This window comes from Oncorhynchus nerka, linkage group LG10 (genome assembly GCF_034236695.1).
Source record: "Oncorhynchus nerka isolate Pitt River linkage group LG10, Oner_Uvic_2.0, whole genome shotgun sequence".
Taxonomy (NCBI): Eukaryota; Metazoa; Chordata; class Actinopteri; order Salmoniformes; family Salmonidae; genus Oncorhynchus; species Oncorhynchus nerka.
In genome coordinates this window covers 61,175,061-61,230,286 of record NC_088405.1, presented here as the reverse complement: position 1 = coordinate 61,230,286, position 55,226 = coordinate 61,175,061, and the positions used below count along the sequence as shown (strand labels likewise).

Sequence of the window (55,226 nt, the reverse complement as noted above, 5' to 3'; positions counted from 1 at the left end):
AATCTTGCTTGTTTGTAGGTGACCAAATACTTATTTTCCACCATAATTTGCAAATAAATTCATTAAAAATCCTAAAATGTGATTTTCTGGATTTTTTTTCTCATTTTGTCTGTCATAGTTGAAGTGTACCTATGATGAAAATGACAGGCCTCTCTCATCTTTTTAAGTGGGAGAACTTGCACAATTGGTGGCTGACTAAATACTTTTTTGCCCCACTGTAGCTCATCTGTAAATAGCCCATCCAATCTACCCCATCCCCATCCCCATTTGATTTGATTTATTGATTTATCTTGCTCCTTTGCACCCCAGAATCTCTACTTGCATATTCATCTTCTGCACACCCTACCATTCCAGTGTTTAATTGCTATATTGTAATTACTTAGCCACCATGGCCAATTTATTGCCTTACCTCTCTTATCCTACCTCATTGGCACATGCTGTATATAGATTTTTCTACTGTATTATTGAGTGTATGTTTGTTTATTCAATGTGTAACTCCGTGTTGTTTTATGTGTCGAACTGCTTTGCTTTATCTTGGCCAGGTCGCAGTTGCAAATGAGAACTTGTTCTCAACTAGCCTACCTGGTTAAATAAAGGTTAAATAAACAAATAAAAATAAAACACAACGTGCCATTGGAACACAGGAGTGAGGGTTGCTGATAATGGGCCTCTGTACACCTATGTAGATATTCCATCAAAAATCTGCCGTTTCTAGCTACAATAGTCATTTACAACATTACCAATGTCTACGCTGTATTTCTGATCAATTTGATGTTATTTTAATGGACAAAAAAATGTGGTTTTCTTTCAAAAACAAGGACATAATGTTTTATGTTTTATGTTTAATGTTTTTGTGCATAATGTAATCATGTTTTTGTGCATTGATCATTACATTATGAAGTGGGGGGAAACAAATCATCAATTGTGTCATAACTTTAACCAATATTGTAATAACAACCAATTAAACATGTAAAACGAAATGGACTATTTATTTTCATTTATATCAAGTGTAATGCTTCAGTAATAGCTGACTATACACCAAACCATATTCCTGAATCCTAGCTCTGAAGCTTACTTTCGCAGTAATATCAAGACTTTCAATTGACACAATTTACTCCCCAATACACACCCAACAGCCCCTAACCCCCCCCCCCATATAATCAAATTCAAAAACTCCTAAGATGCTGTTTACTGTTAAAACAATGTTGAAACAATCCAAGACACTTTCAACAATTGTTTTTATGAAAAACATTTTATTTAATCAAACATTGTTCAACACTTAACAATCACAGTTATATTCAACAAATGTGACACTATTTTAACTTGTGCTCAAATCTTTAATGAACCAAAATCTTTAATGAACCAACATATTAATCTTATAAAACACTTAACCAAACTTTTCTCGACAATTATAACAATTAACTAAAAGGTTATCCATGGGGATTTGGAAAAACAAAAAGAACAAAAAGGTTAGCCATCTGGGGATACTCCTCTCTGACGGTCATTGGGGTGGTGTTGGTAGTGTTGGTGGGGACACTTAAGGCGGTGTGGGTGGGGCTACGCGCTGGCTCACCACAGCCTGCAGCAAGCGCTGCCGAATAACTATTTTTCTACTGTATGGAGACAGTAGCCTGGTCAATCCTGGGATAAGGAGGAGTGAGAATTTGGAATATCACTGCAAGGTGTGTCTTTTTTTCTTAACGACACTGGATGTTTGCAATGTCAAACACGTCTGCTTTGGCAATGGATGCAAATACAAAGTGTTCCTCAAGTGTCAAGTGTGAGATAATGCATTCCATTAAAGAAAGAGTGTGATTTTAGGTTGTTATTACATTATTTGTTTACGTTATTACACTATAGATTTTTAAAATCTACTTTACCATGTAATAATCAACGTTATTACATTATTACATCAACGTTAAAACGTTATTACATTATGCGTTCAGCATATTTAGCACATTATTTATGACAATAGCAGCATTTATAACATTATACATGCAAAAGTTATTACATTTTTAGCAGCTATTACATTATTGGCAGTTACATTATCAGTTGCTACACATCACTACAACTCTACTCAACTCTACTCACTACAACTCTACCCCTGTCCAGGGGTATCGTCGGATGGGGCCTCAGTGTCTCCCGACCCCTCCTGTCTCAGCCTCCAGTATTTATGCTGCAGTAGTTTATATGTCGGAGGGCTAGGGCCAGTCTGTTATATCTGGAGTATTTCTCCTGTCTTATCCGGTGTCCTGTGTGAATTTAAGTATGCTCTCTCTAATTCTCTCTTTCTTTCCTTCTTTCTTTATTTCTCTCTCTCGGAGGACCTGAGACCTATGTCCATGCCTCAGGACTACCTGGCCTGATGGCTCCTTGCTGTCCCCAGTCCACCTGGCCGTGCTGCTGCTCCAGTTCCAACTGTTCTGCCTGTGGCTATGTTTTCAACTCTCTAGAGACAGCAGGAGCGGTAAGAGATACTCTGAATGATCGGCTATGAAAAGCCATCTGACATTTACTCCTGAGGTGCTGACCTGTTGCACCCTCGACAACCACTGTGATTATTATTATTTGACCCTGCTGGTCATCTATGAACATTTGAACATCTTGGCCATGTTCTGTTATAATCTCCACCTGGCACAGCCAGAAGAGGACTGGCCACCCCTCATAGCCTGGTTCCTCTCTAGGTTTCTTCCTAGGTTCTGTCCCTTCTAAAGAGTTTTTCCTAGCCACCGTGCTTTTATAACTGCATTGCTTGCTGTTTGGGGTTTTAGGCTGGGTTTCTGTACAGCACTTTGAGATATCAGCTGATGTAAGAAGGGGTTTATAAATAAATGTGATTTGATTACTACTGGGACAAGCCAATTTGATTCTCCTATGTACTTGAAACAATGCACAAAGTTTTGCAATATAAACCACTTGCATTATGTTTTATCGTTGATAAACAGTTCAATATAAACAAAAACATGTATGATGTGTAACTATTTGTAATTGTAAAGTGTTTTTCTCGGTTGCAAAGCTAAGGGACACAAATCCCACCACAATTCAAGAATGACCCATATCAAATTCAATACAAATTCAATTGTATTTGTCACAAGCACTGAATACAACAATGCTTACTTACAAGCCCTTAACCAACAATGCAGTTAAAGAAATAGAGTTAAGAAAATATGTACTAAATAAACTCAAGTAAAAACTTCTAATCAAATAATGAGGCTATATACAGGCGGTACCGGTACCGAGTCATTGTGCGGGGGAACAGGTTACTCGAGGTCATTTGTCCCCTTAGGGCAATTACTAAATAAGGGTATCTTCTAATTGGCAAAAACATAATAGAATCCAATCTATCTTCTTAATTCCTTTTTGATAAGACCAAAGAGCATTTACCAGGTTATTATGAGTATGCTTTATAGGCCCAGTGCAGTCAAACACGTGATTTTCCTGTGTTTAATATATATTTACACACTATAAAGGTTGGAATATGTCAGGGAAAAATGACATACTTACCTGATTTGTTTGATATTAATAGTAAACTGTTATATATTTAACTAAGAGTAAGACTGGCCTGCTAATGCTGAGTTTTTATGGTGTCCACTCTAACTTCCTGCAGTTAGGCTGGGCTTCTGGTTAAGGCAATGGGTTTTGCTAGGGATAGCTTGAGCTGACAATGACTTGGTGATAAAAATCTAAAAGCGGACATTCTATAGACAAGGTGTGGTGTGTGTGACCCAAGATAGAGATAGCCGGGAAGAGTTTAGAGCAATGTCTCATTGTCTCATCAGTTAACAGACCAATAAGAAAGAGAGTCCCAAACCTTTCTGCCAATAACAGCTAGTTTTCAGTTTTCCCTTCCCCACTCAGACCACTCCCAGACAGTCCTAGTAAAGTTTTTTCTTGAGAAATGTACCTTCTCTAAGAAGATATATATATTTTTAATTGAAAACAAACACAGTAAGTTTCATTTTATTTAACTAGGCAAGTCAGTTAAGAACAAATTATTATTTACAATCACGGCCTACCCCGGCCAAACCTGGACAACGCTGGGCCAATTGTGCGCCTCCCCATGGGACTTCCAATCACAGCCGGTTGTGATACACCCTGGAATCGAACCAGAGTCTGTAGTGACGCCTCTAGCACTGAGATACAGAGCCTTAGACGGCTGCACCACTCAGGAGACCATAATTGTTACCCAGAAATGATTTGATATTGAGATAAATACAGTTGCAATGGACCTTCAAAAACAGAATCTGTCTCCCCTGGATTCCTAAGAAACTGATTCCCCGACATTCTGGAACCTCTGAGAGGAATCTTGGTTGATACAATCCTGCCCTTTAAATAATTACTTTTCTTTCACCACTTATCAGTATTGATAACCTCACCTGTTTTTTGTTTTGTTGAGAACTCCAGAAGGCCAGGTATATTTTGGAATGTGTGTGACTTTTAACCATATGATTTATTGAAAATATGTTGTGGGAAGGACCTGGCTTATGGCCAGTTGATATTTGAGACTGATGATATTCCTATGTTCAGTGAAATATCTAAGATAATGGCCTTATGCAGGCTGCAGTACCAAGCTGTACTGCTACATGTATCATTGCCACTTGTTCATCTAAATCTCCCTTTTCTCAAATTCTGACTTAATAAATCCATTTTTATAAACTTTCTTAAAAAGGTAATTTGGGAGCAGCAATGCATGTGTCATTTTTTTATACAGTATTATCTTGCCCTGGATCTGAGTTATAGCTGTTTTTTTGTGTTATAGGGATTTGGATGACCACACTAGTCCCTTTTGCTCCACTTATTAACCATTCTGATTCCACTTTTCATTGCTATTGAGACAGAGTGGAAAGTTTAAAAAAAAATGTTACTTTATTTTTCAATGTTTTCCTGAACCATGCTCATACATGGTAAATGTTTCTTGAAAAACTCTTACAGAATGCATATAAGGGATAAAGAAAAGGAAAATGTAAACATTAGATAAGAAATGACAGGACATTGAAGAGCATATTGGTTTTATACAATCATATAATTTTCATACAAAAACAGATGAAAACAGTTGTTGTTCCTGTAACAACATATTACAGACAGGGTCAAGCAGGTCAAACACATAAGAAAATGTATGTTTCATGGTTCAAATGTTCACAGAAATAAAAATGGGAGTTGAGACTCAATTTAAAGATGAAACACCTCTGGGAACTCTAATGACAAGATCTTAACTGCGCTGTCAATCTTTCACAAAATATTCTAAGACAAAATAAAATGCACATCACCTTCCACACAACCCAGGATTCCTAACAATTCCCTTCACTGCTTAAAATATTTATTAAAATGTCATTTTCACAACATTCCACAAATGAAACATTCATTAATGAATCAATTAAATTAAATCAAAGACAAGTTATCCGAATGTAGATAGAAAATATATATTTTCTAAGGACCAACGTTAAGTGCAAAAAAGGTGGTTATAAACATGTTAGATAAAATGGTTTCCTTCATAGTAATAAGTGTTGCTAAAGTTATAGTGCTAAAGTTCAGGTAGGTAAATTACAGTCCTCACATCTGTGATACATTGACATTGTAATACATATTAGCTTTGCATAAACCTCCCCTCATAATATAATGCATTCTTAAAATGACACCGTAATCTCCATTGTGAATTAATTTGCAAGTCTTTGAAAAGGTACAAGCCACAAACCGGTATAACAGTTGCTGGTACTATGTGGGTTGTGTACCCACACTGAGAACACTGTACAGTACCTGCCAATTGAATTACTATGTACAGTTGAAGTCGGAAGTTTACATACACTTAGGTTGGAGTCATTAAAACTTGTTTTTCAACCACTCCACACATTTCTTGTTAACAAACTATAGTTTTGGCAAGTCAGGTAGGACATCTACTTTGTGCATGACAAGTCATTTTTCCAACAATTGTTTACAGACAGATTAATTCACTTATAATTCACAATTCCAGTTGGTCAGAAGTTTACATACACTAAGTTGACTGTGCCTTTAAACAGCTTGGAAAACTTCAGAAAATGCTGTTATGGCTTTAGAAGCTACTGGCAGGCTAATCGACATCATTTGAGTCAATTGGAGGTGTACCTGTGGATGTATTTCAAGGCCTACCTTCAAACTCAGTGCCTCTTTGCTTGACATCATGGGAAAATCAAAAGAAATCAGCAAAGACCTCAGAAAAAAATCATACACCTCCACAAGTCTGGTTCATCCTTGGGAGCAATTTCCAAATGCCTGAAGGTACCATGTTCATCTGTACAAACAATAGTACGCAAGTATAAACACCATGGGACCACGCAGCCGTCATACCGCTCAGGAAGGAGACGCATTCTGTCTCCTAGAGATGAACGTACTTTAAAAAAAAATCAATCCCAGAACAGCAGCAAACGACCTTGTGAAGATGCTAGAGGAAACAGGTACAAAAGTATCTATATCCACAGTAAAATGAGTCCTATATTGACATACCCTGAAAGGCAGCTCAGCAAGGACGAAGGCACTGCTCAAAAACCGCCATAAAAAAAGCCAGACTAAGGTTTGCAACTGCACATTGGGACAAAGATCGTACTTTTTGGAGAAATGATGAAACAAAAATAGAACTGTTTTGAAGCACTAGGGTGGCAGCATCGTGTTGTGGGGATGTTTTGCTACAGGAGGGACTAGTGCATTTCACAAAATAGACAGCATCAAATTTTGTGGATATATTGAAGCAACATCTCAAGACATCAGTCAGGAAGTTAAAGCTTGGTCACAAATGGGTTTGCCAAATGGACAATGACCCCAAGCATACTTCCAAAGTTGTTGCAAAATGGCTTAAGGACAACAAAGTCAAGGTATTGGAGTGGCTATCAAAGCCCTGACCTCAATCCTATAGAATGTTTGTGGGCAGAACTGAAAACGTGTGTGCAAGCAAGGAGGCCTACAAACCTGACTCATTTACACCAGCTCTGTCAGGAGGAATGTGCCAAAATTCACCCAACTTATTGTGGGAAGCTTTTGGAAGGCTACCCGAAACATCTGACCCAAGTTAAACAATTTAAAGGCAATGCTACCAAATACTAATTGAGTGTATGTTAACTTCTGATCCACTGGTAATGTGATGAAAGAAATAAAAGCTGAAATAAATCACTCTACTATTTATTTTTTATTTTTTACATTTTACATTCTTAAAATAAAGTGGTGATTCTAACTGACCTAAAACAGGGAATTTTTACTAGGATTAAATGTCAGGAATTGTGAAAAAATGAGTTTAAATGTATTTGGCTAAGGTGCATGTAAACTTCCGGCTTCAACAGTAAATTATGGTCTTAGTCACACTACATACATGACACTACTTAATAAACATTCATGTTGGAGTGTTGTATGAATGACAGTACCCAAATGGAAATGGAGAGATGCCAACCATCGGCTTCAACAAAATAACAATGGCAAAAACTAGGACTGCTGAGCCTTCAAATTAACCAGTGCTAATTTGGATTCCACTATCCAAAATAATTTAGTTATGAGTTCTTAAAGCTGAGATCTGCATGAGTTGAAACAGCCTCAATAGTCGCCCCCAGGCACATATTTTATTTGTTTTGATTATGAAGAGGATAGTAGCATCGTGGTAAAAACAAGTCGTTGTACATACTGTGCTGTTCTATTGTGTGTGCAATGATGTACGAAGGGGAAGAAAAACAGTGTTGGTTGTCGAAGTGTTTTTGTTGTTGTAATATCGCACTACGAATTTAGGGATTCCAGCTTTAAGGGTTCTTAACTTCTTAAAGCATTGTTGGCTTGTAAGTAAGCATTCCACTGTAAGGGCTGCTGTATTTGGCACGTGACAAATAAAATGTTATTTGATTTGAGTTATATGATAGGACTGTTGACTATACTCCTTCTGTTCATGATGCACTTTGGTGATTGAAAACAGACCACAGGAATTCTGATGTGCTGAATACCATAATTAAATTTGGTTAAGCTTAAGGTTAAAGTCCTACTTAACCAACCATGATAGCAAATAATAAGTAATGAATAAGGATCCACTCTCTGTCACACTATGTTAGATGCTGTTAGAGAGAAAGTGTCTCTGACAAAAAAATCACAACCATTCCCATGTTCTTAAGAAAAATAAGTGTTAAGTAAAAAAATAGATAAGTAAAAAGTTAAAAATAAAAGTAACAAATAATTAAACGGCAGCAGTAAAAGAACAACTGAGACTTCTGCACCTTTGGCTCTCAGTTTTGCATTAGATACTACTGTAGTTAACAATATTGTGCTACAACTGAGTCGCTTGCTTTCATTTCAACCTGTTACAGTAGGGTACTACAGTATAGCCTAAATGTATGTGAATCCAAATGGTATTAGGTAGCTACAGTAGCTTGTTTTCGAGCAGTTTAAAAGTCAAATAACTGTATACTGGAACTAGCCACTTGGACTAGGATTCATTTAGTTAACATTACATCATTCAGTTAACAGGTAAATTGTTTTTGTTTAAATTACATCATTATTGGGTTGATCCCATAGAATGTATAAATATTGATCCAGTTGCCAGAATCTCCAAGATTTGGATCAGACAGAGACATATACAGGCCTCCTTTAATAAACAGATTGTTTTTAATATCTAGACTGGAGCTCCTTTATCACAAATTAAACAACATGTTAATTGGGTCCCTCATAGCAACAAACAGGAAGGTGTCCACAGACAGGACAAAATGAACTCTGTTTCCTTTGTTCCACTACAGTACAGTATGTGTCCAGATGCTCACTGCAATTCCACAGGTCAGTGACAGGAGTAGAGGCCATGGTAACAGACTCATCAACTTAAATTCTAAGAGAAAATAAAAAGAGTGGTTTTGATCACAAACGGCAAAGTAAATTATTTAAAAAACAAATGTGGAGAGGGCCTGGGCATTTACTTCTGGTTTATGGGCCAAATTAGTTCATAAAAGCTTAGCAAGGCCTATTTGAAACCCATTTCCAGGTATACTGTACGTATGAAGCTGAGCTATTATCTCAACTAGCTCTAAATCGCTTCTGCAGTAGCTCATTCAAACCATTACTCTCCCTCTGTCTGCTTGTTCACAAAGTGTAAGAGGGGAGGAGGGAGGGAGGGGGGTGAAATCACAGGACATCATACCTCCTCTTTCACATTGAGTAAAGTAGATGCTGGAGGTGAGACCGATGAGCTACATGAGGAAAGCAGAACAACCCATTAAACATGAAATAAGCAACAATGTCAGATAAAATATTATTTTAAAAATACATTTAGAATTTCTCCAACAGTTACAGTTGGCAAGCAATACTATTGTCTACAGTAACCTGTCAGCTTCAAAGAACATCCCTCTACATTATTATTCTGCATTTGCTTTACCCGCCTGGCTTGTGTATACAATTATTATTTAATTATTAAATAGACTTCAATCATCAATTATAACAGTATAATTACTGTATATACAGGTAACTGCCAAAATAAAGGAAACACTTCAGTAAATGAGGGATACAAAGTATATTGAAAGCAGGTGCTTCCACACAGGTGTGGTTCCTGAATTAATTATGCAATTAACATCCCATCATGCTTAGGGTCATGTATAAAAAGTCTGGGCAGTCCATTATTTTGGCTACCATGGCAATGCCCCATAGGATGACAATGCCCCCATACACAGGGCACGAATGGTTACCGAATGGTTTGATAAGAATGAAAACGAAGTAAGCCATATGCCATGGCAATCTAAGTCATCCAATCGCAACATAATTGAACACTTATGGGAGATTCTGGAGCGGAGCCTGAGAAAGCATTTTTTACCACCTTCAACACAACACTTGTGGAAGAATGGTGTAGCATCCCTCCGATAGAGTTCTAGACACTCGTAGAATCTATTCCAAGGTGCATTAAAGCTGTTGGTAGCCCAACGTCCTGTTAAGACACTTTATGTAGGCGTTTCCTTTATCTTGGTAGTTATCTGTAACGGCATACAATGATTTACTGGATTTGAACCAAACGGTCACTGAGACTACTGATCATTTGACTCTATGCTAAATTTAGGACAAAACAACAGCCATCCCATCGGTGCCTGAGCTTTATTTATTCTGAAACTCAAGTGGTTCTTTCAAGGTTTAACTCATAGTTAGCAGGTCACACCTGACACCAGGAAAACACAACATCACTGAGGGCTCTATTTTAACAAACCTAACACAATGTTAAATCTTAGCACTGGCGGTTCAGTGGTATTAAAAATATTTTCAATATTTTTTACAACTGGAATTATGGGCGCAGTAGATGAGAGAGGCACGAAAGGGCTGAGTTTTGATGAATAAACAAGTTGTATGTGTCGATGATTGACCCTTCACTGACCAATCGGAACGTGCTCCATGACTAAATATGCGCTTTCTTGAAGTTGTGTATTTACAGTTTTATGTATTGTGTTGGAATCAACTCCAATTCAAATGTTAGTACGTCATAGGCTAGTTAGTTAAAAATAGCCTACAGAAACTAAATGTATGTAGGTCTATCCCATCTTTTCTAAATATGTTGAACATGTAAGAAGCCTAATTGTATGGCTTCAATATGGAAATATACAGTTAAACATAGCATTCACACTGATATAGGGGCTAGGCCTATAGTAAATTGAATTAATGTTTGCCATGTCTGAGCCATGGAAACGTTGTCAATAAGCAAGATTAAATTCACTATTGATAAGGCTTCAAAAGAGAGTGAATATTTGTAATCAAATTAAACAACTTGTTTTAAATAGGTTGTCTTAATACAGTTACAGGCACTACAATTCAAGATGGCGCTATCCATACCTCTAATAAACCTGGTTCATTATCAAAATCCTAAAAATTGAGATGTTTCTATGTTAAATGCACATGTTTTGTATTAGTGGATGGAATTTCTTTGCTTAGCTTTACTTCCTTATGTGTTTCCATTCCCCTTTAAAAATAGTTTATTTTCTTGTCTCTACACTTTACATTTTAGCCTCAAGGCAAAAGCACAGAGTTAGCCTACTAATAGCTAACAAAATCTCTTCACCAAGTAATGCTAGCCTATCAAAAATGAATGATTACCCCTCTAATACAAATCTAAAAGTACTGTAGGCCTACCTTACAACAAAACATGCTTAATTTTGATCAAAATCATGCAAATCATTAGGCTTCATGTGGCAAAAGCAAATTGCAACTGAAAACGTGGGTATAATTCAACGGGAGTTGAGATGTTGGGCTGATTTATATGGAAACCCATTCCCGCCACCCAAAAATAAAGGTTGCGTTTCTTCATTTGTGCCATTGTGTGGCGATATCTATCTACGCTGCAGCGGGCCGCTGGTAAATGTGTGGCGAGCAGGCATTTGCACCAGCACTTTGATTTGGTTTAATAAAAAATATTGACACAAAAGCGTCGAAAAGAGGGCCAAAGCACTCTTGTTTAGACTGATTCGCCTCATGATTTGTTTGACAGGATGTTAATGTTTTCATCCTTCCTAGGGTTTTTCCAGGATTTAATTTTTTTTTAAACCATATGACCAGACCAAAAAATTATTCACATCATAGCCCATATAAAACAGTTTTTATTTACAGTTGGTTTATTAGTCATACCACCACTCTGGGATCTGTTGTGCCACCTTTGAAATCACCACACAATGTTACAAATTAAAAAACATTATATTCGTATGATCTATCTCAAAATGTTGACTTACGCAGTTTTACTTGCATATCTCAACATTTTGACATACACATCTAAACATTTTGAGGTAGTGCTTGAGACGTGATAATTTCACAAGTTTACACAACGGTATTGTCTCTAGAGAATCGATCCCTCGAGAACCTGTCGAAAATGTCCCTTTGCTATCGTCATTGTGAAAACGGTCTAAGAGGACTATAGATTTTAAAAGATGAGACATTGAGGATTGTAAACACTGATGTCACATGAGCAAGTCAAACACCTGTGAGTCGAAAGATGAACTTCACTTTTCATGTCATAAAACATATACAGTGTCAATGTTTATGATCACTATGTTTGATGTACAGTTACCAGATGACATGGCATCATTCCCTGGGTTGTTCTGAACAGAATCATGTTTGTCTACTGTGAAGAAAATGTATCACGGCACACGCACCTGAATGCGCTCATGATTCCTTTCTAATCCGCACCAAAATGACATTGTTTCTCTGAATTGCATTGTGAAAACCTAACACTGATATATCGTATTTGATAACTTTGGGTTGCATAAACAACAACAGTAATTATGTGATGGCTGGGATGCAGGGTTGTGTTCCAAACAAAACTACTACAATTGTGCTTGCTCTAGTTCCTTAACGGCAAGCAAAGGCTAGGAAAGCTCAAAACAGCACCTTATAGTTGAAGACTGTTCTTTGAGCCATAAAAGGGCATTAGAATTACTTAGGAAATGTGCGCACTTTGGAGAGGTGTGTGGCCATTTGGAGACATCAGTTAGTACTCTCACTCAAATCCTTGTAATTATTTTGTCTTATGCTGTATGAATTTTCCATGAATATTCTTATCATGTTACTGAATGTATCCAAAGCATTTTCAGATTTCGTTATAAACAAATGTCAACATACAGTAAATTTAAAATCCACATAAAATCAACAGAGGAATGTTTGGATTCAGCTTTGTGTCAGGTGAACTGTTGTGTCCTCACATTTGGTCTGATAATTCCCCCATAATCTCCAGTGTTCCCTTTCAATTGCTACTATATTCTTCTGTACGAAACATTTACATTTATCCCTATCTGTATAGGCCAATACCCACTAGTCTAAAGGGTTAAGGGAAGGTTAGGCTATGCATTTCGCTACACCCGCAATAACTGCTAAATATGTGTATTTGACCAATAAAATGGGATTTGATGCTTGGTTTTGTATCAAAATAAACAAAATGGGCAGAAAACAATTGTTATGTTTCACTATATTGTATCACTCCATTATATTGGTATCACTCCACGGTGGAGGGATACATCTGAGTAAGGATTTACGCCCGTGTACACCTGTGTCACGGCTGGGGTCCACCCCTATATATAGACCCCATGGCCGCGACACACGTTCTCTTTCATTTTCTCGATGGACGTCTGTACGGTTTGAGGTACAAACTTTCTGAAGTTCGCTTGGTAAGTCACTGGTAAGTGTGTAATATCTTGTGTAGAAGTATACTCACTGGCTGTTTACAGCCTGGAGCATGTGGCCTGGCCACATGGCCAGCCCCTCTTCTTGAATGCTCCCCTCTTCTTCAGTGCTCCACTCGCTGCGTGCAGTTGATCTGCATCTTCCGCCTGTGGTTTGTCGTGCTTGTGCTTCGTTAGTGTTACACTATGACTCTGTGTGCATCTATTAATATATTGGTGGCTCTTGCTGCCACAAACTGGATGTACCTTACACAAATTTACCGACTGGCTTGTTTTGTGTGTGTTGTGAATTGCTTTAACATGCTGTCCCCACGCTATAGGCGTGGGTTCTCTGCTAATTACCCTACATGTGTTCTCTGCTAATTCCCCTACAGGTTTTTTTTGTTCTTTCTCTTGTTCTTTCTCTGCAGAATGTAAGAGTATGGTGATGGGCTGCCACTACGTTGAGACATTAACTTTGGAGTTCCTTAACGGAGTTACTCCATCATACGGTGCTGTTTTTTGTTTTCTGCTTAGATATTAAACATTCTAGGTTAAATCGCAGTTGGCGTAAAACAAAAACAAAAAAAACACAAATCAAATCCATTACCTGGTTGCTGTTCTTTTTTTATTCTTCCTGTTTTTCCCACAGGGGCCTTCCCCTGGGTTTGCAGAGGTACTGGGTAATTTATCCCTCTCCGGGTTCCTATTCCCCCGGGCGGGTCACAACATAAGCTCTCCCAGGGCGTCGGACCCCTGCTCAGTGGCCTTGTTGGCTGAGCTTATGGCTTCCCTTTGTGACAGGTGTCAACCGTCACCGCCATAGGGACGTGCCTGGGGGACCCATGCGCTCAGGGCGCCAGAGGAGAGGGAAGGGTGTGTTCCCTGACACACCCTTCCCCGGCCGCTTCTCCCGGTCTCAAAGGGCAAAGTGGGAGGAGTGTGTGGAGTCCCCATGGGTGTTGTCCCCAATGCTCGAGGGGTACCGACTCCAATTCCGGTGCCGGCCTCCGTTCTTCAGGGGCCTTTGTGTCACCACGGTGGCCGACCCTCTAAAGAAAACCCTGCGGCTGGAGATTTCCTCACTCCTGGACAAGGGTGTCGTCCGCAGGATTGAGACATCAGAACAGCTAGGTGGGTTCTACTCCACTTATTTTGTGGTCCCAAAAAGAGACGGAGGGTTTCGACCGATTCTGGACCTCCGCAACCTCAATAGGTACTTGAAGGTACTGAGATTCCACATACTGTCCCCAGACCACGTGTTGCAGGGACCAGTGGTTTGTGACGCTGGACATGATGGATGCGTACTTCCATGTTCCTGTTAACCCAGCTCATTGGCAGTACCTCTGATTCGCTTTCGAAGGGACGGCTTACAAAATCATGGTTCTACCCTTGGCACCCTGTACTTTCACCAAGTGCATGGGCACTGTCCTGGCACTTCTCACGTCCCGAGGATTGTTGATCCTCAATTACCTGGACAATTGGCTGATTGTGCACCGACCAGGACCCAGGTCCGGTCAGACAGAGACATGCTCCTGACACACATCGGTGGGCTGGGCATTACTGTATATGACAAGAGTCGTCTGATGCCCACCAGAGTGTGGCCTTCATTGGCATGGAACTGGACTCGGTCCTCATGAGAGCATGCCTGCCCACCAGAAGGGTTCAGGCGATCTTATCTGGCCTCGACTACTTTCGGCAGGGGTGGGTGGGATCCACCCTAACCTGCCAATGCCTGTGGACTTGCTGACGGCGGCCTCGTTGTTGATTCCCCTGGGCCTGCTCCATTTCCGGCCTCTTCAATGGTGGTTCAACTTCCACGAGCTGCACCCAAAGCGCCACAGTCACCACCAGCTTTGGGTGACCACACAGTGCCTCAGGGCATTGTTGAGGTGGCGCTGTCACTCCTTTCTCTCAGGTGGGGTAGAGATGCTGAGGATGTGCCGCCGTGAGCTGGTCAGCACAGACGCCTCCCAGATCAGCTGGGGGTGTGACCAAGGGCAGGTCGGCCAGTGGCTGTTGGCTACCCCCTTGGAGAGGCAGACTCATCAATACACTACAGCTCCGAGCTATACTGCTGGCCCTGCAGTCTTTCCTTCCACATCTGAAGGGAAGACATGTCCTGGTGAGAATGGACAACACCACAGTGGAGGCTTACATCAACCATCAGGGTGGACTGAGGTCCCACCTCCTCCATATTATGGCACGGGAGCTCCTCCTCTGGGCTCAGGGATGTCTAGCATCTCTACGCGCAGCGCACATACCATGCATCCTAAATTTGGCAGCGGCTTTGCTCTCGAAGGAGGGGCCGCCAACTTGGGACTGGAGCCTACATCCCCAGCTGGTGCAGCACCTGTGGGACAAGTTCGGAAGGGTGCAGGTGGACCTGTTTGCCTCCCTGGAAAATGTACACTGCCCCATGTGGTACTCCATGTCGGAGCCACCAGGGCCTCTGGGCTTGGATGCTCTGGCTCACGATTTGCCAGAGCTGGAGCTTACGCATTCCCCCCTTTTCCCCTGATCCAGGCTGTGCTGGACAGGACCAGGATGGCAGAGCATTGTCTGCTGCTGGTGGCCCCATACTGGCCCAGACGACCCTGGTTCAACCTTCTCCTGTCCCTGTTGTCTGGGACACCTTGGCAACTTCCCCTGAGACCTGATGTCTCAGGTCGGGTGAACTCTGTGGAACCCGGGGCCGCACTGCCTCAGTCTGTGGGCTTGGCCACTGAACGGCAGCAATGGTCCATGTTAGGACTACAGGAGGGTGTAAGGAACACCATGCAGAGTGCAAGGGCGCTGGTTACAACCGCGGCATACCAGTTGCGCTGGTGGTTGTTCTGCTCTTGGTGCACTAGTATTGAGGTTGTGCCCTAGTCATGCGGGGTGCAGTATGTCCTCCAATACCTGCAGTCTTGCTTGGATGAGGGCTTGGCAGCCTCTACACAGAGGGTATTTGGCCGCTATATCTGCCTGCCATGCGGGGTGGATGGGCAGGCCAGTGGGGCGCCATCCCTTGGTCTCCTGGTTTATGAAGGGGGTTTGTCGCCTGGGTCCAGCTAGGACCAGCTCAATGGCGAGCTGGGATCTGGATGTGGTCTTGGCAGCTTGGCAAAGCCGCCTTTCAAACAGTTGGAGCCTCCCTGAAACACCTCTCTATGAAGGTGGTTTTCTTGGTAGTGATTACTTCCATGAAGAGAGTGGGTGAGCTCCATGCTCTTTCAGTAAGTTCTGAGTGCTACAGGATGGACCCTGGGGGGAGGAGTATATCTCTCCGCCCCAACCCTTCATTCCTCCTGGCCAGCTGGGCACCTTTGCTAGGTACTATCGGGTAAATGTGGTACCTCCCTCTGCGGTTGGTTCAGTAGTCCTGGGCGGCACCTCCCCTTCTGGGGACTGTGCCGGGACCTACCCCTTCAACATTGAGGGTCCCTGCGTCTTGGTCCCGCGCTGGGACTGTTCCGCTGGTTGGCCAGGTCTCTCTTGCACCGACTAATCTGGTACGGGTATACCAATATATTGGAGTGATCCAATATAGTGAAACATAACGAAGGTTACGTATGTAACCACGGTTATGTGAGCTATACGGATCACTCCAATCCTCTATGGAGCTAGAGGCGCCTCAAAAATGATGTTGAGAACGTGTGTCGCGGCCATGGGGTCTATATATAGGGGCGGTTGTGACAGGTGTACATGGGAGTAAATCAGTAAATCCTCACCTCGGATGAAAATTGTCAATTTTGTGCTTGTTTTTAAGGACACACCTCAAATATTGCCACCACTTCCACCTCAGGGCAAGCGAGCTGATGTTAGACTGGTAATTTGCTGAACCTGGCATAAGGGGTGGAAAATGCCAGTGTGTTTGACACTTGCGCCTCCTTAGCGCCAGGCGAAAATAGAGCCTAATCATAAGCTCAATCACTTGTTAAAGCTTGTTCGTGGGAAAGACATATAGGTCTGTGGCAGTTAAAGTTGGGGGCTTATCACTTTAGTCATACAAGCATGGACATAGTTGTATGGCCAAGTATGGATAATTTTCAACATTAATTTGAGATCATTCAAGACAACCTCTCAGCTCCTCTTTAATTATAAACGGCCAAACAAGCTGAGACCAGGGACAGTGACTACTTCATTTTTAAGAGCAAGTTACTTTCAATAGTTCATCTTTAAAGTGAAATCACTGATTTATTTCTCAGCCATCAGCATGAAGCATTATGTTTAAACAACTTGGCTTGGCAGCATGTTGAGGCCTTGCCAACCATGGCAGTAGCCACTGCCATCTCATCATGTAACATGCATATCTTGCTGATTTACTCTACATAAGGATTTCATGGGGCAAAGGAGCATGTAGAGATTGAGTTTATTTTCAAACCTACCTTCCAAATTGCCTTGAAGCATTCTCAAAAAACTTGGCTTTGGAAGCAACACTGAAAAAAAGAGTAAGAGAAAGACAGATTAATCCCAGATGATCCCTGAGACATGTTAGGCTTACAGCATACCAAACACTGCTGGAGTACAATGACAAACGTTACGGGCAACATTTTCAGCCCTGGCAATGTGAAAATGACATGTAACTTAGAATAGGATGTTACACAACCACTGTAGTATTTGAAATAGACAGGAGGTCACCTATAATACAATAATAATACAGCTTGTGACCTCATTGCCTACATCTGTGGAGCACACTGTTCACTTGAGATCCACATGAATGATTACCACAATCACATGGACATTGTAAACGAGAGCTTTTGAGATGCATTACAAGTGAAAGTATTATTAGTAAACACAGTTTTCCTTTTGTGCATTTTAGCTGTATTTAGTGGGCAGAAAATATCTCCCTAAATCTATTATGGCATTGCACGGCATACCCCTTGTAAAACAACAGGGGCAGGCATGAACAGAGTACAAGTGTCAATGGTGAGTAGCAAAATATAGGTTATTTTGTTGCTACAATGTGATATCAAATAGGACACTGAAGCTGAAATCATAGCGGGGGATTTCTGATAAGACTTGTGAATAATAAGAAAATACACTGACTAAGACTTCATGTACACCTTTCCAGAAACAAGTCTCTCAAAGTTGCCGCTTGCTATAGACCACCCTCTGCCCCCAGCTGTGCCCTGGACACCATATGTGAATTGATTGCCCCCCATCTATCTTCAGAGCTCATGCTGCTAGGTGACCTAAACGGGGACATGCTTAACACCACGGTCATCCTACAAGCTAAGCTTGATGCCCTCAATCTCACACAAATTATCAATGAACCCACCAGGTACAACCCCAAATCCGTAAATACGGGCACCCTCATAGATATCATCCTAACCAACTTGCCCTCCAAATAAACCTCTGCCATTTTCAACCAAGATCTCAGCGATCACTGCCTCATTGCCTGCATCCGTAATGGGTCTGCGGTCAAACGACCACCCATCATCACTGTCAAACGCTCCCTAAAACACTTCAGCGTGCAGGCCTTTCTAATCGTTCTGGCCCGGGTATCCTGGAAGGATATTGACCTCATCCCATCAGTAGAGGATGCCTGGTTATTCTTTAAAAATGCCTTCCTCACCATCTTAAATAAGCATGCCCCATTCAAAACATGTAGAACCATGAACAGATATAGCCCTTGGTTCTCTCCAGACCTAACTGCCATTGACCAGCACAACAACATCCTGTGGTGTTCTGCATTAGCATTGAATAGCCCCTGTGATATGCAACTTTTCAGGGAAGTTAGGAACCAATATACACAGGCAGTTAGGAAAGCTAAGGCTAGCTTTTTCAAGCATAAATTTGAATCCTGTAGCACTAACTCAAAAAGTTCTGGGACACTGTAAAGTCGATAGAGAATAAGAGCACTGAGATTCCCATAGATTGGGAAGATGCCGCCGTCATTCCCCTCTTCAAAGGGGGAGACACTCTAGACCCTAACTGCTACAGACCTATATCTATCCTACCCTGCCTTTCTAAGTTAACAAACAGATTACTTTCTAAAATGATCCATTTTGCAATACCACTGTACCTTGCCTGTTCAACCTCTCAATCTGGTTTCAGAGCTGGTCATGGGTGCACCTCAGCCACGCTCAAGGGCCTAAATCCTACCCTGCCTTTCTATCAAACAGATTACCGCCATCAATAAGAGACATTACTGTGCAGCTGTCATTGCACCTCAGACCTGGCCAAGTTTTTCACAACCGACAATCTGTCAATCACCACATTCTTATCGGCAGACTCAACAGCCTTGTTTTCTCAAATGATTGCCTCGCTTGGTACACCAACTACTTCTCTGATAGAGTTCAGTGTGTCAAATCGGAGGACCTGTTGTCCGGACCTCTGGCAGTCTCTATGGGGGTGCCACAGGGTTCAATTCTCGGGCTGACTCTCTTCTCTGTATACATCAATGATGTCGCTCTTGCTGCTGGTGATTCTCTGAACAACCTCTATGCAGATGACACCATTCTGTATAAATCTGGCCCTTCTTTGGACACTGTTAACAAACCTCCAGACGAGCTTCAATGCCATACAACTCTCCTTCCGTGGCCTTCAACTGCTCTTAAATGCAAGTAAAACTAAATGTATGCTCTTCAACCGATCGCTGCCCACACCTGCCCGCCCGTCCAGCATCACTACTCTGGACGGTTCTGACTTAGAATATGTGGACAACTACAAATATCTAGGTGTCTGGTTACTGTAAACTCTCCTTCTAGACTCACATTAAGCATATCCAAACCAAAATTAAATCTAGAATCGGCTTCCTATTTCGCAACAAAGCATCCTTCACTCATGCTGCCAAACATACCCTCGTAAAACTGACCATCCTACCAATCCTCGACTTCGGCGATGTCATTTACAAAATAGCCTCCAACACGCTACTCAACAAATTGGATGCAGTCGGTCACACTGCCATCCGTTTTGTCACCAAAGACCCATATAATACCCACCACTGCGACCTGTACTCTCTCGTTGGCTGGCCCTCGCTTCATACTCGTCGCCAACCCCACTGGCTCCAGGTCATCTACAAGTCTCGCCTTATCTCAGCTCACTGGTCACCATAGCAGCAACCACCCGTAGCACATGCTCCAGCAGGTATATCTCACTGGTCACCCACAAAGCCAATTCTTACTTTGGCCACCTTTCCTTCCAGTTCTCTGCTGCCAATGACTGGAACGAACTGCAAAAATCACTGAAGCTAGAGACTTATATCTCCCTCACTAGCTTTAAGCACCAGCTGTCAGAGCAGCTCACAGATCACTGCACCTGTACATAGCCCATCTGTAAATAGCCCATTCAACTACCTCATTCCCATACAGTATTTATTTATTTATCTTGCTCCTTTGCACCCCAGTATCTCTGCTTGCACATTCATCTTCTGCACATCTACCATTCCAGTGTTTAATTGCTATATTGTAATTACTTCGTCACCATGGCCTATTTAGTGCCTTACCTCCCTTATCCTACCTCATTTGCACATAGTGTATATAGACTTTTCTACTGTGTTATTGACTGTATGTTTGTTTATTCCATGTGTAACTCCGTGTTGTTGTATGTGTCGAACTGCTTTGCTTTATCATTGGCCAGGTCGCAGTTGCAAATGAGAACTTGTTCTCAACTAGCCTACCTGGTTAAATAAAGGTGAAATAAAATACAAAAAATAAAAAACTCTTGACTATATAATGCTTTCCAACTCAACTCTGAAACAGAATAACAAATGTTTGGAGAGGAGTAAACCAGACAGACTATGTTGGCAACAAATGCAGTCAATGGAATCGGTATGGTGTGGAGGGTTCATTAGGAAAAGCGGATACAACTTCATGTGATATTTCAATTTTACAGGAGAAACATTTAACAAGGGACTTACAAGGACTGGAAGAAGACCAAAAGGAAACTCATAGCTAAGATTTTGTGATTGTTCTCTTGATTACAATTTGAATCAGTCTGGATGGAGTGTCTGGGTCTGGCTGAGTTCTAAGATCTACTTACTACGACGCTGGGGTGTCCTCGCTGGGGGCTGCAGTGGGGCCCTTGTGGGGTGCAGGGTATCGGCTAGGGGGGTCAGGGGGTCTGGTTGGAGGTCTGCAGATGGCAGGCTTCTCAGCTAGAGACCTCGTTTTTATCATGCCATCACTTTTTGCTGCAATGCAAGGATGGAAAATCTTAGGTAAACTGTTGTAAAATGTAGATTCAAAATGAAAAAAGCTAACAATGTTTGAAAAGCCACTTTCCAATTTCTCTTCTCGTTGCACATGATATGGCATCAATATCACAGACCAGCTAGGCACTGTGGTTAAGCCGCATATACAAGTCTAGAATTCATAGTGTGTTTGTGTTGTGAGATGATATAGTAGGCTAGATTGTTCTGCTACCTTCTCTGATGACTGCAACACTTCGAGGAGGTGGTCTCCTACATTGGAAGGACTGCGCTCGGTTCACAGTGACTCCTGTCTCACCATTGACTGTTGCTGCTGTATCTGGCCTCTGACCTCCGTCTTGTAGCTTAGCGACCAGTTTGGCAACGTCAGAGTCTGAGTGTCTGTCCTGGCGGGTGGATGGCTTGGGCAGGAGGGCCTGCCTTTGAGTGTCCCTGTGGAGCCGTAGAGGCGCGGTGATGGGTTTGGTCCTTTGGAGAGGTGTGGGGCTCGTTGGTGTGTCCCCGCCAAAATCCACCCCCTCTGGTCTGCTGCCATTCTGCTCATCTATGTGACAAACAGTTTCAAAACATAGTTAAATCGAAATACAAACAAAGTGCAACACATTTTCAGCATAGGCAGATTCCTGGACCACCTTCTTGTGGTGGGTTTATTGGTTAAAGAACATGCAGGTAATTCCCCACATAGTCATAGTGCAGAGGTTGCTGCTTTAGAACTGACTTTGAACTTGATATGATCATTACTTCTCCTGAGCTCCTACCGATCACATGTAGCATACTACTATACATGTGGTATGTGTGATTTAACAATGTTTAACTATTACAAACAAATGAACCACACAAACTAAGATATATTATTTTAATTAGTACTTTCATTCATTCATGCATTCTGAGTACTATGAAAGCAATGTCTAATGTGGGCATTTGGGCAGATTTATTAAATAATGGAGAAAAAAACAAAGCCTTTTGTGGATTAATATAGTCTGTGATCCAGAGAAGAATGATGTTTTTAGGAAAGAAGATTGCGTATAACAATTATCTATTCATCTAGGAGATTAAAAAGTAAACAGACAACTTCGGTGTACTCTTTGTCTCATCTAGAGTCATGCTGTTGGCCAGGTTTCCAGTGGTACATGCAGTATTCAAATGCTGCGATGGATTCAGACAGGTGGTAGTTACTTGTCATGCAAAGTGGAGCTGGTTATTTGGTAACTCCACGCAGGAACTCAGAGAATAGCAATAAATAAAATACCACACAATGAGGGGAGGACACGTAGCAAGTGCTCCACATCTATCCATACCACAGTAAATGAAAGAACTGACTCACACAGAGACATTTAACGCAAAGTTACAAGAGGTATAAATTACATGATTTAGCCTGAAGCAAAAAACTTCCATTTAGTGAGCACACAAGACCTCCATCTACCTCTCTAAGTGCAGTTAACAAATAAAATGTATGGTTAAGCTTGGCTTAGGAAGAGGTCGGAGTAAGCCAACATCTAGATATGATATGACATTTTTTTAATGTTTATTGGTTCCAATTCAACAAAATTGGTTTAAACTTGATAAAATAACTCACACTTTTCCCTCAAAGGGCATGCAATTAATGTAAAGATCAAACATTTAGAAATAAAAGTACATGCTGTATTCTGGCTCCCGAGTGGCGCAGCGATCTAAGGCACAGCCTCTCAGAGGCGTCACTACATACCCTGGTTCGATTCCAGGTTGTATCACAACCGGCCGTGATTGGGAGTACCATAAGGCGGCGCACAATTGGCCCAGCGTTGTCCAGGTTAGGCCGTCATTGTAAATAAGATTTCGTTCTTAACTGGCTTGCCTAGTTAAATAAAGGTTATATATTTTTTTTTATCATTCTATGCTAGCAATTCACAAGTACTTAGGATTCACACATCAGTAATACTGTATCCAGAATAAACATCAGCCACCTACTGTATAAATCACCTTACTCATACCAACTGAACACTGTCATAATCTAAATATAATCTGCATTCGCAGGACAAGGGATGGTAATGATAATAATGGTTATGGTGATGATGAGGATGATCATGATGATTAAACCAGAAGCAAATAATTACTCTCAGTGTTCTGGAGCTGGCCACAATTAACTGCTAGGCAGATGCGGAGCGGACGCTTGGCGATGGTGATTGGTTGCCGTTTCCTTGGGGTGATCCTTGGAGGAGGCATCGGTGGAGCTGCGGAACTCTCATCTGGTGCGCTGCAGAAGATCTGTAATCACACCAGCTCATCTAAAAGGACTTACATTTAATATACATTACATTATACTTGAGAATACACATTTAATAGTATCTAGATCAGTGGGTCCTAAACTGTGAATCTTGTGCATTCTACTAATACACCTTTCAAGAGTAAGTTGAATGACCGACTCAGGCTTTCAACATATTCTTGAAAGTTGTAATAGTAGAATACACAAGGTGCAATTTCGAAAATGGGTAGTACATCAGCAGTTTTCCTCTTGTCACGTCAGGCATTGCAGACCTTTGAAAGCCATTTATAACTTGTCAGAAATGTCCAGATCAAGTAGCACATGTCAGCTGACGTTTTTTTTTTCAAAGTTTTTTGAGATTCACTGATCGAGAATGTGCCATGGCCTACTTGAATGTTTATGATGCCACGGTGCATAAAATAACCATCACATGACTCTGGACCTCTTTGCAAGGGAGGAGCGGTAAATTAATCTTTCAAATTCACCTTGGTATAGTCCTCAATGAGAATCTCAACAACAATGTTCTGGAACTTTATATCCAACATGGCTGCCACAGTCTCCTCCTTTGCCCTCATCAGGGTGGGGCCAAAGATCACACCCATGTTGGAGGGAGTCATCAGGTTGTCCCCACTGTTACCGCAGACACTGTCAATAGCAATCCAGACAAGTTCGTAAACAAAATGACTCTCTAAAGATATGTCCAATAGGAACAAACATCTCTCAAATAGTGAACAACTTAATGCCAGTTAATGTCAATTTATAATTGCGCAACTATCATAAATGAATGAACAGGATAGTGATTATATTGGAGGACTGGACAGGTATTTCCCAATTTAAAAGTACATTACATTTGCACTCTACATAGATACAAGTTTCTAGGTCCGATACAGTAATCATCTGAACAGATGCAAGTTAACCCCTTCACTGGGCCCACGGGCAATACAACAGATATGTAATTACACCACAATAAAAGGCCTAAATAAGAATAACCCTTGTGACTGCATCAGTTAGGAGGCAAGGCACAGAGGTTGCGGCACAACAGCGGCACATCATATCAGGTTAGCTCTTACTTGACCAGGTGTTGGATCAGTAGGCTTAGCATTTCTCGATTCTTCCCTGGGAGTTTGTACGTCAGGCAGTGGATTGCACCCAGTCGATCATCTAGATTATCCGATTCTAAGAGACGAGAAATACTTTTTACATGCTCAATCATTTATATATTATCCTCAACTGAGACTGACCTAAACATCACTGCTTTTCGGGCATTTATCTGTTGCCGATTTTACACAATCCATTATGTATATATGGGGTGTTAATTAAACATGCATAGACATTGTGCATGAGCAAATAAATCAGCAAAGCCTAATCCCAGCCAAAACATTTCAGGGGTCCAGCTCCACACAGCTGCATTGTGGTGTAATGTGAAACGAGGACCTCGTTCAATTGAACAATAGGTCTCCTGGGGCATGGGAGCTTGTCTCAGTTAAGAGGATTAGAGCTGGTGTACAACATACCATTACAATGATTTTACCATTTAATTATGGCATTTTCAAATACAAAATATGGAGTTTCACACACCCACTATGACACTGTGGATCCAGTCTGTGGAGAAATGGAACAGAATAGAAAGCAGGGGACTAGAATCCCCCTGCAGGAGAACTGCATAAGCTATCTGGAGGTTGGAACTTCTAATTGATTGGAAAGACCTAATAAAAGAAAATGCCTTTTTTCTTTGTTATTGCTTATGTGAGGAACACACAGATGTGTGCGTGTGTACTTTTTTTCTTCCCTTTTATAGCTGTAACCCAGCCTGTAGAACTTGAGAATGAACTCACTCTGATGGAGAACAAATGCACAATGAATTAACTCCACAGAGAGCATTTGGCAAACACACAACAAGATGTGGACGTAAACAACCTGTTGCTCAGCTCCCAAAGCCAACCTTAAAAATGTAATGACTTGTACAATACAAAATGTACAGTAGTGTCAGACAAAATGTGTCCTACAAAAACATACCCTCGCATGAGAAGGAAACTTATGTTTTATGTGCAATGAGACTATGCTAAAGATCTATAAATCTGACGTCTGTTATGATAACAGAATTCCATCAGTTTAGGGGACTGGTGCAGTTACTTTTTAAATGTGTAAGCCATATGCAAATCAGATAATATTTTATCTTGAAGTGGGTTTCAGTAATTGTTTCCCCAATGTTGTTTTTAAGTCAGTAAGTGTGAAAACACATCTTACTTGCTGCTAAGATGAGGTCCCTGTTGAGACCGTAGGTCATCAGAGGCTCTGCTAGACTCCTGTGGATGAACACACGCGATCAGGTAAACAAGTACAGTACAAATACTCTAACACTTACATCATACCCTAAAACACCCTTTTTAACCACTGCTACTCATGTTTTACTCATGCACTTTCAGCATCAACAAGTGCTACTCATTCTGAATGAATGAGAGTTCACTGGCACATTTCTCTTTATCAACATTTTTTTTTCCTGATCTGAAATTAGATTTATCAGTGCAGTGTTAAGGCATGAGAGACCAAAGGCCTTGAGTAAGCTCCTTCAAACAGCTGCCTGGCCTCTTCCAAGTGTGGCAAGAAGACATGTGAGTAAATCATCATGATGGGTATTGGGGGAGGATAAAAACCTGGCCTTGAAGCCAAGAGGCCTTGTCACTGAGTACTTCAAACAGCAAACAATTATACTAGGCTCATGGAGCAGAGAAAAACCTCTCATCCTCAGCCAGCATAGATTATTAGAAAGTATCTCTAATCATTACACATAACTAACTTGAAACATACTATTTTCATATTAAACATATACAGAATATACAGTCTGGAAATGCCATAGAACTGCAAAATGTACATACCATACTGTGCATACTGTACACTTCACGCAATACAGAGCCGTATATAATTTTATATGGCTCTGATGTAGAAGCTGAGTGCTAATGGGCTTCAGACAAAGGCTGGTGTAACACAATTCTATTGAACTTGTTGTTCCAGAGCAGCTGGCTCTTGCGTGTCACCTGCTGGATGATTTAAGAGGATGGGAACACACCTGAGATAAAACTTCATGGCACTGGTTATGGTTTTTATGTCCCAGTCACTGCTGTGGAAATCCACATCCCCTGGGCATTTCTGGTCTACAGGGAGAGGAGGGAACCGATTAAAAATAAACATGCAGAAATGGTAAAAATAAATATATAAAAAAAATATATAAATAACTGGCAAGTTATCCACAGTAGGTTCAGCCAGTTGAAATATCTGAATGTATTGGTCTAGAGTGAATTAAACTACTTTATTAAAATAGTTTATTTTTCTCAGATTTATTTATATGCAACCATTTATTTTATTCCTTCATTCAAAAAGGCAAGTAAATATAACATTTCAATGTTTCCACAACATCATTATAGAGGGCTGCAAACATGGATAAAATATTATAAATTAAGCCTTTGCAATGGCACATCATAAATATCGAATCAATTAATTGTCATCCGCCTTAGGGGATAAATTAGGAATAAAACAATATTTACTTAGTGCTTTTTAATATTGTTTCAAATCCTGTTGTGTGTGCCATTGAAACAGGGAAATTTAACAGCTTAATAATTTTATTCTGCTTCAAAACAGCCCTTCTGTTTCTATGCATTCCTCAATTCCAACTCAATAGAGGGCACAGATGTTGACTGGGTAATTTCCTCACCAAAAAATACATTTAAAAGCTTCTGGACTTGGATGTTGCTGCCAACAGTTCTGTAGACTCCTTCTTGTGTGAGTCCTGTAAAAGAGAGCAGGAGATGGAGAGAGTGGATGGGGTTGAGGTAAAAGGAAACTAAAGGGGGAGTTTCCTCCAGAGAAATTCCAAGCAGTGGAAATGTACAGGCTGTTCCTCAGTGCTGGCCTGTCTGAACTGGAGTGAAAATGGGAACGTAGCAGACACCGCCTTGACAACGCTAGCCTACGTCCCAACCTCTTTCAAATGAATGATTTGCTTCACTGCTCCAGTGGACGGCTGGAGTTTATGTTATTATATGATCCCTGCATATCTTACCGGTTGTAAAAGATAGTGTATTTTTACTAAATTAAAGTAGAGTATAGAAGAGTGAATTAGGGAGGTCTGAAGTGAGAAGGCCCATGGAATCTATAAAGAATTTAAGCTGCTTGAGAAATAAAAACAGTGGAACGTGAGGTGCCCACACTGTTAAAAGTGTTCTGATGCCACATGTGAATAGACTCCCTCTGGAATAATACCTTTGTTGCCTACGTGCAAGCATGATTATTAATAAGCTATGCATAGTACTGGTGCATTATTAATAGTTCCATTGATGTAAACAAAGTAAAACAGCTCATTTAGTACGGACTGAAGTACTCTACTGTAAGGAAGTTTATTATGTTGAGCTACATGCCAAAGTTATGCTCTCCTGGCTGGACGTCACATTGGAGCCAGTGTGTTTTTATTTAGTACTGGCCTTTGGTGAGAAGGTTCATTCAGGACAGCAGTGAGGCTTCAGCAGATCTCGTTCCAAACACAACTCATCTCTGCCCTCTAAAGGGCAATGAGGCAAACTGACTAGACTATGACAAAACTGGCATGAAATCTGATCCGCGACATACAAAGCGAAAACACATGGTGGGTACTGGAACTTTCTGGTAACTTTACCTTTAGTTTCAACAAAGTTGATGCATTTTCTCACAAACTTGAATCCAACTTCATTCAATTCCACTGTGGAAGGCAAGTAACATTTTATAGATTTGACAAGCAGTGGCACTACATACAAATGTGTGTGTAAGGATGTTCAATGAGACTAATACATTTTAATTCACTGTATTATACTGCAGAAAAATACAAAAAATGAACACTGGTAATGGTACATACTTTCAGCTTGCTTGTGAATTGGGGAATGATAAATCTGGAATGAAAGGAACATGTAAGACCAAAAGGAACAGAAATATATGTGAAGCTTTCTGTGGCCATCATAAAATATCTGTATGATGCTGAATATATGCTATTATTATAAAGAGATGCTGCTTTTATAATCATATTATTGTTTATCAAAACCAAAGTAAACAGCAAGATGAGGACTATAAACATAATGCCTTCACAGTACAGAATAACTTTTGGACCAGGGGGGGGGTTGTATGGACCCTCCAGTAGGAGGCAGCAAAGAAACTCACAGGCTCTTTTCCATACATGGCCTCCATCCACAACTTCCTGTTGGCCTCCGAAACTGCCTGGAGTGTGACAGGTGTGTTTCTATGGATATAGGAACAAGTGTCACAGTTAGGGCATATATTGCATTTATTTGTCAACAGTTTTGTTACATGAGACCCGTAGTCCAAATAAAAATGAACTTAAATCTACATATAACTGCCACAAAAGAGGAAACACTTGAGTATGAGGGATAGAAAGTATATTGAAAGCAGGTCGTTTCCACCACCATCAACAAAAACACAACACGATGGAATTTCTCATGTAAGAACGGTGTCGCATCCCTCCAATAGAGTTCCAGACACTTGTAGAATCTATGCCAAGGCGCATTGAAGCTGTTTTGGCGGCTCGTGGTGGCCTAACACCTTATTAAGACTCTTTGTTGGTGTTTCCTTTTGGTAGTTACCTGTATTCGTCTGCCCTGATTGATCAACATTTTATGAACTTGTGTCTGACATCCCTCTGTCTGATATGAAATGTCAGTGTATGGCTTGTGTCCCTCTGCTGTGCATATTGTACAGAATGTTTTGCTTGTATACATATGAGTTCATGGTGTTCCCTTCCCCTGAAATCACTGAGTTTGCCATCTGCTTCCAGCAGGATATAGAGGAGCCTGCTGCCAACTGATTGTTTGGGCTAGAATCCACTCTGTACCCACACACTCAGTGTCCTTGTAGACCACCTGTTCACCTCACTGCTCAAACTTGTTTATCCCAAAAGGCATGTATCATCTTATACAAAGTCTTCCTCATCTCGAAGTCTGAAAGTGGAGCATTTGTACTAACCTCTCGCAAGTTTCAATATCAAAGCAGAAGCGCTTGTCTATGGACTCTGTCTTTCTGCGGAAGCAGGATTTAAGCTTCAGCTCTGTGGGGCCCTGGAAGAAACCATGAGTGTGTAGGTAAAAGGTGGGGGAGAGAGGACTAGAGAGAATCTCTACATTAAAGCTTTGGAGAAAGTTAATAAAATAGTAAAAACACAAGTAATATATGAGCGCATGTGCCTTTAAATCATTCTATTGAGTCTGATCAAATATCAGAGAGGTGACAGATAGTTGTTCAAGTGTCTTATACAGATTATACGACCCATTTTATGACCTACCTGTTTGGTTGCAGGTTTTGGTTCAGCAGGGACCATGACAAACAGCTTGCTATCTTTGTGATACTTACAGTAGTACTTCACCCATGACACACCCAAGGCCCCTGAGAGAGCAGGGTGTTAGTTTATCATGTCAGGTCAGGGCTTATTGAATACAACATGTTGAGAGGGATGTAGCAGGTTTACAAACTGTGGCATGCATACTTACACTTCTCCTGAGAGTACAAGTAGCCCTCAATGACTGGTTGGCTGTGCATTTTACCAATCTGGGTTGGATGCTTCATTCTCTTCATCAGCTCCTCCATCTCCTCACGAGTGCTCTCAAAGTGGTTCCGCGTCTGCAGACCACATCACAACACACTCAGACTCACGGTCATGTTCCATGGTTATTGGGAAGCCCTATGACAGCTTCCTGGAGTCCTAACTAGACCCATCACCATTACTATATCTCTCGCCTCCGGGTTTAGGCATCATCATTATTGAGTCTCATTTAACTAATGTTGTCATTAACATCGGTAGCTACTCACATTCTGCAAGCTGAGCTGCAGCTCTTGCTTATAGGGCATGAAGTCCTGAGTCATCTCCACCGTCAGGTTGTTGAGTGTCAGGATACTGTGAAGAAATGCCAGCACCTGTTCATTGAAAACAACACAACATACAACTGATTATTAGTATATTGATAATTATTCAAAAATGGTCCTGTCACTATATTCTTATAAATGGGCACATTAATTTTATAATACTTTTACAAAAAAAATTCTACCCCTTTTTCTCCCCAATTTTGTGGCTGCAATTGTTAGTAGCTACTATCTTGTCTCATCGCTACAACTCCCGTACGGGCTCAGGAGAGACGAAGGTTGAAAGTTATGCGTCCTCCGATACACAACCCAACCAAGCCGCACTGCTTCTTAACACAGTGCGCATCCAACCCGGAAGCCAGCCGTGCACCTGGCAACCTTGGTTAGCGTGCACTGCGCCCGGCCCACGACGCAAGGCCAATTGTGCGTCGCCCCACGGACTTCCCGGTCGCAGCCGGTTAAGACAGAGCCTGGGCGCGAACACAGAGTCTCTGGTGGCACAGCTGGCGCTGCAGTACAGCGCCCTTAACCCGGGAGGCCCTGAATTTTATAATACTTAATGAAGTGAAGTGTAAGAGTTCACCTCCGTACTACAGTAGCCTTGCGTACCAGACTTCTAGACTCTCATAGCTGTTCAAAGGCTGTTCTTAACACTCACTCATACCGTACTCTAACACTGACCTATTGCTAATCTAGAATTGGGTTCAAATGAAAAATCAAAATCGATGAGATTCTGAGTAATTCTTTCCTAGTGTGCCATGTTAGACTTGCCTGTCTCAATGTGCAATGGTGTTCAGAGTTAATTATGGTTGTTCAGGATGTGTGCCACTGATCCACTGTGGCCGTAGCATATAACAGGTTTCACAGGCAGCATCTGTAGCTGTGTGTGTGTGTGTGTGTGGATATCCATGCAGCAACACAGGGAGGTGTAAACAGGAAGTGTGGATGACAGAGAGGAAGAAAACACTCACAGGCTCCACCACATCAAACTTCTTCCTGTCCTGCACCTGCTGGATCTGGTACACATATTCCACTGACGACTCATAGAAGTTCCGCCTCTCTTTGTCCAGCAGCTCATCAGCCTTTGGAGGGATGAAATGGTGATTACAAAAGCAGCTTGTTTCCGAATAGTCTTAATATTTGTTGTTATTGGCTAAATTTTAAGCCGGTGAGCTTGAGCCAGTTTAGTTATCCAATTAGGGAGCATTAGAATAAAATATTCACATTTTACAAACAAAACTTTTAATCCCTTCAGAGTTCCATTAAACTCTTTACAGGAAGTTTCTGTTGAGGGATTTCCACCAACCTCCTGCAGCTGAGTTTCCTTCTTCTTAGCAGACAAATTCAGATGTTTATCTAACTGAGAGTAATATTTTTCACTCTCTTTCTCAAACTTCTTCCTTCTTTCCTAAAAGACAGACAGAGGTTTATTCAATAAATTACACAATAATTCAACAAAACATTAGAAATGATTTTCAGTGTGAGACTTCATCATGTGTCAACAAGAGTAATAGCAAGATCATAATGTCATAATCGTAACAGTTTGTACATGCACATGTTGCGCCACACAGCCATAATTGGCCTTGATCAGTTGAGATCATTGTTTCCCAAACCTCTCCCGGGGGACTACGAAACAGTCCACAGTGTTGTTCTCGCCCTGCACTGAACCCTCACACACCTGATTCAACTAATCAAGGGGCTCTATTTTTGTCTGGCACTAAGGTGGTGCAAGTGTCAAAACACAAGTTAGCTGGCAATTACAGCATGTAAAAACTGTCACTCTGGCATTTTCGAACCCTTGCGCCAGTATCAGCCCGCTTGCACTGAGGTGAAAGGAGTGACAATATTTGAGGTGTGTCCTTAAAAACTAGCGCAAAAGTGACAATTTCATTCAGTATAAATAGGGAGATTTGACTCACCAAAAGTAGGTCTTAGCGTTAAAGCGTTTGGTTATTTAATATCCATGACGCATAGTGCCCAAATGCTCATGGAAAAACAGAAATGTGCTCTTTGTGCCCGTGTACATATGAATGAAGGCAGTTTTTTTTCCTTCTGCCCAATGCATTCACCATTACCCAATACTATCAATAAAAGGTTTGGCTCGTGAGACCACTTTGAAATAAATCTTAATCACCAAATCTTTATTAAAAAATAATGTTTGGGAGCAGCAAAACAGTAAGCGAGCATCCCCTTTTTATCTACAATAGGACAGAATAATTTGAGTAATTTTGGAGGAGCACGTCTTTGGTAACTAGACAAGACGCACTCTTTGGAAATGGGGATGGATACAAGCAAAATGGAGTATGCAGGTAGGCCTACTGTATGTGAATAACGCAAAAGCATGCTAGTAAAAGCCTCACAAGATGACCATTTAGACACCTTTTATGATAGGCTACTTGGCTAATGCATAGGCCAGAAAGACAGCAGACACATTGCTGTTTAACCAGCTTTCGTTATAGTAGGGTAAGGGTAGCCTACTGATGGCTTGGTTTTTAATCTAATGAAAATAACTTAGATGTTTCTAAATACAGCACGTGTGTCACCGTCTCAACTCTCATTCCATGATAGGCATATGTACATGTAGCCTACGTGAGGCGCGTTCACACTGCACCTTAGCCCAGGGCTAAGGGAGATTTTAGCCTGGTGCTGAGCGAGTGTTCACACTTGCACATTCTAAAGTAGGCAAGCACCAACCTTAGCCCAGGGATAGCTGGCCCTGCTCCTGAGCAAGGTTAGAGCTGACTTTTCAGGGCTAGCCCAAGAAACATGGTTCCAAAATAGCCCGTGTGAAATGGGCTCAAGAACAACGCATGTAATTTTCTGGGTAACAATTAAGTACTTTATTGTAATAGAGTTCCATTAAAATTGGCAAAACTAACTTTTTAGCAATTTTTAAAAACTTTTCTCAAGAAAGCATTTAGCTAGGACTGTCTCTGGGACCTATCTGAATGGGGAAGGGAAAAATGAAAACTAGCTGTTATTGGCAGAGAGGTTTGGAACTCTTTGCTGCTATTGGTCTATTGGCCAATTTTCAGGATGGTCATATCACCATGGACAGCCAAAATGCCACACCCATGCAAGCCTGCTGGTTAGAAGGTCCTGTGTAGATTGTGTTTCCAAACAGTAACTATTAGGCATTAACACTGATCAAATTGATCAAAGGAAAAAAATGAATTTTGACTGCATTGGGCCTTTAATAAACGGATGAGGACACAAATATTCCGTGCCCCTAGATGAATTGGAGTTGATGACAATGCAAAGGCAGTCAATAACATACACAACTTGAGACAACCGCATGCAGTATTAATCCTTGGAACAAGTTGATTGGCCAGTGAATGGTCAAGCCCTCGTCCCACAACTCCCACCTACAACTTATATATTAATCAAAACCCAGCCTTTTCGCGGCACCGTCACCTATTGTGCCCATAATTCCTGCTGGGAAATTAGCACAAATATTTCTGACGCACCCCCGGACCTATAGCGCTCCCGTCAGCGCTAAGATTTACCATTGCGTTAGTTTGTTAAAACAGAAGGTTTGGGCGTTGAGTATTAGTTGATTAGATGAATCAGGTCTGTTAGTGCAGGGCTATAACAAAAATGTGGGCTGTCTGGACATCCTCAAAGACAGAGGTGGGAAACCCTGGTGTAGATAGTACTGCCAACACGCTTGGAAGGCCTAGCATTTGTTTGAGCTAGCTTCTCAGCTGAGGTCATCTGCAGTTGATTACAGATGCCAAAGCACTACAGTCCACAACCTATGTTGGACTAGACCATAGCTTCCTTGGCAAAGGGAAGAGAGTCACACAAATATTTAGTTGGATAAAGAGAATCTACCACTTCTTGAAATCAATGTCCATGTATTTAGTACAAATGCTGAGACTAATGTGTGTTAGATAGATCTGGACACACTACATAATTTCAACGTGGATAATTTGGTCGAAACGTTGATCAATGGGATTACAAATTATATTCACCCTCTCAAAAAGACAGTTGAATTTCCTATGTGTGATCTAAAAGCACAACCAAATTCCCATGGAAAACAATGTCTGATACTTGGATTCGTTGTCACCCAAATATTTAAAAGCCCAGCAAATTTCAAATGGGAACAAAATATCAGACATTTTGTTTTGTTAGACAACAGATTAATGTGACATCTCTGTGATTAATCTAATAGCAGTACCAAATGACTGGGATTGCAGTTGAGATGACATTAAAAGTACATGGTGCAAGTGATCAATGCCATTTGAGATTCAGCGCAGATTATTATAGCAATGGTGAAGATCTCCACAGACCTGTGATGACTTAAGAATGTGATCTTGAACATAGTTTATATGATTACATAAGACCATTATAGTTTTAGTAAGCTCAACATGTGGCCACAGATGTGTTAACTTGTTTTAAGGGAGAATATTACATTCCTTTGTAAGATAGCCTAAATTAAGGAAACTATTTACTGCATTACAAAGGTAATATAAAATTGTGTTTGGTTGACAATGCAACCAAATATCAACATTTAAAGGAGGAGATATATCTACTGCTTGGATATTTCCATCTGAGCCACAGGCTTAATCACATTATTTTACTTTTGGTTGAGTGTGAGATGTGAATCCAATATCATTTGTTAACTTGTCAACAAGTTAATAGGCTATTTATTGGATTTCAAAAGTGATAGTGTGTTTGGTTGTCAACACAACCAAATATAAACATTTGAAGGTGATGTATCTTATGCTTGTGTAGTTCCATCTGTGCCACTGACTTTAAATGCACTATAAATAAAGTGTGATGAGTTAGTCCTATACTTTCACTTACAGTGAGCTCCAAAAGTATTGGGATAGTGACAGATTTTAGTTTTGGCTCTGTACTCCAGCACATTTGATTTGAAATGATACAATGACTACGAGATTAAAGTGCAGGCTGTCAGCTTTAATTTGAGGGTATTTTCATCCATATCGGGTGAACTGTTTAGAAATTATAGCACTTTTAGTACATAGTACCCCATTTTAGGGGACCAACAGTATTGGGACAAATTAACAAGCTTAGTATTTGGTCCCATATTCCTAGCACACAATGATTAATTACATCAAGGAATGTGGGACCAAACACTAAACTTTCGACTACTTTAATACACATAAGTGAATTTGTCCCATTACTTAATAATTCAATATCACATTCAATTTGAAATCAACCAGAGCTTGAAACCCTAGACTGTTTATTTTAAACAGTTCTGGGTTGAATTCAAACAATTGTTGTTGATGACTTTGTAAAATGCTACATAGGTCTAAATATCATTCTTGCTGAAGTATGGCCACATTTCATTTGCTCAGTTCTTATTTATTTTATTTAACTAGGCAAGTCAGGTAAGAACAAATTCTTATTTATAACCTGGACGATGCTGGGCCAAATTGTGCGCCGCCCTATAGGACTCCCAATCACGGCCGGTTGTGATACAGCCAGGAATCGAAACAGGGTCTGCAGTGATACCTCTAACATTGAGATGCAGTGCCTTAGACCACTATACCACTTGGGAGCCCAAACCAACCTGGACTCAGGGGTAGATGTAACATAGTATATTTCAATCTAGCTAACATGCTAAGTAGTTGCAAAGTTGTCAATTAGTTAAAATGCTAAAGTTGTCAGCGATGACATTCGAACACGCCATACCCATAACTGTATTTTCCATGTTGATTCCATATCACAATACGTTGAAAAATGACATTGATTCAACCAGTTTGTGCCCAGTTGGAAGCTCCTTCCTCCAGAACTTGTCTTTCTACATTTATGTAGTCGAACACTAGTGGCGTTACTACAGCACATCTACTCACCTTTGGCTATTTATTCACTTAATCTAAAGGCTCAATTCAATCAACCTGCATTGCAGTAGGACCAAGTATATATAGAACTAGTAAATTTGAATAGTCTTTGCAATGGTAAAAACGTTTAAAGTGGATCAACTGGGTCAGTTTATGGTGGGACTGGATAGGTACACTAAAAACAAATAAATTGTGTTTGACTGAATGTCTTGCTGAATAAGTAGGTTGGTGTCATGAGCTTCGCGCTGAATTTTCACAACAAGCAAATCTGGAGGAGATGGAGGAAGGGGAAGGGGGCCCGTGTCACCTCAGCAGCACATGAGAGTGTGATTTATATGCACTGCCAAAACTCAGATCCTGTTTATCTCCCATCTAGTTAAAGTGAAAAAGTGCTACATGAGCACATGACTGTTCAATGAAAAGTAGGTATACTCAACAATCCAATCCAACAACCAATCATTTTAAAATGTAAATACTGAAGTATCCACCACACTAAATATTATAAATAAATGAATATAAAGCTAAATATGAACTCACCTTTGTCACTCCTATTTGCTCCTTGCGAAACTTCTCCAGTGGCTTGATAAGCAGATCACAAGCATTCTGAACCTGAACGAGGAAAAACCATGAAACATTGAGTGTTCTGTTGGCCATTTGGCAAAAGCATGCCATGCATTACATTACAAACATGCAAGATTAGTTATGATAAGAAATTGGATGAAAAAGGGAACCAAGCTATTAGAAGCCTAGAAATGAACAGGGAATTATCTTGCACTCCAGCAGGTGTTGCTCTTCTTCCCCTCAAAAAGAGCATCAGCTGTAATTATAGAGTAGCCGTGTTTTAGAAAAAAATCCTTAAAGCATCCAGAAAGCCCAGTATAACAGGATCGGCTGCTTTTCACTGCACACTGATAATGCAGTGTCATGACACCACTATTTATATTGCACAGGCCCAAAAGGAGGACAAGACCAGAGACAGAGTTCACCCCAGGAAGCCAGTTCTAGTTGGAGTTTCTCTTATTTCCACCTCTGGCTGTATGAGGGTCAAAAAGGTGCTGCTGATAACCCACCAGCATCATCCTGTCATCCTCCACTTCCTGTAGGAGACCAGCAAACTCCTGGAAAGACTCCGCTGTAGACAAAGAGAAAGATAGATATTAGGTTACATATCATAACTAGGACACACATGTACATAACTACATATTCTTTAACTTTGGACACTGTTTTGACAAAAAGGTAATGTGTTATCAAGACATTCTAGCTGTGTGCTGGTGTCACAATACATTTACAGATTGACAGTCTTGTAATGTCACATTACATTATGGTGTGGCCTGTGTTATGTAACTGTATAGTGAATATATTTGGCAGAGGTCTTGTTTCGTTATTATATAGTGTAATTAATGGGGTACACATTTTCCCTAGAAGATGACAGGTTCATACGCACTGAACAAGGGAGGAAGTGAAATCAATAAAGGCTTTGTGCCATCACCAACAACAAAAAAATTACTTCCTAATTCATGAAGTCAAATACACAGAAATCTATTGCCAACCAGTCAATGCTGGAGAGAAAAGTAATAAGGCTGACTAGACTAGAGCCATATAGAGATATGCAGAATATGGCTTTCAGGCTGACCAATACAGTAAGTGTATGTATGACAAAGCACTATATGAACTTACCAATGTTCATCTCATCATCTGTCAGAGAATCACCAATGAAGTCAAACTGGAACACACCGAGTGTCTGGGAGAACTTCTGCACTGCCACTGAATAACCTTCATAAAACACACATTACACATCGACACAAACAACATAATAACAGTAGCACTTTACATTTAGATTTAAAAGGATAAAGTGTGTAATTAGGACATTATCAATTAAATTGCGATATTTATTTTTGGTGATTGCCAAACATGGGGCTTATATGTGATTGAACTGTTATCATTACAGTTCAGCCATAAGTTTTTATTTATTTACTTTTCTGCTCTTTTGCACACCAATATCTCTACCTGTACATGATCATCTGATCATTTATCACTCCAGTGTTAATCTGCAATATTGTCATTATTCGCCTACCTCCTCATGCCTTTTGCACACATTGTATATAGACTCCCCTTTTTTCTCTACTGTGTTATTGACTTGTTAATTGTTTACTCCATGTGTAACTCTGTGTTGTCTGTTCACACTGCTATGCTTTATCTTGGCCAGGTCGCAGTTGCAAACGAGAACCTGTTCTCAACTAGCCTACCTGGTTAAATAAAGGTGAAATAAAAAAATAAAAAAATAAATAAGCACAGTATTTGGAGAGCAACTAAACAGAAAAGGTATGTTTGAGGAAGTCATGCTGCCTGGAATAAGAAGAATAAGGAGGCCCACCCACTTCCCCTTAGACAACTCTTGGTTTGGGCTAACTCAGGACTATTGTCAAAGTTAGAGACAGGTACTGGTTGGTTCCCATGACTAGCCCAGACAGGCAGCATGAGAACACATCAAATAGTTTCTGGTTGCTGAATTTCACCATCAGAAATACAAATAATATACTTAAGCAATAAGGTCCGAGGGGGTGTGGTATATGGCCAATATACCACTGCTAAGGACTGTTATGCACGACGCAACGTGGAGTGCTGGGACACAGTCCGTAGCCTTGTATATTGGCCATATATCACAAACCCCTGAGGTGCCTTACTGCTATTATAAACTGGTTACCAACGTAATTAGAGCAGTAAAAATAAATGTTGTCATACCCATGGTATACGGTCTGATATACCACGGCTTTCAGCTAATCAGGATTCAAGGCTCAAACCACCCAGTTTATAAATCATCTATTTTCAGCATTCTAATGAGTGAAGACAGTCATTACATTAGCATAGGTGTGTCAAATTCCTTTTACCTCAGGGGTGTGCCAATGAAGAGGCAGAAAATATCAGACAGACTAGTCCAACAATAACATAGCCCATCCTTTCAGTCAAAGGCAATTCTGTAATTAGGGTTTTCAATTTTTTATAGAAAGTCAACCTCCTCACTTCAGTGAATAAAAAAATAAATTATATACTATACTAGAGGACTTGTGTTTGCACCCAGATGGGTGTTAGGCTTATGATTTATATCATCAGGGGGAACTCTTATTTCAACTCCTTATACCTCAACAACAAAAACTCTCTTCAAGTGACCAAGACAGAATAAGTGGCATATCCTATACTCAGCAGCACTGCATCTCTCCTTACAATGACAGTTTCTGTTTTCGAGATAAAAAGCTTGACTTTTGTGAATTGGGCTACAGAATGGAATCTCGGTGGGTCAAACAATGCAAATACTGTTCCAGTAAATTTGGTCCTATACCAACAAAGGCAGCGGTACTCATGGAGAACATCCAAGAGCTGACGTTTGGGATTAGCACAGTGGTACTTTGGTGACACACTGAGGCTAGCCTTCAGTATACCATTGGCCCAGTCTAGCAACCCATCTTCCAGTCACCCCTCAACTCTCTCTCACACACACACACACGACTGGAAACCATCTCATATCATACACATCCCGAAAAAGCCATACCCCAAGGAGCACAATGACTACCAACCAGTGGCCCTGAACTTTCATTTGGGTGATTAGCAAGCTGGACAGTCAAGACACTGTATGAATGTAGGTCCATTATAATTTCTACAGCTTCAATTTGGTTTTAAAGTATATTTAGTTTGTGTGTGTCCCCCACCTGCATCACTGCGTGGTAGAACAGTGTCATTGTACAGGCAAAAGCCAGTGACAAGTCTGCTGAAAACTGCCTGAAAAAATGATCAGCAACCCCACCAAAAAAACTTTTCTGGACAGCTACCACACAAATATGCTGAAGATGGTAAACAAAATAGCAGAGGACCTCTCCCATATGCTAAACTCAGAGTGTGTGCTCCTGCCGTCCAGGAAGCGCTACAAACTTCCCTGATGCAAATGAACTAGGTACAAATACTAATTTGTGCTACACCCACTGACCCTTATGAACAAATAAGGACATTAGGGGCTGACTCACTCATTCAGGAATGTGCAATAATGAAAAGTGATAAGCAAAATGTAACTGTGTAAAATAATCATGGAATCATTGACATTGAAAGTATAGGGTTGTGCAATAACATTATGCGCAATGCTCAGGGACCTTGGACAGTAAGGGAATGTGCTATATTGAGTATATGGGGGGGGGGGGGGGCTATGTAATGTGGAAGGGAAGGGATGGGTAAGAATCCTTAAGCTGCACTTTTTCTGATCTGCAAAGGCAGCATTTTCTCAGTGGTTTTGGTGGAGGAGAAAACAGGAAGGAAAAGAGACAGGACCATGGCATGGATAAGGCACAGCACGACAACAATGAAAAAAACGTTGTTTATGCTACAGGTTCATGTTGCTTATGCAGTTGCGTCTAACAAGGAATCACTGAGGAATGCCAATGTTCACTTACGCTTTTTTAGCATGTGGTTTGGGTTTGGTTATTGACTGTGCAAACATCAGGTCATATTTTTGTATGACTGCAACAAACATTTAAGCCTACCTAAAATGCTCTGTGGATTTTGACTGACTTTATGAAGCACAGTAAAATGTCACATGCACAAGTCAGCATGGAATGAGTCATACATACCAGAGTTCCCCAGAGTTAAGTTACACTATAGCTGTAGGTTGTCTGTCTATTAGGTCATGTTTTTTTACATGTTATGTTAGTTACATAATTGATAGTCTGCCACAGCTCCAACAGATTATAAACAGTCTGGTTCGAGCCACGAATGCTGATTGGCTGACACCCGTGGTATATGGTCTGATATACCACGGCTATGACAAAAACATGTATTTTTACTGCTCAAATTAAGTTGGTAACCAGTTTATAAAAGCATTAAGGCACCTGAAAGGTTTGTGATATATGGCCAATATACAAGGCTAAGGGCTGGATCCATGCAGGCATTCCGCGTTGCGTCCTATGTAAGCACAGCCCTTAGCCTGGTATATTGGCCATACTACACCCCCTCGTGCTTATTGCTTCATTATATCATATCAAAGCAGGCTTTGTTTTTTGGAAACAATTGCTCAACTAATTTGTATGTTGGCTGTGTCTAAACAATGCAGGTTCCTCCTCTTCGACATACTACATAGAAAAACATTAAACCCCACAAACAGTCTATATAGAAAGTAGTAAAAAGGGTGAAGAAAGAGAGAAGCTTACCCTTGATTGCATTGATTACACTGTTGCCGTCTTTGATTACATCTTTGAGAAATTTGCTTGTTCTTTCCAATTCTAATTCATAGCATTTTAGTCTTTCTCTAAAATCCGGACTATCCTCATAGCAGTCGCTGAACTCAAGAGGAGGATGCCCCATTGCTTATTTTTGGAATTATGTACAGTAGCCTAGATGTTGAGGTTAGAAATCTGAATTAATGCATCGAATCAGTGCAGAACATTGTCGATAACATTTCCAGATTGAAATTTGAGTAGCCCACTCCTCCAGATATGAATGCTGTCGAATCCTTGGACCCGTGGCACACAGTGACTCTTCTTTGGTTCCTTGACGCATTAATTCATTAGGTAAACAATGTTAGCTGATTCTTGTTACAATGCATTTTCGTGTCTATCTGGTTCGGTGTTGCCAAGGACCTCCTCCTTTCACACCCATAGTATAATTCTTAAAGGAACAACTACACCAAATATTTTCCATATTGTAATATTTTACTTGTAGTTCTTGTCTCTTTACTTCATGTCAATTTGACAAGTCAAGACAATATACTTTGATCCCCTAACCCCACTTAGCGCAGCACCCATTGAAAATTGCAACGCAAATCCCTCCATATTGTCATCAAACATCCCATTATTTGCATCAATCACTGTTTATACTAGTATTACATTCTAATTGGAATATATTCATTTTGAAAATGTGCTAATCTTAGACATTCTGGAGGCCATGCAAACATAAAAGTGTGTCTACTATGTGTAGTTTCTGTACGTTTTTTTTTTTATCTCGAGCATGTTATCAAGCCACGTGACATCATGGTCAAAGCATGACGTCTCAGATCCGTCTGGACAGAGAAAATGGCGGAAGTGGATGAGTTAAGTAAACCTATGGTAAGAATAAAGTATATCATGTAAATACCGGTATTCTTGTACAACAGTGTATGAATTATTTAATATCTTGTTTTTCATATTATACACGGACGTTTTATTAAGCGTTTCTGATGCCAATATTAAATAGAGATAGCTAGTAAGGGTATGTCAACATGGGTGTTCAAGTTAGCTTAACTACAATGGCTAACTGTTAGCTAACGTTAGGTAAACGCGTCAACACAGAGAGAGCGAGAGAGACAAGCACTCCAATGAAAGTCACTGTCCATGCAAAAGTACTAAATGTCTTCCAAAACCTGAGGGAGAACTATAGCAACTGTAACGTTAGCTGTCTAATGTTAGCTAGTTAGCTAACTGTACAACTAACGTTAGCTAAAGTACAGTAAATATATTTGCGCTAGCTAACAACATGTAATAAGACTGCAGTGAATTAGCATGACGAAAGTGCATTGGCTAAATTCCAAAAATCGGTTGTTGTCATTATTGAGAAACAAGTATTTATGTGTAACGTTATCTGTGTTTATGGTGTCAGGTAGCCTAGTGGTTAGAGTGTTCGGCCAGTAACCTAAAGGTTTCTGGATCGAGCTGACAAGCTACAAATCTGTCGTTCTGCCCCTGAGCAAGGCCCCGGGCGCCGAAGACGTGGATGTCTTTTAAGGCAGCCCCCGCACCTTAAATTCGGAAGACACATTTCATTTGAATGCATTCAGTTGTACAACCCCCTTTCCTTGTATTATCTCCAGTTTGCAGGTCTGTCAGATGTATCCATATCAGGAGACATCCCTGTTGAGGGGGAGATCAATGTGCCGGTTGGAACCCCCAGTCATGATGACGAATACTCCACACTGGATGAACCTGTCAAAGACACCATAGTAAGATTTCCCTCTTCATACCATACTGTGTACACTTCCATCTTACATGACCCCTTTTTAATTTGACTTACATTATATGTTAAAGGCCCAGTGCAGTCAAATTAGATTTTCATATGTTTTATATATATTTCCACACTATAAGCATTGGAATAATATTGGGACAATTATAATGATGCCCTTTTTAGTGTAAAAGCTGTTTAAAAAGACTGCCTGAAATTTTTGCCTGTTTAGGTGGGATGGCGTTTGTCTGCCTGGTGATACCACTAGGTGGTAAATTACTGTTGTTAACAGACCAATAAGAAAGACAATTGTAAACTTCTGTCAATAACTACTAGTTTTCAGTTTTCCCCTCCCCATTCAGACCCCTCCCAGACAGTCCTAGCAAAATTCTTGCTTGAGAAATTGGTCTTTGCCAAGAAGCTATTGTTTTATTTTGACCATTCCAATTGAAATCCATCACTATGATCATGTTTCCATCCACAGTTTTTAATGCGAGTAAAGTCATACCATATCATTTTAAAAAATCACTACAGATGTGATGGAAACAGGTAGATTCGGTGTCTGTAAAATTAATGATGTGAGAAGTGGAGGTGGTGGAAATGCCTTTATGCGCAAATATTAATATAATAACCATTGTATCGAGGTAAACTTGTGTGGTCCTCCCACTATGACTCGGAAACCATGCAGTTTATTAGGCTACAGATTAAATAAGTTATGATAAATTTCACAGGGTGGTGACAGTGCACGGTGATCTTGATACTCCTTTCCAATAAATATCGAGGATCTTATTCTGGTGACATGATGATTGATGCTTGACTACCGTTTGACAAATAAAAATATTCCTTATCCATAATGATCTCATCATGTAGACTAGCCTACCCGCACTGTATCTGTGAGCTGTTGGCAAGAGTGCACATGCCAAGACCAAAGTAGACACATTTGCTATTTAACACAACAGTTTTCGTAACAACTATCAGTAGAGTTTTGTCACTTTAGATTTTTCTTCGGTACATGATAACTTAAGAGTACATTTTGTGTGCACTATGTCATCACGCACAGACTTCTATCCGCAACGAGTCAGTTTGGTGGGAAAATGCACATATTTTCTTCATACAGATTTTTGAATATTTACATGACAATCTGTTGCCAATTGAATAGAAACCGAGTTAGTAATGTACTTAATTGTCACCCAGAAATAATTTGATATTGGGATAGAAACAGCTGCATTGGACCTTTTAAAACCTCTTCTAAAATCCCTCTCATGTCTCATTTACAGTTACGAGATCTGAAAGCAGTGGGGAAAAAGTTTGTTCATGTGATGTATCCTAAGAAGAGTTCAACGCTACTGAGAGACTGTGAGGACTATATACTTTGAAAGATTAATTCATCTTTTATACTATTCCAACACAATAAATTGGTATTACATCATGTGACCTAGCTGTATTTTACTTGTGATGTCTATCCAACACGTACAAGAATAACAGTATGTATATAACAAACATGATTTAAACTGACATTTGTAATAGTACCTAGGAAAATGTGACAAACTAAATGTGCCAGGTGTTTGGTCATCACTACTTAACATAGCCACAAAGTCATAATTATGGCTAAACCAAGCCTATTTCAATAATTTATCTTTATAAAATCTGATTTTAAACCTAACCTTAACCCCATTGCTAACCTTATGCCTAACTTTAAATTAAGACCAAAAAGCACATTTTTGTTTTCAATAAATGTTTACAATATAGACAATTTTGACTTTGTGGCAGTGGTAACTAGTGAAAACCCAGGTGTTCTAGTAATATTATTTTAACTTCCTCCTGTACTACCTAGACAAATGTGACAATGGTAATTGTGTTTGATGTTCTAGGAAGATTGTGTTAACTTCCTCCTCTTTTCCAGGGGACTTGTGGGGCCCATTATTGCTCTGTGTGACACTGGCTCTGTGAGTATTCATGTTTCAGTGTAGTAGCAGAATATGACTGACACTCTTTTAAAGGGGCAATCTGCAGTTTCTACATCCATTTTTGGACTTAAAAATGAATCATATGTACCCATTGATTCTTGAAGAATATAACTTGGAAATGCCTCATGAGCTTGGTTCCACTGTCATACCCCATCAGAACCCAAAATGTAAACTTGTTTTACTCCAATGTTTGTAAACAAAGTAAATGTAAGCAAACACTATATAGCCTCAAAATATGGTTAAAAAGATCATTTTGATGTAATAGATGGTCTTTGTATCCATAGCCCTGTATATGAGTTTGAGAGTGGTTGCTTTTCTCCAGCCCCATCCCTTTAGCTTTTTACTAAAATGGGGGTAGGTAAAATGATTAGTTATTGTTTCAAGTGATGATTGCCATTTATGAATGAAAGACGACTGGAGAAGGATGCGCTATGGATTTATATTGTTTCCTTCCTGTTTTCAGGATGCTGCAGGGGGGTTCAGTTGACAGTAAGGAAGATGGAGGGCCCCAGTTTGCAGAGGTGTTTGTGATCATCTGGTTTGGATCTGTCATCATCACACTGAACTCAAAGCTGCTGGGAGGCACCATGTACGTATCTTTCTAGCCAGCTTCCAATCATTATAGTCAAATTAATCAAATAAAAATATATAATGCTTTTGAACATGCAAGTACTGTAATATGATTAGTTCCTTAAGAGGTGAATTGTATTTATTAATTGAAAACTTAGAAATATGTGCATTTAAAATTCCTGTTTTTCTTTCCTCTAGATCGTTTTTCCAGAGCCTGTGTGTGCTAGGCTACTGCATCATGCCTCTGACTGTGGCAATGGTTGTCTGTAGGCTGGTGCTGCTGGGTGGGTCTGGGATGGTCAGCTTCATCGTTCGACTGATTGTGGTCACAGCATCATTCAGTTGGTCCACGTTTGGTAAGGAAAGTCCTTTTCATAAGGAGACAACTATATTACACGTCTTATTTGGTTGACTATGTTTATTGGTGCCAACACCTCTACAAACTCATTGACTGTTTGCAGTCATACTGACTTACAGTAGGTGGAGCTGTTGCATAAAGATTAAACTTGTTCAAGTGTTCCTCATAACATTAGTACTACATTTTAATAGATTATACAGTCTAATCTTTATTATAACCTGGGTTGTTCGAGCCCTGAATGCTGATTGGCTGAAAGCCGTGGTATATCAGACCGTATACGACGAGTTTGACAACATGTATTTTTACTGCTCTACGTTGTTAACCAGTTTATAATAGCAATAAGGCTCCTTGAGGCTTTGTGATATATGACCAATATGCCACGGCTAAGGGCTGTGTCCAAGCAACCCTTAGGGGCTGTATATAGGCCATAAAACACACCTCCTTATTGCTTAAGTCACTGATAACATGTAACTGAATGTATGTATATTATTTTCCCCCAGCCTCTACAGCTTTCTTAGCAGATAGCCAGCCTTCTAATCGCAAAGCTTTGGTGGTATATCCCGTCTTCCTCTTTTACTTCGTTATTGGATGGATGATTCTCACGTTCTCACCGTCTGCGTAACAGTGGACTTGTCTCTAAACTGGACTTAACACAATCCGTTTAGAATAGAAGGATACAAATCAACACCATGTAATTTGTGGAAGATGAGGACCATGATGTGTTGGGGATACTCTTGGTGTAAAACGTTGTGCATTTTCCTTTGGTGCCACAAGGAAAATAGTGAGATTTGACCAAAGTGCACAGTTCTTTGCCTCTCTCTCTTTTTGTTTCCATTATTGCTAAGCTCAGCTAAGACATACAGTGGAGTACAATGCATACAAAAGAGTCAGTGAGGCTTTTCTGATATCCTTACAGGGACTATCTGCTTGATTAACAGGCTCTCTGTCTCACATGAAGAGATTACTTCTAGTACGCTAGCAGTAGTAAAGGGGACCATGAGATCTATATTCTATGTGACATGGTCCATTTACCTATATCACTGACTAATATGTGATGCCAGTGTGTATGTATACTGTACACTGCCTTATGCCCCATTTTCAACATTTCTTAGGTTTCTGTTTTTTAAATATTATTTACAAGTAGTATTCTCATTTAAAAATGAAGTTTTGATTATCCAAGGATAGTAAGTGGCAGTGTTGTTCAATTTTCATATGAGCAACATTTAAAATGATGTATAGTAGGTGGCTGTAGTTAACATTTACTGGGGAAGGTTATGTTATTATATATTTATAAATGCCCTGTTCTCTCTCAGTAATTTAATATAATTCTATTTAAACAGAAATGTGAAAATAAACTAATTCTCCAAAATCTGAATAATTTGTATTTGGTTCTGTAATATGGTGCAAAATCATTTTTTCTGTTGTTCTCCGTGTAGCATGAATCACAAGGTACACTTTAAGTACAGTCATCAAATGTATTGTACATGGGGGTAATTGCTCTGCCATTTACCACTTACAATTGACCATTGGTCCTTGTGGTTAGCTGTTACATAAAATACCTATCCAGGTGTGCTAAGATCGGGCATGTGTCAGGAAAGCCTGGGCAGAGGAACAGGCTCATTTAAAGCCGAGTTTAGACTCATAACTACTCAATATTACTTGTAGATCAGTCAGTCACCATTTACCCATGATGCATCACGGTTTCTATGCTCTCTAACACGGCCACTGATCACATCTGGTGTGCATCGTGATTTTTAAACATCTATGAGCAGGCAAAGGTTAGTAAGCAAAAGTAAGTTTATGTTGAAAAGGGGTGAATTTCCCCCTTAAAACTGACAAGAGGCATCACGCAGAGGGATTCCTGGCTTGAAGATATTGGGCTTTAGTGGTAAGCCGGAAGTAGTTTACAAGTAAAGCCGGAAGAGGCACATATGAATCTTCTGTCGGATGACTTCTGCTCTTTCTAGGAAACGCGTCAGTGGCAGACCATGGCATTTGCCTTTGTTATTGCCGACGAGGTGGATGGTATTGAAATTCCACATCTACACAAAGCTGAACATGATCAGCATAGTCTAAGGAATGAATATCCTGATAAAGAAATTAGACACCAGTCCAAGCTCTAACATTCACAATACTTGTTTTGTATCTGATGGTTTTCTCAAACTATAACCAGGAATTGAGTGCAAAAAGGATTAGACTATACATGTACATCACTTCACATAAGTTACTGGGTAAACAATATGAAAAGCAGTCAAATGCACTTATTGACCCCACGACTGGTGTCTGGGGTAGTTTCTCATTAAGGGACTCATTCCTGGACACAGATTAAGCCTCTAAAATTGCCTGTGTAGAAATCCCCTACAACCCATATATCCTACAATATCTATTCCATTTTATTCACACATACTAGACAATCAATACATTTGAATGTTTGGTGACATTATTACAGACAAGACAAATTGTAGGCTATGATGTAGCACATTACTTTACAGTAACATTGAGATAGCTATATTGTTGCAAGTAGGACATCTCATTTATTAATGTGGATCACATGAAGGCCTATGTGATTAGATTGTAAGGATGTAGAGCCTGTAGTGCCCTTTGCTTTCAAAAATCAGAGAAGGTTGCCTCCCACAATGCTTTGGTTCCGACTTCAAGTTGCTGTTGGTAAGGAGCAAATTTCCAGTCGACTGCAGTAGAAAGTTCATGACCTTTGATCACATGGTTTTGTAAAGGTCATACCAAAGACATGCAGTCGACATGTAGTGTTTCTGATTTTGAATGGTTCAAATATAGGGATTTGGAAGAATAAAAGTCCTTGCCTTGGTATGCGTTTTTCATCTCACTAATAATATAACTCCAATGTATGCAATAAGAACTGAGGAATACAACATCAGCGGTTTAACTATAAAGCATTTTTGCATATAATACAGGTAGTTAAATAACCTCTGAAACTTCTTACAGTAAATAGCATTTTCCACCACCATCAACAAAACACCAAATTATGGAAATTCTCGTGTAAGAATGGTATCGCATCCCTCCAATTGAGTTCCAGACACTTGTAGAATCTATGCCATGGTGCAGTGAAGAAACTTTATGTTGGTGTTTCCTTTATTTGGCAGTTACCTGTAGCTTGTCTGTAATAACAATCTTTAGCAATGCAAATGTTTCTGCCTGCATCATGAAGTTTGTACTTATATAAGACTTTAACTACACCTAAAATAAGTCAAGGGAAGAAAATGCATGTTCCCTTTTCTGTCAAAATAGTAGTTTTCCGGAAGCTACTTAGGCTACACGGTGCTGAGTTACACTGACTAATCAGAGTATTGTACATTTTCATCCACTTGTATTTTGGTAATGAAGTGTGAGATATCCCTCAAGAAGTATTTTCTAAAGTTATCTCAATGACATATTGCATACAGTGTAGTCTACAAAACATGTTTCAGTTAGATGGGTTTTTCTCTCCACTGTTACTGAACTTCCCACAAATACACGAGCCACCCTCTATTATCTGACACTCATCTAAAGTCCTTGATTGGACTGAAGACCATCACCAACAGAACAAAGACAGCATAGATCCCACTAAAGCATTTTAATTGAAGTTATTTCCCATCACCATCTCACCAACATTATATAAGTCCACTAAAGCTTTAGAGGGATCTTTGTAAAATGAACTATATTGGTTTGATATTCTTGTAGAGGAGAAAAAAGCAGGTAAGATTGCCACTTCCCCTGAGTCGAGAGGTCAGGCTTAGCTGCCTGCCTAGCAGACGCTTTTTCTATTGTATCTGTCTATCAAATCACCCGCTATGAATCTGTTATAACAACCTCAACAGTGTTCTAGAAATGTCACTCAAGCAGCACTGTCTTTTGTTGAGTGGACATGTACATTTAGGAGTAGAGAGAGGTATGTTCAATTATCAATGGATTTCTCTTATAGCAGACAACACACATGCACATTGTATCATTTGTGTAATGAAAACAAAGACATGTAATGAATGCACGTTAGTATAGAACATTTCCAAAAGGCACTGTGATGAATTCCAAGAGCACTTGAGAAATTCTAAGTATGACTGGCATGTAATCCCTACCAGGTCAAGTGTTTTCTGATGAATGACCATGAATATATTGACGATGAATATATCCCCACAATATAGAACAAATCCATTACTGTCATTGTTGACAGTTCATTACTTCTTCTGCATTATGCTTGTCAGTCTGTAAGGTGATGGCTTCTCTTTGCATTCATGATAATGCCACAAACAATAAACTTGTGTTATGCATTCTGCATGTTGTCAAGAGTGAAAACCATCTGATTGAAGGACATTACCAGCCAATTCAAATTCAATCAAATGTATTTTATAAAGCCTGTACATCAGCAGTTCAAGGGTTCCATGCGGACTCTATTAAATTGGAACCAAGTTTATGTTATTGTTGTGGATGGAAACACCATATTATGCAGTCTTTGAGCTTTGTTGACTGAACATATTGGAAATCTAAAAATACTAAATATTCAGATCTTGTTACTTATAAGCCTGGGAAACATGTTGATCGGCATGCTTGTCTCCTCATGACAGGCCTTCATGACAATATTAATTAAAATATGTTGTGCGCTATCCTGGAAAGTAGAAAACACAGTATGACATGAGGAATAGATATATAACAATATTGTCCATTGTTCAGTTGTCAATCATCCCACAGTGTGTGGGTATAGCATGTTTCCAGAGGACATTCCTTGGTCAGTGCACATTGGGACCATTGTGCATTTTACGTCAGTCAAGAGATGCTTATGTGTTCACCATCATTGAATTTAGTAAGTTTAGCCTTTTCCATTACTGGGGGCTGGGAGGATTATGGTCTTAAATTGCTTAGAACTGTCATGTAATCCCTTCAGTATTTCTGATACACTGTGCTTCCCTTCTTGACCTACAGAGAGAGAGAGAGAGCGAGATAGAGAGAGACATTATACTGTATGCTGTTTTTTGAGGGGCCCTTTTTTCCAGAGCCAATGTCCAGTGATTCAGTCCATTGGTATGCACCAACCATCATTTGGAACAGGCTTGTGCTACTGCTGTGATTTACTGTCCCAAGCCCTGCTCACTTCCCTCAGCCTGCCTCTTGATATTCTGCCTCCCAGCTACAACTCTAGAACTGGCTGTGGTGGACACTGAACAGCCATGCAGGACGCAGCACATTTGGCCCCCCTTTAACCCCGCATCCAGGACCTGTGGCCTTTCATAGGACACCTGAACATGGCCTTGTTCAGCTGTTTGTGCTCATTGTTTGGAAGGGCAAAAGTAAGATTTTTTTAAATGTAAATGTAAACAATGTTTTGGAATATTGTTTGAAATACATGTACCGGTAAGGACAAGAATTAATGTGATAGAGAGCATCTGTTTTTAAATGTACATTTAAGTATTTCTGATACTCCAACTGTGTTTTGTATTTTATGGATTCCTCTGCTCTTTAAGAAGTAATTGAAACATCACTTATTTGAAACATCACTTATTTTTTATAAACTACACATGTATATTTTTGCAGTTGTATACTCTTTTTCAGAAAGAAACATTAAAGTATGAGAGTTCTCATAACTTGCTTACGGTTTCATAGTAGTAGTCGGTTCATCATGTAAAGTGACACCCAAAGTAACAGACTTTCCAGTCAGTTGGGAGTGGGTATGGGAATGGAGTAAATGCTGGCTTGTTTTCAGTGAGCATGTGCTCAAGGATGTATTACCCCAGAGTTACCGCAGCAACGGGATTCAAAAGTAACTTTCACAAGACTTCACATGGAGCCAATCGTGCTTATTTTAGAAAGTTCTGACATCATCAAAAATCAAAGGAACTACAGTGAGGGAAAAAGGTATTTGATCCCCTGCTGATTTTGTACGTTTGCCCACTGACACAGAAATGATCAGTCTATAATTGTAATGGTAGGTTTATTTGAACAGTGAGAGACAGAATAACAACAAATAAAAAAATTAAAAAAACATGTCAAAAATGTTATAAATTGATTTGCATTTTAATGAGGGAAATAAGTATTTGACCCCTCTGCAAAACATGACTTGGTAGCAAAACCCTTGTTGGCAATCACAGAGGTCAGACGTTTCTTGTAGTTGGCCACTAGGTTTGCACACATCTCAGGAGGGATTTTGTCCCACTCCTCTTTACAGATCTTCTCCAAGTCATTAAGGTTTTGAGGCCGACGTTTGGCCAATCGAACCTTCAGCTCCCTCCACAGATTTTCTATGGGATTAAGGTCTGGGGACTGGCTAGGCCACTCCAGGACCAACCTGTTGAGGCTAGGGGGCAGTATTTTCACTTTTGGATGAAAGGCGTGCCCAGAGTAAATGGCCTCCTACTCTTACCCAGATGGGAATATATGCATAGTATTATTACTGGTGGATAGAAAACACTCTGAAGTTTCTAAACTGTTTGAATTATGTCTGTGAGCATAACAGAACTCATATGGCAGACAAAAACCTGAGAAGAAATCCAAACAGGAAGTGAGAACTCAATTTAGAAAACAGTGCCATTGGATGTCCACCTTAGATATGGATGAGAATGCACTTCCTAGGGCTTCCACAAGATGTCACCGTCTTTAGATTCTGGTTGTATGATTCTACTATAAAGGTGGGGCTCATAATAGCTCTTTTAGTGGGTGGTCTGGCAGAAAGCCTCGGTCTCATTACGCGCGGTCACGAGTGAGTGTTCTTGAGTTCCTATGCTTTTCTTCAGACAATGAAATTCTCCGGTTGGAACCTTATTGCTGATTAATGTTTAAAACATCCTAAATATGGATTGCATACATCATTTGACTTGTTTCTACGACCTGTAACGGAACTTTTTGAGTTTTTGTCTGGAGGAATTGCTCGTGCTTTTTGAGGATTGAATGCTGGGCTGAACAAGCTAACAACAAGTGGCTAAATTATGGGCTTTTTGGAACTTTATGGAACAAATCAGTCATTTATTGTCAAACTGGGAGTCCTGGAACTGCCTTCTGACGAAGATATTCAAAGGTACGTGAATATTTATAGTGTTTTTGTAGCTTCTGTTGACGCCAAAATGGCGGCTATTTCTTTGGGTTCTGAGCGCCGTTCTCAGATAATTATTTTTCCAAAAAAGAAAATGAAATCTGACACAGCGGTTGCATAGAGGATACATTTATCTTTAATTCTGTGAATAACACTTGCATCTTTTATCAATGTTTATTGTGAGTATTTCTGCAAAATCACCGGATGTTTTGGAATCAAAACATTACTGCACGTAACGCGCCAATGGAAACTGAGATTTATATATATATATATATATATATATATATATATATATATATATATATATATATATGCACATTATCGAACAAAACACACAATATGTATAACATGATGTCCTATGAGTGTCATCTGATGGAGATAATCAAAGGTTAGTGATTAATTTGATCTATTTATGCTTTTGTGACTGAAATATCGCTCTGTGTGTTTTTGAATTTGGTGGTCATCTAACATAAATGTTGTTTTCGCTGTAAAACATTTTAAAAATCGGACATGATGGGTAGATTAACAAGATGTTTATCTTTAATTTGCTGTATTGGACTTGTTAATGTGTGAAAGTTAAATATTTCTAAAGAATATTTGTATCAGCTGAATGGGAGGGCGTGTTCCCTTTAGGGAACTCCTTGTGCCCCTCTAGACCCAACAGGTTTTAATGTGCTTCTTCTTGAGCCACTCCTTTGTTGCCTTGGCCGTGTGTTTTGGGTCATTGTCATGCTGGAATACCCATCCACGACCCAATTTCAATGCCCTGAAGGAGTGAAAGAGGTTCTCACCCAAGATTTGACGGTACATGGCCCTGTCCATCATCCCTTTGATGCGGTGAAGTTGTCCTGTCCCCTTAGCAGAAAAACACCCCCAAAGCATAATATTTCCACCTCCATGTTTGACGGTGGGGATGGTGTTCTTGGGGTCATAGGCAGCATTCCTCCTCCTCCAAACACAGCGAGTTGAGTTGATGCCAAAGAGCTCCATTTTGGTCTCATCTGACCACAACACTTTCGCCCAGTTGTCCTCTGAATCATTTAGATGTTCATTGGCAAACTTCAGACGGGCATGTATATGTGCTTTCTTGAGCAGGGGGACCTTGCGGGCGCTGCAGGATTTCAGTCCTTCACGGCGTAGTGTGTTACCAATTATTTTCTTGTTGACTATGGTCCCAGCTGCCTTGAGATCACTGACAAGATCCTCCCGTGTAGTTCGGGGCTGATTCTTCACCGTTCTCATGATAATTTCAATTCCACGAGGTGAGATCTTGCATGGAGCCCCAGGCAGAGGGAGATTGACAGTTCTTTTGTGTTTCTTCCATTTGCGAATAATTGCATCAACTGTTGTCACCTTCTCACCAAGCTACTTGGAGATGGTCTTTTAGCCCATTCCAGCCTTGTGTAGGTCTACAATCTTGTCCCTGACATCCTTGGAGAGATCTTTGGTCTTGGCCATGGTGGAGAGTTTGGAATCTGATTGATTGCTTCTGTGGACAGGTGTCTTTTATACAGGTAACAAACTGAGATTAGGAGCACTCCCTTTGAGTGTGCTCCTAATCTCAGCTCGTTACCTGTATAAATTAAACCTGGGAGCCAGAAATCTTTCTGATTGAGAGGGGGTCAAATACTTATTTCCCTCATTAAAATGCAAGGCGAGACCCAGATGCAGACACAGGAGGCAGATGGTTGGAGTCTTACAATGTTAAATAATAAAAAGGGGTAGGCAAGAGAATGGTCATGGATAGGCAAAAAGGTCAAAACCAGATCAGAGTTCAGGAGGTACAGAGTGGCAGAGAGGCTTGTGGTCAAGGCAGGCAGAATGGTCATGCAGGCGGGTAAAGAGTCCAGAAACAGGCAAGGGTCAAAACCAGGATGACTAGAAAAAGGAGAATAGCAAAAAGGAGTATGGGAAAAACACACTGGTTGACTTAACTAAACATACAAGACGAAGTGGCACAGAGAGACAGGAAACACAGGGATAAATACACTGGAGGGGGTGGAACAAACACAGGAACAGGTGAAACAGATCAGGGCGTGACAAGTGGTTCCTTTTGTTGAGTATAGATGTCACAGTCTAGTACATTTCTCAAGTCTTACTTAATTTCTCTAATTTTACTTCAAGAATATTGGCCCTATGACTAACATAACAAAGTTGT

At 40.3% G+C, this 55,226-nt stretch overlaps 2 protein-coding genes across 2 annotated transcripts; one reads left to right on the top strand and one right to left on the bottom strand.

The window, feature by feature from the left end:
* Positions 1 to 4,992: 4,992 nt before the first annotated feature.
* Positions 4,993 to 41,787, bottom strand: LOC115135743 (oligophrenin-1-like). Its single transcript, XM_029670794.2, has 24 exons — positions 41,379 to 41,787; positions 37,867 to 37,962; positions 37,260 to 37,321; positions 36,727 to 36,798; positions 31,686 to 31,787; positions 31,351 to 31,461; positions 30,329 to 30,433; positions 30,010 to 30,139; positions 29,805 to 29,905; positions 29,489 to 29,580; positions 28,670 to 28,748; positions 28,371 to 28,404; positions 28,155 to 28,217; positions 27,198 to 27,272; positions 26,556 to 26,640; positions 25,736 to 25,794; positions 24,559 to 24,664; positions 23,974 to 24,133; positions 23,340 to 23,490; positions 21,461 to 21,790; positions 21,078 to 21,228; positions 17,480 to 17,530; positions 9,128 to 9,176; positions 4,993 to 8,818 (listed from the first exon to the last, which is right to left on the bottom strand). The coding sequence occupies exons 1-24, from the start codon at positions 41,530 to 41,532 to the stop codon at positions 8,807 to 8,809; spliced, it is 2,430 nt and encodes an 809-aa protein (XP_029526654.1). The 5' UTR covers positions 41,533 to 41,787; the 3' UTR covers positions 4,993 to 8,806.
* A 397-nt stretch (positions 41,788 to 42,184) lies between these two features.
* Positions 42,185 to 47,413, top strand: LOC115135742 (protein YIPF6). Its single transcript, XM_029670793.2, has 7 exons — positions 42,185 to 42,272; positions 43,013 to 43,141; positions 44,418 to 44,496; positions 45,044 to 45,086; positions 45,571 to 45,696; positions 45,876 to 46,033; positions 46,536 to 47,413. Exons 1-7 carry the CDS (start codon positions 42,240 to 42,242, stop codon positions 46,655 to 46,657), a joined length of 690 nt encoding a protein of 229 aa, XP_029526653.1. The 5' UTR covers positions 42,185 to 42,239; the 3' UTR covers positions 46,658 to 47,413.
* Positions 47,414 to 55,226: the final 7,813 nt, after the last annotated feature.

Bases quoted from the DNA above. Each gene is read 5' to 3' on its own strand.
- LOC115135743 (XM_029670794.2), bottom strand. From the start codon at position 41,532: ATGGGGCATCCTCCTCTTGAGTTCAGCGACTGCTATGAGGATAGTCCG. The intron at 29,581-29,804 runs GTAGGTCATAAA...GGTTTCTTCCAG, and splicing joins CAAAACCTGCAACCAAACAG to GGCCCCACAGAGCTGAAGCT. The intron at 9,177-17,479 runs GTAGGTTTGAAA...TTCCTCATGTAG, and splicing joins GCTTCAAGGCAATTTGGAAG to CTCATCGGTCTCACCTCCAG.
- LOC115135742 (XM_029670793.2), top strand. From the start codon at position 42,240: ATGGCGGAAGTGGATGAGTTAAGTAAACCTATG. The intron at 45,087-45,570 runs GTGAGTATTCAT...TCCTGTTTTCAG, and splicing joins CTCTGTGTGACACTGGCTCT to GATGCTGCAGGGGGGTTCAG. The intron at 45,697-45,875 runs GTACGTATCTTT...TCTTTCCTCTAG, and splicing joins AAGCTGCTGGGAGGCACCAT to ATCGTTTTTCCAGAGCCTGT.